Raw genomic sequence first — 72,089 nt, 5'->3', positions numbered from 1 at the left:
CCCAACAGCTCACATAAAACCAACTCTGAAGGTGAAGATGTTAAGTTCATGGATCTCGAACTTTATGCACTTTTATGAAATTCTAGTTCTGGTCTTGCTAAGTTGTTCACTAGACAGTAAAAGAGTGAGCAGGGGGTTGGTGAAATGTGACTTATCGTTTCATTCTGCAAAAGCTGAGTTAATTCACGGTGGGGAGGTGGACCAGTGATTTTACAAAGAGTGCATACCACAGTCTCTAGGTGCTTTCTGTCCTTGACAGACTTCCATACTGCTAACGGAAAAGATTAAAACATTTTCGATGAGGAACTGTAAGCAATAGTCAGTGCATTCTGAAAAGCTTTAACTATCTCATAAAGAGCAGCATCTAGTACACTTCCTTGACTATAACAAATGTGTTGACCTCCCATGTTGAAGTGCAGGAAACAGAAATGCTCAGGAGCTTGAAATTCTCCACCACATCTAAAACTGACCTTTGGTGTATAAACTGAACGTTTGTTTTATGGACACTTAATTCCACATTTTTATATCTATACCATTTGATTAATTCAATTCTCTTTGTTACGGTATTGTTATGAGACATTAGAACAATCTAGATGAGAACAAGCCATTTAGCCCAACAAAGCTCGCCAGTCCAATCCAGTTAATTCTTCTAAAAAAATATCAGGTCTAGTTTTGAAAGTCTCTAAAGTCTTACTGTCTACCACGTTACTTGGTAGCTTATTCCAAGCATCTATCGTTCTTTGTGTAAAGAAAAACTTCCTAATGGTTGTGCGAAATATACCCTTAACAAGTTTCCAACTGTGTCCCTGTGTTTCTTGATAAACTCATTTTAAAATAATAGTCTTGATCCAATGTATTAATTCCTTCATAATTTTAAACCCTTTAATCATGTCAACTTTTAATCTTCTTTGCTTAAACTGAAAAGGCTCAGCTCTTTTAATCTTTCTTCATAACTCATCCCCTGTAGCCCTGGAATCAGCCTAGTCGCTCTTCTCTGGACCTTTTCTAGTGCTGCTATGTCCTTTTTGTAGCCTGGAGACCAAAACTGCACACAGTACCCCAGATGAGGCCTCAACAGTGCATTATAAAGCTTGAGCATAACCTCTTTGGACTTGTACTGTATACATTAAGGTGCTATATAACTTAACATTCTGTTTGTCTTCTTAATGGCTTCTGAACACTGTCTGGAAGTTAATAGTGTTGTCCACTACAGCTCTCTTAAGGTGTACTTTTGATTTTCAGACCTCCCTTTGTGTATTCAAATCTAACATATTTACTTCCTACATGTAATACTTTACATTTATTAACATTAAATTTCATCTGCCACAAATCTGCCCAAACCTGTATGCTGTTCAAGTCCCCTTGTAATGATTCACAGATTCTCTGCCAAACCATCTAGCTTGGTAAGGTGAATGAATTATGTCAATTGTTTGTTTTTACAGAATCTGCATGTCAAATGCTATAATTTGTATACAACTGATATAACACAACCCCATAGAACGCCCATACTCAGTGCAATGGGCTTAGAGATGTTACCCTTCATATTTACCTATCAGAAAAAAAACTCAGTAGTCAATAACAAAAGGATTAAATGACACCCATGACAGTTTACGGAAAAGCAGAGGGATAATTATGTTAAAGGCAGACTGAAATCCTAGGACACTGTGTCCTGCAAGCAGTCTGGCACAGATCCACATACATGTGAGGTAGGAGCCTGAATAGGAGGAGTATAAATATATTCATCATGATAGATGAGAAGTCAACTTTTGTAAAACATAATTTTTTCTCTTCAGTAGATAAAATGCCAATTCCAATATTTCTCTTGACTTGACAAAATGCAATCTGCTGGCTGTATTTTCTTTATTCCTAATTAATCAGATAAAATATGATTATGATGCTGGTTGAAAATTTTAAAATATCAGTTTTTGGTCAGTCTTAAGTAAAAACATTTATTGATTATTGACAGATTGCAGCACTTTTAGTAGGTCTCAAGTAAGACTTTACAGAGTGGTGGCTTCTACTCTTAAATATATTTTCTTTTTTATTTTAGCACTACAACGTCTAATATAAAAAAGAAATCTACTGCATGTACTGCAAAATCAATCACACTAATCTTGTTAAATTCAGATTGCAATTTATAAATTAACTCTAAAATAGGAGCTGTCTTATGCATTTTTATGAATTTTGCAGTGGTGGCCGAAGTCCAAATTATGGTTGTTTCAGCCATTAAAGCGAATTACAAGGAAACTGCATGAGATTTTTAAAAAAGTTGCAAAAGATAAAAAAAAAATCTTCTGTAGGGAATACTTTCTTAGTGAGTCAAGTATAAAAAACATGGGGTATTTTTTGTTAATTTGAGACTTGAGAGGGAAGAGCATTGTTACAATGTACCTTAAGTTCTTAGATTCCACTATCTTTGTTTATGGAATGTTATTTTGAGAGCTACGTCTAAAGAGTTTCTATGCCAGTTTTCCTCAGCTCTATAATGGGCAATAATAAACAATCAGGATATAATCCTGAAATAATCCCCTTCTGCTATTTCAAACCTTTGGTGGTTTATACTAAATAAATACACCTACCCACATGAAAAACGCTTAAAAGCAGAATAGTTCTGGTATGTTATTATTTAATTAATTAAATGTATTAAATTTCTTAATATGGTTTTCTAAAATAGATTTTTTAATATTCCAAAGCCTGCATGTATTACATCTGGTGAACACTTGGTCATTCTTGCACAACCTTCTCCATAACTGTCTACACTTGTTGGTAGGTGAAGATCCTTTTGAGTCAATATTTAACTATTGTTTCTGTTGAATTCTTTTAACTGCGCAACTTCATTGTTCCTTTTGTCTCATTTTCTTTTTTGATATGCAGTCCTATAGGACTAATCGTTTAGTCTGTTATAATCTTAGCCATTTTATAAATTCTTTTTTTTTTAAGTTTATTGATTTTATTAAAATCAAATAACATTCCATATACATAAGTCAGTTTTACAAAAAAAAAAAAAAGGTTTGAAACAAATCAACCCCTACCCCTGGAAAAGAGAACTAGGCCAGCAGTATAAAACTTTATGATAGTAAAGATAATTGAATAGATAAATTAATAAATGAATAAAGATAAATGGAGTAAAAGAGGGGAGATAAACTGCTGTTTTATAAATTCTTAAGCAATTGTTGCAACTATAAAAAGCATAGAATATGTTATATGTTTTTGCCTTGCATTTGATGCTGCCAGGAATGGCTAAGGACCATTCATTGGAATAAGAGAGGGTAACCACAAGAATGTACCACTGAGCCTCACACTACAGACACAATGTCACCCAACAATGTTCTTCATAAAATAAAGGATGTTTATTCCTGACCAACACTATTTTAGTGAACACAGCCAAAACACACAATTATAAACAATAGATTCTTTCCTCCTTCTGCCGTCTTGAGTGTTGCCTGCTGCCTCATGACTCCCTGTAGTGAGGCGGAGTGACCCATTTTATTTCAGACCCGGGAGTACTTCAGGTGCTAGGATGTAGTCTGTTGGAAGCACTTCCAGGTCAGGCGGAAGTTCTATGAAACTGGGATTTTAAACCCCAGCATCATCCCCTGGCGGCACCCACAGAACCCAATAGGGCTGGACTCTGAACTCAACTAGATAATGTCTTTATATTTATTATTATACAGTGGTGTGAAAAATTATTTGCCCCCTTCCTGATTTCTTATTCTTTTGCATGTTTGTCACACAAAATGTTTCTGATCATCAAACACATTTAACCATTAGTCAAATATAACACAAGTAAACACAAAATGCAGTTTTTAAATGATGGTTTTTTATTATTTAGGGAGAAAAAAAATCCAAACCTACATGGCCCTGTGTGAAAAAGTAATTGCCCCCTTGTTAGAAAATAACCTAACTGTGGTGTATCACACCTGAGTTCAATTTCCGTAGCCACCCCCAGGCCTGATTACTGCCACACCTGTTTCAATCAAGAAATCACTTAAATAGGAGCTGCCTGACACAGAGAAGTAGACCAAAAGCACCTCAAAAGCTAGACATCATGCCAAGATCCAAAGAAATTCAGGAACAAATGAGAACAGAAGTAATTGAGATCTATCAGTCTGGTAAGGTTATAAAGCCATTTCTAAAGCTTGGGACTCCAGCGAACCACAGTGAGAGCCATTATCCACAAATGGCAAAAACATGGAACAGTGGTGAACCTTCCCAGGAGTGGCCGGCCGACCAAAATTACCCCAAGTGCGCAGAGACGACTCATCCGAGAGGTCACAAAAGACCCCAGGACAACGTCTAAAGAACTGCAGGCCTCACTTGCCTCAATTAAGGTCAGTGTTCACGACTCCACCATAAGAAAGAGACTGGGCAAAAACGGCCTGCATGGCATATTTCCAAGACGCAAACCACTGTTAAGCAAAAAGAACATTAGGGCTCGTCTCAATTTTGCTAAGAAACATCTCAATGATTGCCAAGACTTTTGGGAAAATACCTTGTGGACTGATGAGTCAAAAGTTGAACTTTTTGGAAGGCAAATGTCCCGTTACATCTGGCGTAAAAAGGAACACAGCATTTCAGAAAAAGAACATCATACCAACAGTAAAATATGGTGGTGGTAGTGTGATGGTCTGGGGTTGTTTTGCTGCTTCAGGACTGGAAGGCTTGCTGTGATAGATGGAACCATGAATTCTACTGTCTACCAAAAAAATCCTGAAGGAGAATGTCCGGCCATCTGTTCGTCAACTCAAGCTGAAGCGATCTTGGGTGCTGCAACAGGACAATGACCCAAAACACAGCAGCAAATCCACCTCTGAATGGCTGAAGAAAAACAAAATGAAGACTTTGGAGTGGCCTAGTCAAAGTCCTGATCTGAATCCAATTGAGATGCTATGGCATGACCTTAAAAAGGCGGTTCATGCTAGAAAACCCTCAAATAAAGCTGAATTACAACAATTTTGCAAAGATGAGTGGGTCAAAATTCCTCCAGAGCGCTGTCAAAGACTCATTGCAAGTTATCAGAAACGCTTGATTGCAGTTATTGCTTCTAAGGGTGGCCCAACCAGTTATTAGGTTCAGGGGGCAATTACTTTTTCACACAGGGCCATGTAGGTTTGGATTTTTTTTTCTCCCTAAAAAATAAAAACCACCATTTACAAACTGCATTTTGTGTTTACTTGTGTTATATTTGACTAATGGTTAAATGTGTTTGATGATCAGAAACATTTTGTGTGACAAACATGCAAAAGAATAAGAAATCAGGAAGGGGGCAAATAGTTTTTCACACCACTGTATTTATTATTATACTGTTGAAGTTACTCCATCCCAGCCACAGAGGATGCACAAACCAGTGTGTTTCTTCGTGCCGGTCCCAAGCCCGGATAAATGGGGATGGTTATTTCAGGAAGAGAATCCGGTGTAACATTTTGCCAGATCAACATGCGGACAACAATACTGATTTCCATACCGGATCGGTCAAGTCCCGGGTTAACAACAACTGCCACCAGTACTGTTAGCCAGCAGGGTGCTGGCAGAAATTGGGATACTGTTGGCCGAAGAAGGAAAAGAAGAGGGGGGAGACGTGTCCGGAGGAAAGAGGAGAGGAGGAAGGTAAAGAGAGTGGAACTGAGGGTAGGAACTTTGAATGTTGGCAGTATGACTGGTAAGGGGAGAGAGTTTGCCGATATGATGGAGAGAAGGAAGATTGATATATTGTGCGAGCAAATTGTTTTGTCATGGTGTGGATGGGAAGAGAAATGGGGTAGGGGTTATTCTGAAGGAACAGTATGTCAAAAGTGTTTTGAAAGTGAAAAGAGTGTCAGACAGAGTAATAATTATGAAGCTGGAAATTGGAAGTGTGATGATGAATGTTGCTAGTGCATATGCCTAAGTGCATATTGGGTGTATGATGGATGAGAAAGAAGATTTCTGGAGTGAGTTGGATGAAGTGATGGACAGTATACCCAAGGGACAGAAAGTGTTGATTGGAGCGGATTTCAATGGACATATTGGTGAAGGGAACAGAAGAGATGAGGAGGTGATGGGTTGGTATGGTGTCAAGGAGGGGAATGAAGAAGGTCAGAGGATAGTGGATTTTGCCAAAAGTATGGACATGGCTGTGGTGAATACGTATTTTAAGAAGAGGGTGGGACATAGGGTGATGTACAAGAGTGGAGGAAGATGCACACAGGTAGATTACATCCTATGCAGAAGAGTCAATCTGAAGAAGTTTAAAGACTGCAAAGTGGTGGCAAGGGAAAGTGTAGTTAGACAGCATAGGATGGTGGTCTGTAGGATGATGCTGGGGATCAAGAAGAGAAGGAAAGTGAGGGCAGACCCAAGGATCAAATGGTGGAAGTTGAAAAAGGAAGACTGCAAGGTTGAGTTTAGGGAGGAGATAAGACAGGCACTGGGTGGCAATGAAAAGTTACCAGACAGCTGGGCAACTACAGCAGAAGTAGTAAGGGTGACAGCAAGAAGAGTGCTTGTTGTGACATCTGGACAGAGGAAGGAGGAAAAGAAAACCTGGAGGTGGAATTGGGAAGTACAGGAGAGTATACAGAAGAAGAGGATGATAAAGAACAAGTGGGATAGTCAGAGAGATGCAGAAAGTAGACAAGAGTACAAGGAGATAAGGTGCAAGATGAAGAGAGAGGTGGTGAAGGCCAAAGAAAAGGTGTATAATGAGTTGTATGAAAAGTTGGACACTAAGGAGGGAGAAAAGGACCTGTACCAATTGGCTAGACAAAGGGACCAAGCTGGGAAAGATGTGCAGCAAGTCAGGGTGATAAAGGATGAAGATGAAAACATTCTCCCAAGCGAGGAGGGTGTGTTGAGAAGATGGAAAGAGTACTTCGAGAGGCTAATAAATGAAAAGAATGAGAGAGAGAGAAGCTTGGATGATGTGGAGATAGTGAATCAGGAAGTCCAACGGATTAGCAAGGAGGAAGTAAGGACAGCGATGAAGAGGATGAAAAATGGAAAGGCTGTTGGTCCAGATGACATACCTGTGGAAGCATTGAAGTGTTTAGGAGAGATGGCAGTGGAGTTTTTAACCAGATTGTTTAATGGAATCTTGGAAAGTTAGAGGATGCCTGAGGAGTGGAGAAGTGTACTGGTACCAATTTTTAAGAATAAGCAGGATGTGCAGAGCTGTAGTAACTACAGGAGGAAAAAATTGATGAGCCACAGCATGAAGTTATGGGAAAGAGTAGTGGAAGCTAAGTTAAGAAGTGAGGTGATGATTAGTGAGCAGCAGTATGGTTTTATGCCAAGAAAGAGCACAACAGATGTGATGTTTGCTCTAAGGGTGTTGATAGAGAAGTATAGAGAAGGCAAGAAGGAGTTGCATTGTGTCTTGGCGGACCTGGAGAAAGCATATGACAGGGTGCCTCAAGAGGAGTTGTGGTATTGTATGAGGAAGTCGGGGGTGTCAGAGAAGTTTGCAAGAGTTGTATAGGATATGTATGAGGGAAGTGTGACAGTGGTGAGATCTGCGTTAGGAGTGATGGATGCATTCAATGTGGAAGTGGGATTACATCAGGGATTGGCTTTGAGCTCTTTCTTATTTGCAATGGTGATGGACAGGTTGATAGTTGAGATTAGACAGGAGTCCCCTTGGACTATGATGTTTGATGATGACATTATGATCTGTAGTGAGAGTAGGGAGCAGGTTGAGGAAACCCTAGAGAGGTGGAGATATGCTCTAGAGAGGAGAGGAATAAAGGTCAGTAGGAACAAGACAGAATACATGTGTGTGAATGAGAGGGAGGTCAGTGGAATGGTGAGGATGCAAGGAGTAGAGTTGGGAAAGGTGGATGAGTTGAAATACTTGGGGTCAACAGTACAGAGTAACGGGGATTGTGGAAGAGAGGTGAAAAAGAGAGTGCAGACAGGGTGGAATGGGTGGAGAAGAGTGCCAGAAGTAATTTGTAAGAGACGGTTATCAGCAAGAGTGAAAGGAGAGATCTACAGGATGGTTGTGAGACCAGCTTTGTTACATGGGTTGGAGACGGTGGCACTGACCAGAAAGTAGGAGACAGAGCTGGAGGTGGCAGAGTTAAAGATGCAAAGATTTGCATTGGGTGTGATGAGCATGGACAAGATTAGAAATTAGTACATTAGAGGATGAGCTTAGGTTGGACGGTGGAGAGACAAAGTCAGAGACGCGAGATTGCGTTGGTTTGGACATGTGCAGAGGAGAGATGCTGGGTAAGTTGGGAAAAGGATATTTAAGATAGAGCTGCCAGTCAGGAGGAAAAGAGGAAGGCCTAAGAGAAGGTTTATGGATATGGTGAGAGAGGACATGCAGGTGATGGGTGTGACAGAGCAAGATGCAAAAAACAGGAAGATATGGAAAAAGATGATCCGCTGTGGCAAACCCTAACGGGAGCAGCTGAAAGAAGAAGAAGTAGATACTGTTACTTCCAGTGTTATGTTTACATCTGTTCTTTCTATTAAGATATTATCACTTTTTAGGACATGCTACCTTTTGCACCTTTAAATACCTGCAATGTCTTCATTTGTACCACTGCTTTTCTCTGCACTGTTTTATAGTGTTTGCCCACGCTTGCACACATGCATTTTACGTTGTTATATGTAGTCCTATGTTATATGTAGCACCATGGTCCTGGAGGAACACTGTTTGTTTTGCAATGTACTGAACTTGCTTTATATGATTGAAATGACAATAAAAAACTATTGGACTTGACTGAGATTTAGATATTTTGTTGAACTGGAGAGGAAGCATACAGACATATTACTCCTAGAGATAGGCTGCATCACAGATTAAATTCTGAAACATGCTTAATAGCTGTTTATAGTTTTTCAATTAAAATGTAGTTATTTGAGGTAAATGCACTTACCCAGTGTTTGATGGAGAATAGTTCCAATGAGGGTTAACACAGTGGTGGTACGAGGATCTGCACCAGTGTTTGGTTCCCTTCATGCTCGGGTGCCATCCTGGAAGCCTGTGGATCAGCTGTGCACGTCAGGGTTCAAATGGACTGATGCCATAGTGGTCATTGCATGAGACAGGAGAAAAATGCGGAGCATTGGTTTAGTTGTTGGCATATGCACATAGACCAGAATAAAGTTCAGAAAGTTTGTAGAATTACTTACCAGTAAGAGTGAATGACCGATGTTTGGATGCACACCTACATGCAGGTGCATATCGATATGAATGAGGAGATATAGAGTGTATTCACCTAATTAGTGAGTGACTCATACAAAAGCATTGGATCGATGGAAATATTTCACCATACTAAACAGATAAGATTCCACTAGAAGTTGTCATTTGACCATCTTTGGATCTCTTGCTGATTTCTGAGCATAGGAGCAGTACAGAGTTTACTGTGTGCTTTTGTATGTAGATTTATAAATAGATTCACCTCCGACTGATTAGGTTCTTGTGGAGGTAATCTGGGTTTTGGGTGATGTACTTTATTATTTTGGTGTCTGATTTTTAAAATTTTTGGTTCTTTTCTTTTATGTCATTCTTGAACTATGTTAACTGAAGGAGGAAGAAGTTACTTTTTTTTTTGTTTTTCTTTGCCTTCACTATTTGATTGGGAGCCTCTGTATACATTATATGTAGTCACTTCCACCTGACTTTTTACTTATTTCTGTTTTTAATTATGTCTTTGCAGTGAACTATGCCTTCATATTTGCCTAATATAAACTTTTTTCTATATACCTGGCACTTTTTGGAGTAATCCAGAAGTTCGGTTTTTACGAACAACATTTTGGTCTCTGTCTCAATCTCTCACTATCTGGTCCATTCAGTTAATAACCCCATATGCCCAGAGTAATAGTCTGTGCAAGGATGCCATTACACAGGATATCACAGTCTTTCAATGATAAAACTGCACTCAGCCTCTTCATGTAATGCGTACTGGAACTGACTTTCAAGTTACTTCATCACCCAAAAATCACTAAAGAAATATTTGCAACAGTGTCAGTAAGAAAAGATAGGCATGTGTGGAAGATGGTGACATCTTAACTTAAAATCTTTAAGCCATATTATATATTACTCTGTCGAACTGTGCAATTTGGTACCCTTTATATATGATCTGCTCGTCTACATTTGCTGAATGGAAAGTGCTGAGTATTCAGCTTCAAGTGTTACATTTGCACTGATGTACAGAGAATCGAGAGTGAGAAGCATTTGGAGCAAACTGGACTATAGGCTCACAGGGTAGTTGTCAGTGTTGACAGAAAATCAATATACACAATAACAAATTTTATAAAAAGCAGAGATGCACTTCTAATGGTTCACCTCTTGAGAATCAAACATTCTGAATATATGTTGAACATCAGTGCACAGACAGTGGAACTGCTCTTAATGAGCTTATTATTGTCCATCTTTAGACCAAACATCGTGAGGTAAGTAAGGTATATTGTCTAAGCAAATATGCAATGATGCAGTTGAGATATACATGAACTCTTCTTCTACATACAATGCATGCTATAATTTCTTTTAATGTATTTTTGAAGCTCAATAGAAAACAGTAATACCAAGCAGTAAGTGCTAGGAAGGAACCATCACCCAGACAAGGTGCCAGTCCATTGCAGGGCGAACACACTCACACACACACACCAAACACACACTAGGCCCAATCCGGCATCGCCAATCCACCCAAGCAGCATGTCTTTGGACTGTGGGAGGAAACTGGAGCACCAGAAAGATAGCCACACAGACAGGAGGAGAACATGCAAACTCAGCACCTGAACCCCGGACTCCTTATATGCTGTACATTAATAGATTATAATAAAATCATTTTCATGATACCATTGTTCTTTTCTTTTAAATATTCATCTTACCCAATAATAATTCTCCCTCAATCGCCAATAAGTACCAGAAAGCAGAGACCTGACAAGAAAGGTTACTCAGAGTACTGAAAATAAAAAGCTGTATGCAAGAAAGATTGACATTATTTAAATATATCTGGGGAGATCCCTCCGGAGTAAACTTTTTATTTTTATTTTTAAATATTATACTGCAACATGTTCATGACACAGTGAGAAGCAGAAAATAGTGCAGGATTATTCTAGTTACTGAAATTAGGTAAACATTCAATATAAAAAAGGTAATTCTATTTAGTGTAAGGTGGATATTGGATACACAGACACTGGGGTGCACATCAGATGAGTAAAAATAAATGTACAGTAGGGCACTAATAGATTTAGTCAAGTCAAAGGCTTTTCTGCAGCCAGAAATGATAGAAGCCTCTGGCTACTTTGATGATAGTAAAGCATTAATGTATGTTAAAAAAGGTAACTGAGATTAAAGGAAGAGGGTCTTGTCTTGAAAAATCTTAATGTCAGGAACAAATCGTTTTTTTCTGACACATTACATTTTATTTCCTTTTTTTATTACTTTTATTATTATTATGTTGACATCATCAACTGGCATTTTGTTTCTTAATTTCTTTTTTTTTTTTGGGGGGGGGGGGCAACTTCATTTTGTATCTATGGTTTTTACCAACTTGGAGCTTTTGATTGCTATGATGCTATGCACTTGGTATGGATGTGATACTGTGTATGAGTAGAGAAATAAAAAAATGCATTCTGGGAAATATTTTTTTGTTTTGAATTCAACTTGATTTAAATTGTTTACAAAAATCTTTGAAGGGCAACACCAATATGTGTGTTATTACCTTAGCTTGCAATAATTAGTGTTTTTTGTTTTTTCCCCTTAAGAATGACTTATCTAAGCTTACTTTCACTTTTTTAAGTGAACTTTTAAAGTCTGTTCGATATCTCACTCAAACATCATGCTTGTCCAGTACAACAAAATATTAGAAAGCAGCACTTTGTTTAGGTTGTTTGAGGGAACCTATCCTAACATGGAGGTGCCAGTGTTTAAAAGAGTAGAATATCTATCTTATTAATTTCTGATTTGTTGGGTTGCAATAAAAAATAAGCATGGTACAATGTTTTTGGAGTATTAATGTTACTACAGGAAGCAATATTTTAATTTTGCTAGGCGGGGTATCCATCTACACTGGAGAATGTCCCTATTTTAACGGACTTTATAGCTCCATCAAGTTAAAACTCAGAATGATCAATTTCTGACATTACAGAAAACAATCAGAAATGAGTACTGCCTTCGAACATCTATGTTAGTATATCATTATATATTAGCCTAAATCATTGCTTCCCTTAGTTCCATAAGACAAAAGGGGTTTCTGGTAATACTAGAAAAAAATCAAGAAGTAGTAAAGAACGTTTGGTCATCTGTGTTACTAATATTTTAAGAAAGAAAGATCACCCAAACAAATGCTACTCTTTTACAGTTTACTCTACTCAAAGGTTAGGCTTGGTATTATAAAATTGAAAAGAAAAAAGTAATCAAATCTTCTGTTTGTAATATAGTGAAGCTGAGAGTAGGAAATCCTGTCCTTCAAGGGTAAGGCCTTTACTGCAGAGAGTGGGACTTTACTGTTGTCTCTGGCGGAACACACTGTTATGTGAGGTTGCCAATTGTGTTGCTGATAGTGATGAATTTCCAGCCATTATAAATCATGGACTTCTGGAGGCATTTTTCAAATTTCCAAAAATAAGTGGTAGAATAAACTATAAGGACTCCTTATTTTATTAATTGATCTTGTTAGAAGCAGCACATTGCTTAGCGTTGATGTTTCACAGGTCCAACAGACTGTGCGAAATCTGCATGTTCTCCCTTTCACACGTGGCAATGCATCATTCCTTACATAAACTGTTGCTTACATTAAAACTCCAACCCCTGTACTTGCTGTAAATAGAAAAGATGCTGCCAAGAGTCTGTGATAAAAATGAATTACAGTATTTTCAACATTCCGTTTTGTTGTCGTGAACATACTTTAGAAACAGAAGCATGGAAGGCATGGTTTTCAAAAGCAGAAACTTTGCCACTCGGAAGTGCACATTTTGTTTACAGGATTTGTTTCACATTTGTTCTGGTGCCCCACAGACTGCAATTGCAAGCCACTGGGTGAGATGCTGTTCCTTACAAAAAATATAAATACAGCTTCACTTAGCAATGCAAGTTTCCAGAGGAAAAAAATGTGTACCTCAATTGAGGAAAAAAAATAACATTGACTTGAAAATACAGAACGTATCCTTTAACTCCTGACCTAACTCATTGCCTGGAGAATGCTGACAGTCCAGAAGTCTGCTTTGACTACAGTGTCCACACTAGCATAAATCTATTTTTGATATATAAAGTGCACCATTGTTTATATTTCTTCTTTATACATATTTGCACTAGTTGGAAGACTTGCCATGTAGATGGTATTATAAACTGTGAAAAGATACGTAGCATTATTTGTTTAGTCTTCAGTGGGACATTCTACTTATGTAGTCTAAGTTAACTCTGAAAGCAGTTACCATGCAGTATGCTTCTTTTTGTACATATTTTTTATTTTACAATTTTATCTATATAGTTACTCAAATTAAGGAAGACAAAGGTGTTGCTCTCAGCTTTTTTCCAAATCATTAAATAGAGAATTACCCTTTAATAGAAATATTCTAATATTCATAAAGCCTGGACTGAAATTGGTGGGGTTTTTACTTTACTGTTTCCAATGACACAAAAAATTACAGATTGCATGTAAGTTTTCTGTTTTTGTTACATTCAGTTTATTCAAGAAAACCAAAAACTGTAATGACCAATTTAGTTGCTAAACAATGATTTTATATTATTTAATCTAATTGCATTTATTCTTGTTTTTAATCTATGACATGTGCACCGATCAGCCACAACATCAAAACCACAGACAGGTGAAGTGAATAACATTGATTTTCTCCTTACAATGGCACCTATCAGGTGGCAGGGGGATTGGGGGGGGGGGGGGGGGGGGCGGGCTATTTTAGGCAGCAAGTGAACAGTCAGTTCAAGAAGGTGATGTGTTGAAATAAAGAAAAATGGGCAAGCATAAGGATCAGAGTGACTTTGGCAAGGCAAATACTGTAATGGCTAGACAACTGGGTCAGAGCATCACTAAAACAGCATGTCTTGAGGAGATGTTCCCAGTATGATTTGGTTAGTACTTATTAAAAATGGTCCAATGAAGGGGATCCAGTAAGCCAGTGATAGGATCACAGGTGCTAAAGGCTCATTGATGCCTGTGAGTAACGAAAGATAGCCTGTTGGGTCCAACTATGCAGATGTACTACTGTAGTACAAATTACTGAAAAACTTCATGATGGCTATGAAAGAAAGGTGTCAGAAGACATGGTGCATTGCTGCAGGCTGATCATGTATTTATTTACAATTGTTGGAGCATTGCACTTTAATTTGGACACTTTGATTTTGTTTGCAATAAAGCACTAATCATTTATGAAACTACCCCTTGCTGTATGTGTGTGTCCTCATTTGCCTGGATCATCTCAGTTACAGTATTGACGATTTGGGTACAAGAAGCTCCAGGAAGGCAAATGGGAGCATGGAGTCAACCCGGACAATCACACCTCTATCAGCAGAGTAATGTATCCTGCCACACTGCAAAAATTGTTCAGGAATGGTTTGTGTAACATGACAAAGAGTTCAAGTTGTTGACTCCAAATTCCCCTGATCTCAATCCACTCAAACATCTGACGTGCTGGAAAAACAAGTCAGATCCAGGTAGGCCCATCTTGTAAGACACAGGACTTAAAGAATCTGCTGCTAATGTCTTGGTGCCAGTTACCACAGGACACCTTCAGAGGTCGTGTAGAGTTAATGCCTCGTTAGGTTAGAACTATTTTGGTTGCACTTGTGGGACCTATACAATGTTAGGCAGGTGGTTTTAATGTTGTGGCTGATGGGTGTATGTTTATAACTTTGCTTTTATTGTACTTGGTCTCTCTGTCAAGCCACCTTTGTAAATGAGAATACATCTTAAATGATTTATCTTAAAAATTAAATAAATAAGTAGATAATTTGAGAGTTGAATGCTAATAATGCTTACAATGTACTGGTCACATAGGGCAATGACCCTGCTCACACCTGCCTATCCATGTGTCATATTCTGGAGAGCGCAAATGGAAAGGTGAGTACTTTTGACATCAACAGTCTATACAGTAAAAAAGGTATCATGGATTATTGGACTTGTTATGTTGAGTATGTCTGTAAATAAGTGCAACAGAAAAATAATGGGTACAACTTGGAGAGACATGGTCAGCAATAAAATAATTAGAAAGGTGTTGAACAGGAGAGTAGCAGTAGAGGCTAAGATCAAAGTGAAGGATAGAAGATTGATAAAGACAGAAATACTTGGAAGAGCTGATGAAACAAGGAAAAGAGGAAGACAGAAAAGAAGATGGTTGGATGATATCCAAGAATGGACTGCAATTAATATCTAAAATGCTGTACACTAAGCTCAAGTGAGGAAAGGACCTTGGCTAAGATAAAAGGTTCCCACCATTGGACACAAAGGTCCATAGGATGATAGGTGCAAAGAAGAAGAATAAACGTTATGAAAAAAGTTATCTGCTTAGTAATTGGAAAAGTGCTACAATATCACAATATCCAACCAGCAATTTTCTTACCCTGCTATTTACTTTAAGGTCACAGCAGCACTAGACTATCTTTTATTTCAGTGCCGACCTACTTCAGAGCATACCTTCTTATACTGGGCCTGTTTAGAATTGCCAGTTGTCAATGAGATGTGGGTCAAGGTCAAAATATACAAACTTTATATTACTACTGGGGTTGGGATTCAATCTCTAACCACTGGGCCATCTTTCTGCCTCCACATCACAACTTCAGAGAGGAAAATTCCTTTCAATCTAAGGTGACAAGATGCTGCTTGTAGCTTAAACTCCATCATGTACTTTGAAGGAAACGAGAGAAACCTAGTTTGTTTTTCTAATTTCTATAGTACTAAACCTTCAACTTGTAGTAAACAGTGTCCCCTCCTTGGCCTTTAATGACTACGGGTTTGATGTAGAAGCTGTACTCACTATTTTCTTACAGTATATAAAGAAAAGCCAAGCAAAATGACACCTTTTATTGGCTAACTAAAAAGATTACAATATGCAAGCTTTCGAGGCAACTCAGGCCCCTTCTTCAGGCAAGATGTAATCATTGATTACATTGATTACATTGATTGATTACATCTTGCCTGAAGAAGGGGCCTGACTTGCCTCGAAAGCTTGCATATTGTAATCTTTTAAGTTAGCCAATAAAAGGTGTCATTTTGCTTGGCTTTTCTCTACATTCATAATGGCTAAGACGGTACAACACCCTAGTATTACATTATATAAGAAATGATATCACTTGCTGGTGTAAACAACATGAAAATAGTGTTCTCCACCAACAGTGATAACCTCAGTGGTGTTATCAGTGCACAAAACCACAAGTATCAAAATACAAACAGACCAAAAGAAAAAACCTTATAATAGTCAAAAAATAAATCGGCAGAACGACACTCTTAAGTGCTCTAATATCTACGCTCTTTAGTTTAATCTGCAGTACCCGAATGCAAAGACGCACAGAGACAAGAACAAACCTTTGTTCATCCAAAACATATTACTCTGAATTTGACAAAAGGACTAATATTTGGACAGGAAAGATTTTCCCCTTGTATGAAAAAGTTCACATGCCCTATAATTAGCCCCTACTGAGAAACTCTCTAGCAAAAAAGATGATAGCATTCACATGAAATTCACTTAACCTGCATTGTGTGAGTACTTCCTAAATATATTTGATGCAATCCTTTTCTTCTTTCCCAGTAAAATAGAATATCTGCAATATAAACTAGCATGAAAACCCTAATGCATCTTGTAAAATGTCATTAACAAATGCAAAAGAATAGAGCAAATTTATAGAAGATAACAAGGCATTCATAATACCCAGTAGTCAAATAAAATGTTTTTTATACTCAGTCTTCTTTAATACAGATTGAGTGCATAAGTGTTTTAAACTGTGATTTTTATCTTTTTAATAAAATATTACCTTATGCCTCTTTCAAAATCAGTTCTTTGCTTTTTCCTTGACTTCCTTCATCATAGGTGTAAGTTTTGGTGTCTGGTAAGAATATAATCTTTAGGCTAAGGGGCTGATGGTAGTAAAGGAGCTGGGCAATCCTAAATTAGGTGTAGGGAATATCTGAGCTCTTTGATTTCTAAAAACATAGCATGGAAAGGTGTCCAGGAGGAATACAACATTGCAACTAATTAATTTACTCTAATTCAAGAATTAATGCTTTTTTTTTTACGCATGTGGATATTTATTCTTGGTAGAAATTACGGAGACTGTTGTATTCTGCAAAAAGTCTGCAAAAAATAACCTAAAGTTAAACTAGTCCCGTGCGTATTGAAATGTCAGAAAAATTTTACAGAGGTCCTCCAGTAATAATGACTTTACCAAGTGCCTGAAATGGAAAAATGAACTGTTGGTGTACATCTTGTTGTACGCTAAATAACTGTGGGTGTTATAGCCCCTTGTCCATCAGCACACTGATATTTATATAGAAAAGCAAGGGGGTGAAGGACAGTCTTCCGTGGAGGTGCGAACAGACACATCATTCTTATAAGTAAGGTTTGCAACTGTGTTACGTACTGACGGGACACATACAAAGAGAATGAGGAAATGCTGGTACAGAGTAAAACCTGGTGCACTGTGTAAAACTAAAACCCCTGTGATTACACTGTCACATGTGTATGCTGCAAATTACTCAAACAAATATTGTTTTCAGTGGCTCACAGATTTTACTTTTTAAATAAAAGTGTAACCTGTAAGACTTCCTGTATTTAAAGTGCTTGACGGACTTCCACAACACATGCAAAACACATTAAATCGGCCTTCTACATTTACTTATTTGGCTGACGCCTTTATCCAAAGCAACTTACAACATTTATGATACAATTGGTTACATTTCTTTTGGTTTTCCAGTTGGAGTATTGGCAGATCAAGTGACTTGGTTAGGGTTACACAGTGTCAGTAGGAGGATTTGAACCCAAAATCTTAAGGTTTAAAGACCAAAGCCCTAACCAAAAAAAAATAAAAATATGTAAGACCAATTTGCAATGGCTTTTCTTTGTTACCAACAACTAAATGCATACTTACTGATTAGAATCAGAAAGTTATAGGTTACTTATTGGTGCATTCCTTACACTATATTTGTAACCAGTCATCTAACTAAAGAGCTGAATCAATAGGGTACTGATAAATGTCAGGCAGAGTGTGTGAAGAGACTACATGTCCGTCGAGGAGATAAAGTGACTATTGCTCATCCTCCGAATGAACCATATTTTTCCTGGTTTAGACTTCCAATCTGCCATCCTGATGACTTTATACAAGCATCTCCTGAATTTTTTTGCCTACATGTAATCTAAACAAAGATCTCATATACAGATGCACATATAGTAGTATGCCGATGAATAAGACTATAAATTGTTAAGCTTTCAATTGTACAGCCTAAGTTATGAAAATGTGTTAGTCCCTGAATATAACAGTAGCCACATCACAAGTCAGTCAAAATAAATGAATCCATTCATCTATCTTTCCGTTTACAAACTCCTTAAAAAAAACACGGATACCAAAGAAATAAATGATGAATAAAAATACATTGAAAAAGGAAAACTAAAAGAAATGTTAAATTGCAAAATAAAATGACTTTATTATCCCCAGTATTTACAGCAAACTACATAGTGTTTTAAATAGAAAAAGCAAACAGATACAGTAGAAGGTATAATATGGTCCACCCATGACACTTTAATTACTCCATACTGTGTCTTGCCTTATTGCCATACAGCACTCCCAAGTCATTGCTGCGTTACTTTTTTAGCATTTTTTTCTTTAGCCTTGTATTTCCAAAATAGCCACTGATAGCAAATCCTGTCATGTCAGATACCAGTATAATAACTGGTGCAGCATAATAATATTGTTCTTTTTAAGAAGTTGCCTTATCCTTCAGAAGTGTATTCGCAATATGTTATCATTTAAAAGTGTTTTCACAAAAGGTATTTTAACCTCTAGGTTTCTTTTTATATTGGTAATTAGTTAATATTGGAAATACCTAAATTATTAGGTACAATACTTAACTATTTGACTCATCACTTATTTTTACCTCTGGGCTGATGCTGGCTACCTCAGCTTCAGTACCTTAGCAAGGATAAGAAGTTGCTCCCATCATGAGTTGCACTCCTGTCAGGATACCTGAATCGTTACATCTGAAAGGGCTATACAGTAATCCCTCGCTATATCGTGCTTCGCCTTTCACGGCTTCACTCCATCGCGGATTTTACATGTAAGCATATTTAAATATATATCGCGGATTTTTTCGCTGCTTCGTGGGTTTCTGAGGACAATGGGTCTTTTAATTTCTGGTACATGCTTCCTCAGTTGGTTTGCCCAGTTGATTTCATACAAGGGACGCTATTGGCAGATGGCTGAGAAGCTACCCGGCTTACTTTTCTCTGTCTCTTGCACTGACTATCTGTGATCCTGACGTAGGGGGTGTGAGCAGGGGGGCTGTTCGCACACCTAGACGATACAGACGCTCATCTAAAAATGCTGAAAGATTATCTTCACGTTGCTGCCTTCTGTGTACAGCTTTTAAGTATGCTGCACGGTGCTTCGCATACTTAAAAGCTCAAAGGGCACGTATTGATTTTTGACTTTGTCTGTCTCTCTCTCTCTCTCTCTCTCTGCTCCTGACGGAGGGGGTGTGAGTTGCCGCCTTCATCAGCTTTGTGCCGCGGTGCTTCGCATACTTACAAGCCAAACAGCCCTATTGATTTGTTTGCTCCTTTGAAGAGGAAGATATGTTTGCATTCTTTTAATTGTGAGACTGAACTGTCATCTCCGTCTTGTCATGGAGCACAGTTTAAACTTTTGAAAAAGAGACAAATGTTTGTTTGCAGTGTTTGAATAACGTTCCTGTCTTTCTACAACCTCCTGTGTTTCTGCGCAAATCTGTGACCCAAGCATGACAATATGAAAATAACCATATAAACATATGGTTTCTACTTCGCAGATTTTCTTATTTCGCGGGTGGCTCTGGAACGCAACCCCCGCGATGGAGGAGGGATTACTGTATTTTTAAACTACCTTAGTGAAATATCTTAGTAATACCAAGAGACACTTCAGGAGCTGCACTTCAGCTGGGACTTTGCAGACATCTACTTTGGAAAGTTTTGCACAAATCTAACAGAATAAGCACATTAGGTTGAGGTTAGCTACCTCAGCTGTAATACCTTAGCATGGGTGCATCTTCAGAACTGCTTATGATCCCTTGGTCTCTCATACCAGTGCTACTTTCTCCTATTTAAAGCTGTCTGCCATCTGTATATCTCAAAAGCTGTAAAGAATCTGCATTGAGCCAATACAGGAGTTTTCTTTCATACAGTGTTTTGATGGCTATTTTTAGTAAGTGACATTAGTCAAAAAACAGATGACTGAAAATTTACTTTGGTCTTTCTACCTGTCAACCTGAAGTTATTTTGAGATAATATGAAATATAAGTTAAAAAACAAAGTTCTCAAAAGCCCCCACTTCATGTCTTCTTATAAGCATATACACACTGGTTAGTTAAACTGAGCTTTAATACAGGCATTCTAATAAATAATAATATTTGTTTTTAACATTTGCTTTACATGTACATATTTTTTCAGATTTCCTATTCATTTGCATAACTGTATCCCAGAGTGCAACACTCTTTCAAATGACATTAGTTCCTTCAATTTGTTTACCCGCTGGTTCAAAAATAGGAACAGGTCTAATGGCTCCCTTTTCAAAAGTGGTCTCAAACCTGGCCCACAATGTCTTCTAAAACTTCTACCTCTAAACCCTTATAAGCCCATCCTTTCTGCCTCATGTAGGAAATCAGTCTTGGCATCTCCAAAGTCCCCTGAAAGAATGAAGCCTGTGAAGCCATTGCCTACCTGTCAGTTCTACTTTCCTGCATCTGCTTTTCTGTAAACATGTTTGCTAAACTCTTGTTTAATTACAGAGAATCACAAGAAAAAGGAGCTGTATAACATAATCTTTGTCAGTTTATTCACTTAAGAGCTCCATCAAAAAACAATATTACGAGTCTTATTAAACTGCTTAAACCGATAAAAGCTTGAATTTTTATCCTCCATTACAGCCACCATTAAAGTTTATTTCGTGATTGTTATTGAATTGTTTTGAAAATTGACTTAATATTTCAGAGATGTATTGTAATGCACAATGAGATGAAAAAGACAGAGACACCACGCAGTATCACTGTTTCAGCCCTTAAGTGCATGAATGTGTATATTGCTTGATGAAATACACACACACTCTTAAGCCTGGTTTATCTAAACCAGGGGTGCCCAATGCATTGATCGCGATCGACCGGTAGATTGGAAAGGTAGTGCAGGTAGATCGCGTTGCATTCAAAAAATTTTTTTAAACTTTAGTCTATCATATATCCTCCCTATGGCATTTGACACTTGAATGACATACAGGGCAGCCAGTCTGAGATCTCTTTTCTTCTAACACACTTGTCATCCCGCACGCACGATCAAACGCGCGAGCTACTGCAAAACTCCGCAAAACTAGTGATCTAGTTAGCCTTCCAATTTATATCGACTAAAGAAGGGATTAAAAAAAAAAATTGTTGTTTTAGGTGGGGAGGGTATGGGCTGTGGAATTGGAAGAGGATTTTTTTTTTCTTACAATGTCACAATCGAAGTGCGTTTGTCTGATCTGTCAATCTATCATTGCTATTCCAAAGAAGGAAAATGTGGAAAGGCACTTCGAACTGTTCATAAAAACTACAAAACTGACTTCCTTCCAAAAAGCGATCTGAGCTTAAGGGCTATTTATATTGATTTGCATATTCAAAGAGATGTAATTCTGGGAGGAGTTGGGGCGGGACAGCAGGCGCGTGCACGTGCGTTACTTTCACGCTGGCCGGGATTTATGGAGCGGAAGAACGAGAAAGATGGCGTTTGCACAGATTTATGAATCTGGATTTTTTGTGCGTACAGACAAAAGCAGAAATGTGAGTTCTACGCACGGCGTTATACATGAGGCCCCAGGTGAAGTTCATGGGAGACCTAAGCCTAACTGCATATGTGGTTTCTCAAACAGGAATAAATTCACTTAAGACAACATCAAATTTCATAAAGAAACATATCCTCTTTTTTTGTTGATTTGAATGAATAGAATATATCTACTATATATGAATGATCCCCAGAATTCAGTCAACACTGAGTGTCAGGTTATCAGGTTGTCAGGAATTATGGTTTATAGGATAATTTATCAATTTTGATGTACTTAAACATTTTATTAATTCAATTTACAGTACATATTGCCATTTTATTTTCTCATTTCTAACATTTTGTCATGGGCATAGTCATATTGTTTTTGCAAGGGTATCTGTTACTGATTAGGTGTTAGGCTATATTAAGAATGATGAAGAGATGCAATTTAGAATTTTGCTAATGTAATAATTTGTATTTTGGAGTAATTATTTTTATTTTAATATTTTATTTGTGACATTAGCACAGTGCTAAGAGATTTTCCTGCTTGAAAAGACATCTCCGAAGTGCTTTTAAAGTTCATTGCCCAAATTTAACAGTTTGTATTTGAGGAGCCAAATTAGCACATCAATCAATGAATGATGGCATTGGAAGATGAAGCTAGGAAACTGCATCCTGATTAATTATAACATAATTTCCTTAGACCAGCTTAATCCAATTTAGTGTGACTGGGAGTAATGCCTATCCCAGCAGTATCAAGTACAAGGGAAGAATTAGCCCTGCACAGGTGCCAGTCCATTTTATGTCAATTGTAGAAATTGAACTTCTAAAAGTTCAATTAAACATATTGCTGTGCCAATGTTATTAATCTGTTCAGACCTATATTATCAATTCAGCACACTATATACACACAAAAATGAAACTACAGAGGTGTGGTATGCAGTCAGGCTCATAAGTATTTGGATAGTGATGCAATTTTAATCATTTTGGCTCTGTATGCCCCTGTAATGTATTTGAAATAATACAATTGTTATGTGATTTGACTACTCCTTGTGTTTCTCCTATCTCTCTAAATAGTTTGTTTTGTTCTCTCGGCCTAATGATGGATTGTTTATACTCGCATGGACAGCTCTTTGGACCTCATATTGAGAGTTCACAGTGACAGCTTCCACATGCAAATTCCACACTTGGAATCAACTAAAGACCTTATACCTGCTTAATAGTTAATGAAATAGTGAGGGAACTGCTTCCACCTGGCTAAGGAACAACTTATAAGTCAAATGTTTGTATACTTTTGAGCCCCTGAAAATAGGGGGACCATGTATGATAATGTCTGTCATACAATATTTTTGTTACACCCTTTCAATTAAAGCTGAAAGTCACATCTTGGATTGCTTTGTTTCAAATCCATTGTTTTGGAATAATGAAAACTGTGTCACTGTCTAAATACTTATGGATCTGCCAGCATGTTTATTGAAAGTGTATTTCAGGTGTATGTTCTGTATTTTAATCACGGCTACTTTAAATGGTAGAAAGAAGTGAAACAAAACCGCACATTAGTTACTAAAAGCAGTGGATCCCACCTCCCTTGCACTTACTGTATGTAGAGTATATCCTAACCTTACACCAAGTGTCTGATCTATTTTGCTTAAATTACTTTTCATACAGACTGACCAGCAAAACAACAGCAACCTTGCTTTTCTCTCAAAACACGAAAGAGAAATTCACAAGTACTGAACAATATGGAAGGGCACAGTGACATAAGTTCTAGCTCAGAAAAGTTCTAGGGCATGTAGTAAATCCAGGAAATCATCAAAATCTTTTTTGAAGCACAAAGCCTGATGACAGAATGTAATCAAGACAGTGTTGTCTCACTTTCACCGTTTACTGGCAGTTAGTAAGCCTGAGAGGCACCTAGTTCTGCCATGGGTGCCATGGGCCATTTTTATGGGTTTGATTGTAGATTGTTATACATTACATTTATGATAAAACATCAATAGAACCTGATAGTAACTTGTTCTTTCTGTTATCTATCATAGTGATGTAAACCAAAGGATAAAAGTAACTGTCCCTTTTAAAAATCAATGCAGTGTTTATTATATCAGATTACTGTATGTCATACACTATATTTGTCTTAAAAGTTCTGGACTTTTTTAAAACAGTTCATTTTTAGACTAGTTTGTCAAAACATTAATTCTGATATAATGCCTTGACTACTTTTTGTTTCAAATTTAAAATTTCTTCTTTTAAATAAGTTCCTGTTTTAATTAAAAATATGGTTTAAATTGGTGCTAAAACAGAGATTTAAAGTTCATCATTAAAAAATCATTTTATTATTGGAGAGAAAACTAACTAAAAAACTTTTTTCTCATCTTACAAATAAAGTATAAAGAAACTATTTAGAAGTACTTAAAAAAGTAAAAACTTAATTATAAATAAACTGAACTGTGTGATATAAATTACTTCACCAATTCTTGCTATTTTTTTTTACAAAAATGTAACCCACCTAATTATAGTACAGCACAAATACAAATGTGTGACAGACTGTACTATAAATATAACAGTGTAGTTCATTAAATCAGTGGTGTTTTGCATTTTTCTCAATGACAAACAGCAAAAACAAAGTATTATATTTAATTAATCTCCATGTTAGTGGTCATAAGTTTAGAATGTATTTTCACCACTAATAAATTGAAAAAGTCTAATATACCTGGATCTATTCCACTCTTGCCTCTCACCTTACTGGTACTGCACCTAAACATCCCCCTTTGTCTTGCAGGTGCTAGGTCCACTTGATGGCTTGACTTAAAGGTTTTGCACCAAACTATGTTTTGACAGTCTTTTTACCATGATAATATCACAAGCTCCATCCCATTTATGTTATATTGCATTATTGGAATGAATGGGCACCACGGCGGCATTGTGGTAATGCTGCTGCCTTACAACCAGGAGACTAGAGTTCCTGAGTACTCCCTGAGTAGAGTTTGCATGTTCTTCCATTGTACCAATGGGTTTCCTCCAGGTGCTCTGATTTCCTTCCAAAGTCCAAAGCTAAATTGTGTGTGTGTGTGTCTTCTCACCCTGCAATGAGCGATCCTGCCTTGAACCCTGTGCTTGCTGGGATAGGCTCCTGCTTCTCTGCAGCCCTGCTCCAGATAAACAAGTATACAAAATGGATAAATAGTTTCCTGAATACCTGCACAGTTGGTCACTATGATTATAACTTTGACTGTTATTATATTGTTACTATTGCAATCATAACCAGTGAGCCCCAAATCACAGACACAATATCACCCAACACAAGGATTTTTATTTGTTGACAACAACTTCCAGCAATAAACGCAGCCAACAGATACACAATTAGAAGACTCTTTTCTCACCTTCTGCCCTCCTGGTGGGTGTCACCTGTTGCCTCCCAACTCTGACTATTTGAGGTGATGCGGCAGGCTTTTTTTAAGCGGATCATGGGAATACTTATGGTGTCACGGCAGTGATCATCTGGAGCACTTTTAGGTTGTACTGAAACCAGGACAGTCCACCCAGCAGTGCCCTCGTGTGACACCCAAGGACCTCAACAAGGCTTCTCTTCTGCACTCCAACCCCCATGCAACCCTATTAACTAGGACCAACCTGGAGGAACACTGCCAGCTATTCTGCAGGAGGAAGAACTGCCTCTGATATCCATGTTTGCCCAGTCCAGCAATTATCCTTCTACCCCAACTGCTGGTTTGCAGCTCCTTCCATGTTGTCCTTCCATTATGGCCTCCTGATAAGGTAATGAATCACTCTCCATCCCAGTTGGGATGTCAGCCCCCTCTTCCAGGCATTTACACTATATATTTCTCATTTTATTTGTTTTGGTAACCCAAAAAAAGTCTGTTGTCCATCATGCACCATTATTAAGCATTGACCATGGGCCTGCATCAGGAAAGAAACAAATACACATCATCACAGTCACAGAGTAGCCTTCTTATGTTACACTTTGCATTCTGTCATACTGAAATTTATCCACCATAAAAATTTGCATCATGCTAGGTTTTTGTAATTCTGTGTTCTCTGTTAGGAGTTCAGTATTTATAGTTTAAATCCAGTTGGGTTTTAGGATTCATTCTAAGCATATTAATAGCCTGTAAAAATGCCTAATGCTTGATATAATGTAGATCATCCTGTGTACTTGTATTTATCAGGAAAAAATCTGAAAAATGTGAAGTCTCCCTCTGACCAGAAAATACAGTCATTAATCTCATTATATTGACAGCACTGTTTGTTTTGCTTGAATAAATCAGAAAACTATTGTTACAAACGGCAAATCTATATCACCATGGCTGCTCACTCCACTTGCAGTTTAGCAAATGTGCAATTTTTAATAAAGAAAGGAAATATTCTTTTTTTTATTTCTGTCAGCTTATACTGTTGACTTTTGCTATATATTCAGATTATTCGCGATTGAGTACAGATGAACACTGTCCATTTACTTAGTTACGTACTCAGAAAGTGTTTGTGGTGCAGGTTGTAATTTGTGAGGGATATTTTAAGCACACATCTGTGTCAGTCAGTGATTTTCTTTTTTCTGAAGTGCTTGGTATTTGTTAAACTGCGAAAATTAGTTCAAAATATGTTTTACAGTATGATACTTTAAATGGCAATTTCCAATTGCCCCAAAAATTATTTGATGATAATGATGCAAATAAACCCAGTGTGGTACCCGGCGGGGGTTCATGCCCAGCCGGGATGCCCAGGAGGACTGGAGGAGGGCTTGTGCCTCCTTCAGAACACGAGGGGGCATCCTCCCTGGTTGCTGTGGGGGCCACAGGTACAGAGCTTGGAAGCTCAACCCTGTAGGGGCCCGTGGTCACCGCCAGGGGGCGCCCGATGCCTTGGGAGCCCTGGACCTCAGTACTTCCGCCACACCCAGAAGTGCTGGGGGGAAGAGTATTGGGGACACCCGGAGGACTTCCAGATACACCAACAGAGCTTCCGCCACACAGGGGTGTGGCTACAGAAGCCCTTAGGATGCACCTGGAGTCCATCCGGGGTGTATAAAAGAGGCCACCTCCTTCCAGTCAGGGGCAAGAGTCGGGTGGAAGTGGACGAAGCTTGGTGAAGAGGAGTGGAGGCGGACCAGAGACTGAGAAGGCATTGTGTTGTGGCTAAGGACTTGAGGGGTGATTGGTGCTGTGGCACTGGGTATTGTGCACTTCGATGGATGTAAATAATGTAAATTAACATGTGTTGGGTGATAACATCTTGTCTACCTGTCTGTGTCCGGGCTGTTCCCCACAGAAACATCATTCAGGGACAAAAGTAGTCATTATTCTCCTGAATCTTACAAACATCCAGATTTTCAAAAATATACCTGTAGATATTCTAATTAAACTAGTATAAAAAGACTGTAATATCAAGATGCTAATTTAATTACATTTCACAGCTTGAAGTCTCACTCCCAGTCTTTTCAGACCTATGCAATTCGCCAGACAGGGTCAGGGTGAGCAAAGGATGGAGAAGAGCAACAGATTGTGTTAGACATTTAAGGGCTTAGATTTTAATCTAAAATAAGAGTAAATGAAAATGTAACAGGCTGCATACTCGTTTTACAAGCAGTGGGCACCTTTATTATTACCTTGCCGAGATACTACCACACCACACAGCAGAGGTCAGAATACTTATGTTGATTGTGTTCTATGTTACTTCAAATGTCTTTACTATTCTGGTGATCTGTATATTTTAAAGGAAGTTTTAACTTCCAATGTTACAGTGCTGGAAATAGAAGTGACCAGTAACTTGATTTGGTATAAAGGAAAGTGTGTTCATTGTGACGGTTTGAACTCCACCACCATCTTTTTTTATTTAGGCTCCACCATCTGAGAGAGATGGTTATCTGAAATTACACACAGACTTACCATAATTTGTGATGAAAACGTTTGTCAGTGACAAAAACTGCAAGTTAAATGAAATCTCACAAATAAAGTGAACTGTGTTTCTGATATGGATGTGAGCAACACCAGAGCACAAGAAGGAACAAACCTGTGTCCTTTTCTCTTCACTCTATACACCTCCAACTATAAATATAACACCAAGTCAAGTGAGGTGGTTCATCGTGTGGTGGGTCCAGCAATGTGCTGTATCAGTGCATGCTCCCAACCTCCTCCTCCTCTAAGTCACTTGCAGAAATTCTCAGATGAGTCTGCATTTATGGGATGTATTGATAAGGGGGATGAGCCAGAGTACAGGAGTCAGATGGAGAAGTTTGTTTCTTGGAGCAGAAGGAATTGTCTGCAACTTACCATCAGCAAAACCAAGGAACTTCTTATGGACCTTTGCTGCACCAAAGAGCCACTATGTCTGGCTACTATCCAGGGAGTAGATGTAGAGCTGGAGCACTCCTACAAGTATTTGGGGTCCACATCAGTGACAGGTTGGACTGATCTCATAATACAGAGGAACAATACAAGACAAGGCAGAACAGGCTCTAATTTCCTTAATAAACTGTGTTCCTTTAATATGGGGAGTGACATCTTTCACATCTTCTACAACTCCGTGATGGCCCTTTGTGATTTTCTATGTTGTGGTGTGCTGGGCTGGTAACATCACTTCAAGAGAGGCCCACGTAATCGTCAAGCTAATTGAAAATACATGCTCAGTTATGGTGTGGACTCTGTACATAGTTGAATGTACTGTATATTTATGAGTTTGACATTAATCTCCTTTACATTGTTTTTCCTTACCCAGAATTGTTGCTTTTTTCTGTGTTGAATGAATTTATAAACTAATGTTGGTCTTCACTCTGTTAGTTTCTGCCATCTTTAAACATGTTTCAGTCTGTTGGGCTGAGACGCCCCTTAGTGTTTTTCCATCTTTCCTTTGTACAGTTTTTATGATTGGTTTGTAGGATCCAGTTTCTATTTATATATATTATTGTTCAACTGGACTAGAATAAGGCTGAATATATGCTTGCATCCTCAACATTCTAGTTTTTCCTTGTTTTGAGTCCCTATCTGCTGATATGGTAGTAAAGACTTTCACAGGTTAGGACGGACACAAACGTTTTTATATCTCAGTACTTTCTCTGGCTAATTCTTGGGTAATGGTGACTGCATTTCCATGAGAAGTAATGTACAGTTCGGTCCATAGGTATTTGGAATACCTATGAATGAATTTGAAATAAAGTAATCACTATATGATTGAAGTGTTTCTCCTCTTTAATTTAAGAGGTTTACCAAAGATATCAGCCATTTAGGAATAACAGCCATTTTTCTGCATAGCCCTTATCCCCATTTCTAGGGATTCAAAAGTGTTTGGAAAAACTAGCATAATCATAAATATAATGATCATTTTCAATATTTGGTTCAAAACCCTTTACAGCCAATGACTGCCTGAAGTTTGGATCCCATGGCCATCTCCAAGTGCTGTGTTTCCACCCCACTGGCCTTTACTGCAGCTGTCTTCAGGTGCTGCTTGTTCATTTGACTTTCTGCCATCAAGGTTGAGGTCAGTTGATTGACTTGGCCTTTGAAGAATACTCCAATACTTTGCAATGAGTATGTTTTGGCTCATTGTCCATCTGTGCTGTGAAGCATCGTCCTGTCAGTTTCGCAGCATTTGACTGAATCTGAGCAGATAGTATAGCCATGTACACTTCAGAATTCAACCTGCTACTTCTGTCAGCAGTCCAATCATCAATAAACACTAATGACAGACTTCTGTTTGCAGACATACCGAAAAACTGCCACCACATTTGGCATGGTATGCCATTTCTTCACTTCTCCTTAGTTTTCTCTTTCCATCATTCTGGTATATACTGATCTTAGTTATCTTTGTCCAAATATAATTGTTCCAGAACTGGACAGGCTTTTAAAAAATGTTTTCTAGCAGAGTCTAATCTGTTCTTCCTATGCTTGAGGCTTAACAGTGGTTTGCACCTTGTGGTAAAGCCTCTGTCTTTCGTTTTAAGAAGTCTTCTCTTGATTGTAGCCCAATGGTGGACTGCTTTTACCTGCATGGACAGCTCTTTGGACCTCACATTGAGAGTTCACAGTGACAGCTTCCAAATGCAACTTCCACACTTGCAATCAATTCCAGACATTCTACCTGCTTAATTCTTCATGAAATAATGAAGGAACCGCTCCCACCTGGCTATGGAACAGCTTATCAGTCAAATGTGCTAATATTTTCAGTCCCTGGAAATGGGTGGACTATTCAGAAAAATTTCTGTTCTTCCTAAACGGCTCATACAATATATTGTATAAACCCCTTAAATTAAAGCTGAAAGTCTACACTTCAATCACATAATGATTACTTTATTTCCAATCCATTGTGGTGACGTACAGAGCCAAAATTATGAAAATTGTGGCACTGTCCAAATACTTCTGAACATAGCTGTAAACAGCCAGAATGAAAACAAAAACTATCATTAGATTGAAGAGTCTGACATTAATTATGAGTTTCTAACTCCAGAAAACTGAATTACTATATGAGCACCATCTCTGGTCAATTGCTATGAATCTGTTGAACAGATAGGTAAATATGAAGCCTACAGGAAAGGTTTGAAGATTAGTGATTAAATGACTAATAAGAATGAACATATTTAGTGTGATTAAGCATTAAGAGAAATATAAAAGACAGCACTGTAAATTGAATTATAGTTGATAGAGCAAGATATATATTAAAAATATGTATTTATGAACTAACCAGTCCATAAATCCTAACCATTTTAAATATTAACATTACTGTTAACACATACAACATTATGGGAAAGAAAAAAGCCGTGGATTGTATTTGTTTGACAGGCAGTTTAGCCAAATATCTAAAGGCTTTGGACTTTAAACTGTAAAGTCACTTTTTAGTCCACTGTATGAAGCTGATAAAGATGCTCAACTTACCAGTGTTCTAAATGCAAAATGAATATAAACAATTGTACTACAAAAAGATGCTATATAAAGTACAATTTATTTGATTACTCAAAAGTATAAAATACAGTATTGCATTATGAAATTGTATCAAGTGTAATATGTAATGCAGAATTATACATTTATGGACTAACCCTAAAAGCCCAGTCTTAACCACTTTGGAAACCACAGCAGATTTAAGAAAGTATGTTTCTGGTAAAATATGAAAGCTGTATATTTTATTGGCTTGATTTTTGTAAACGCAGTATGTCGCTCATTTATGCACTGAACAAGTAGCGCTCCAGCATGTGTACACTGCTAACACCAAAGCTTTTGATATTAATATTTGGCAACACTAGGATTTCTCATTAAATCACTGGTGACAAACCTTATTTTATTATTCAAAAACTCAACAGGAGTCTACTGACACATTTCTGTATGGCTCATCGTGGCCAATGAGAAGATTACTTTAGTGGACTACTAACAAACTAATCAGGCGTCCATGTAAAAACTTAGATGAATGATTATCTGGCTGGTTCTGCCACAAAACATGGCAGCCTCAAAGCCAAGTCTGACAATAATAAGCTCAGTTTGGTGCAGTGCAAAAAATAAAATAAAATAAAAAGGGCAGACAGAGTAGTCCCACCTTCACTAGAAGAAGAAAGCCATGTCATCTTACTGTATATAGTAAAGAATAGACATTTAAAATGGACAAGGCTTGGATGTGATATGCAGAGACATTTTCTACAGTTTGCTAATTCTGATTAGTTGTTTTTCAAATAAATGTGTTCAAAACAGAACAATTTACACTAAAAAATAATGTACATGCTTTAATTTTTCCTACACTTGATTTTGAAAAAATTGCATTCATTTTATTTTACGAAAGTAATATAGTATACAATCAAGCAGATAAACTTTGCAGACCTTATACAACAAACTACTTCAAAATCAATCAAGAAAAAACAGCAGAGAATTAAAAAAAAAGAAAAATCAGAGAAAGAACAAAACTTAACACAAGAATTCAACTCCTACCCGAGAGAAATAGCCAAGAGCGGTGATAAAAATACTAAACAAAACATCTTTTCCCCCTACATGAATGCTTAATCTAACTTTCTTTTTAATTAAGTCTTGCCATCTTGCCATGTTTTAAAAAAAGTTTTGGAAAGATTTGCCAAGTGAGAATTAGATTTTTTTCAATTTCAAATAAAGAGCATCAGTTTCCCGCCGAGTACACTTGCTTATATACAGTACTAGCAAAATACCCGCGCTTCGCAGCGGAGAAATAGTGTGTTAAAGAGGTTATGAAAAAGAAAAGGAAACATTTTAAAAATAACGTAATATGATTGTCAATGTAATTGTGTTGTCATTGTTATGAGTGTTGCTGTCTTTTATATATAATATAATATACACACACACATATAAACATATATATACATATACATATATACATATATACATATCTACATATATATATACATATACACATCCACATATATACATATATATATATATATACACATATCAACATATATATATACACATACATACACACACACATACACACACACACACATATATATATATATATATATATATATATATATATATATATATATATATATATATATATATATGAATGGAAGAGAAGGTCTGTGATACGGTTTGCATATTTGCAGTTGGAGATCCACAAAGGGAGAAAAAACGAATCACGTATCATAAATAGTTTTATTCCTGAGCTTTCAACCCCTGTCAGGGGTCTTCATCAGAGGATAATGCTTAGACTTACAAGAATCAAAGGCAATATATAGCAACACATTCAGTGGGGGGTGGGTGGAGGTGACTAAGTCAGTATGATCAAAGGGGGGGGGGGGTGTATCGTTTAATTAAAGTGCATATGTCCTTCTTAAGTTGGCATATGCTGGGTTTATGTCCAAGTGTCTGTTGATGGCATTTTCATCTGATAGCCAAGACTTGGCCAACTCTCTGGCGCTTTTTGTACTGGGCTTAAATTTTACTTTTACGTTGTCCCAGTTGAATGTGTGTGTCGATTTAGTATGTGCATATATCAAAGATAGTGCGTCCTTTCATATATATTATATATAATATATATATATATATATATATATATATATATACACACACACACACATATATATATAATATACATACAGATATATATATATATATATAATATCTGTATCTGTATATATATATATGTGTGTGTGTGTATATATATATAATATATATATATATATATATAGCAAAATACCCGCGCTTCGCAGCGGAGAAGTAGTGTGTTATAATATATGTGTATGTGTATCTATACTAATAAAGGCAAAGCCCTCACTGACTCACTCACTGACTGACTGACTGACTCACTCATCACTAATTCTCCAACTTCCCGTGTAGGTGGAAGGCTGAAATTTGGCAGGCTCATTCCTTACAGCTTACTTACAAAAGTTAGGCAGGTTTCATTTCGAAATTCAAAGCGTAATGGTCATAACTGGAACATATTTTTTGTCCATACACTGTAATGGAGGAGGCGGAGTCACGTATCGCGTCATCACGCCTCCTACGTAATCACGTGAACTGAAAACAAGGAAGAGATTTACAGCACGAGTCACACGCGGGAACGAAGGTAAATGACGTTAATTTTTGACTGTCTTTTAATACTGTGTAAGCATACATATTAACACATGTGCAATTAAACGTGTGCATTTACGGGGTGATTTCTCAGGCTTAAAAGCTCACCTTTTATCAAACGCGGGAACAAAGGTAACTGACGTTGTTCACTGTCTTTTAATACTGTGTAACCATACATATTAACACATGTCCAATTAAACGTGTGCATTTACGCGGTGATTTCTCAGGCTTAAAAGCTCGCCTTTTACTAAAAAGGTAAATGCAAAACTATTTTCAATCATTCTATGATCTGCTTCTCACAACTGAAGGCACCGTGGCTGATGGTAAATGATGTTAATTTTTGAGTGTCTTTTAATACTGTGTAAGCATACATATTAACACGTGCAAGTAAACGTCTGCATTTACGGGGGGATTTCTCAGGCTTAAAAGCTCGCCTTTTACTAAAAAGGTAAATGCAAAACTATTTTCAATCATTCTATGATCTGCTTCTCACAACTGAAGGCACCGTGGCTGATGTTACGTCACTTGCTGTCCGACCATAAGCTTTACCTGGTAGGTAGCCGGACACTCACTTCACTCCCTTTCGGGAATCGAACCTCTCAGGTTTTCTTTTGTTCTTAATTAAAATTTAAAACCAATACTTCACCGCTGCTAAGCCCCTCTAGCGCTGACGTCTGAGGTTCGATTACCGTAAGCAACTGCACTGAGTGTGTAATTACATTCACAGCATTCGTAGTCTGATTCACAATCTGATTGTATGGGTGCTTACTTCCAGGTAACGCTTACACTTGGCCACCAAGTCAGCTCGAAGTGATCACTCGAGTAAAGGCAGCTTCACAAAAAAACTGATCCTTAACAAACTCTTATTAGTATATTTTCCCTCAATTTAAAAACGTTTTATTTTCTTCTTAATAAAAATTTAAAAGCGGTACTTCGCCGGTGCGAAGCGCGTGGATTTCACCGACTGACACATACAGACATATTCATGAGTGCAGGTACTTCGGAAAGAAAGCACCGCGTAAACCTAAACTTTAAATTAACTTCATAGACCTACAAAAGGTTGCCATTCATTTCAGGCAAGATTGCTTTTCTTCTGTACAACTATACGTTGCATTCTCAAAAGAGTGTGCTTGCACGGCTTCGGATATAGATATATATATATATGTATGTCTATATATAAATATGTAAGCTTATAAGTACTGCCTTACTTCTCTTTAAGAAAGGAAGATGTAATGATACTTGATTTAAACGATTCCATGTCTTCCTGGGTTTGCGTAGCTTATTGTCTAAAAAGGAGAAACCCTCATTTATAAAACTTTGCTGCAGATGACTTAGCTTATTGTCAATATCTTTACACGTTTTTTTAACACTTATTGACTGAAACGTGCTTTCACGAAAAAAGTTACGGCTTTGCTACAGGATACACCCTCCACAAGTTAAGCAAGTAAAAATAAAATATATATTTCTGTTTTATTTAAACCTTTTAAGTTCGTATGCATAGCCCCATTTGGCTGTTTAATTTTTTTTTTCTTTCTTCAGTAATATTTAATCTCCTTAAAGAAAAAGAACATATCCATTTTACTTTTTTTCTATCTCTGTAGTAATATTTTAGTGTAAAACAATAACCAGTATTTAAAGTTTTTATGTTACTTTATACATTTATTTTACACAATGTTGAAAAATTAATAAAAAAGCTACATATTTTGGCAGCTGCTGCTTTCATTTTCAATAAAATGAAAAAAGCTCTCCAAGAGAAAACGTCAATAAAGAAGAAACAGTTTGCACTATCTAAAAATCAGAAACCCTCATTTATAAAAGTTTGCTGCAGATGACTTAACTGAAAATAAATGAATAGTTCCTATGTGTATAACACATATTTATCTATTTTACTTATGCCTTTATTCCACCAACTTACAACATCTGAAGTACAATTTGTTACATTACTTTTGTTTTTTGCACAACATGCAGGTGAAGTGACTTCCTCAGGGTCACACAGTGGTGTCAGTACCAGGATTTGAACTGACAAGCTCCGGGTTTGCTGAAATATTACTGAAGAAAGAAAAAAAACGAAAACGGGCAAATGGGGCTATGCATACAAATGTCCATCCGTCCATTATCCAACCTGCTATATCCTAAATACAGGAGCCACTAAGTAGAATCCAAACACAGGGTCACGGGGGTCTGCTGGAGCCAATCCCAGCCAACACAGGGCACAAGGCAGGAAACAATCCTGGGTTTTTATCTTTATTTTATTTTATTGTAGAATCAACTCCTATCTGCGCACACCAGGGCAGCCGTGGGCGGATGCGTATGGTGTATTCACTCCACGTTATCGTGCATTGCGCTGTCACTGGTATTTTGATAAAAGAATTTGAACAACATATAAGAAGCGTATAAATTATTAAACAGTAAAACATTAACATTTAAGAAGTAAAGTTACATTAAGTACTACTGCAGTGCCTTCGGGTATACCTCATTTTTTGTTTGCTCATTACATGATTAAATGTATACATTTTTTGGTGCACCTACCCGAGAACACGCGACATATAACCGAGCGTGGGAGAAGCATGGATTTTAAACACGCGTTGAGTTCATCTGCTGGTCTCCCTCGTGAAATAACTGGTAATGTTTGACTAAAATCTACAGCGAGTAAAACGACATTACCTCCTATTTTTTTTTTACGATCTCTGAGATCTTGCTTTTTTCGGTTCAAGGCTTCATAAGCTCTTTTATGTTCTATGGTGTACTTATCCCAAGCCATCATCTTTGAATGTTGCAAGACTTTTGCCTTGTATGTAGATCGGGGTAATTACATTCATTGCATTCCTAGTCTGAATCACAATCCGATTGTATGGGTGGTTACCTGGCACTGTAGGGTAGCTACCTGTCCTTTAAAATACGGAATCGTCCCGTATTTGAGAATGAAATTGCGCGTCCCGTTTTGAATCAATACGGGACGGAATTTGTCCCGTATTTTTTTTATCATTTTTTTTTAAAGCAGCGTCTCATGCAAATCATCCCACACGCATTTTATGAAGATGCCTCCTTTCCTACTTTTGATTGGGTAATACTTGATGCCATCGTTAGTTTGATTGGTCTTTTTAACTGTCCAGTGAGGAGGCGGGTCTTTTAAGTAGAGTCTGCGAACTGTTGGCACTGGGATGTGGCACCCGCTGCAGTATGCGTCCCTTATTTTTTTGTATTAAAAGTGGTAACCCTACCTGGCAGGTAACACTCATGTTTGGTCATGAAGTCGTCTAAAATCAGCCACGTGCCCTCTTTTAATTGTGAGAAGCAGATATATATAGCCAAATTCTCGTGCTTCGTTGTGGCGAAGTACTGCTTTTAATTTTTTAAGAAGAAAGTAAAACCTTTTTAAACGGATCGAAAATATACCAATAACAATTTGTTAAGGATCTGTTTTTTTGTGAACCTCGCTTTTCACAGCTGTCCCGCTACAGCGTGTGTTTCGTTTATTTGACAGTATGTAGATCGTGGTAATTAAATTCATGGCATTCGTTTTCTGAATCACAATCTGACTGTATGGATGGTTACCTGCCAGGTTACGTTTGTGGTTGGTCAGGAAGTCGCCTTACATCCGCCACGTGCCCTCTTTCTGTTCCCAGAAGCTGATCATAGAATGGTTTTAATAGTTTACTTTCAAATAATGCAAAGAGTATGCGACACATGTTTCTCCTTAATTCTGGGCTCATCAGGCATACACACTCACCGCATTCCCTCTCGAGAATCGAATATCGTCAGCGCCAGAGTTGAAGCCCCTAACGTTGCGGTCAGCAAGTGGGCTAACATCCGCCATGTGCCGTCTTTCAGTTGTGAGAGGCAGATCATAGAATGGTTGAAACTGTTGCCCCTAACGTTGCGCTACGGCGTGTGGTTCGTTTATACCTCGTGTCTTCTCATTAAACTTTTATCTCGCGAATATGTTATTGCAATCCGCAGCGGGAGCGTTTCTATAAACTTAATTTAAACTTACGTTTTACACCGTGCTTTGTTTCCCTTATGAACATGCTTGTATGCTTCACTCGCTCCCTTCTCAATTGTTTAATGAATTTTTTGTTCTTCGCTGTTTGCGGCTCCTCCTTCATTTGTCCCTACTGCATTCACAGTCTTTTCACGTTATTGCAATCCGCAGCGGCAGCGTTTCTATAAACTTAATTTAAACTTATGTTTTACACCGTGCTTTGTTTCCCTTATGAACATGCTTGTATGCTTCACTCGCTCCCTTCTCAATTGTTTAATGAATTTTTTGTTCTTCGCTGTTTGCGGCTCCTCCTTCATTTGTCCCTACTGCGTTCACAGTCTTTTCACGTGATTACGTGGGAGGCGTGATGACGTGACACTCAACTCCTCCTCCCACGGCCATCGAGCTGCCGTCCATTACAGTATATTGTGAAAAAAGAGGTTCCAGTTATGACCATTACGCATTGAATTTCAAAATGAAACCTGCCTAACTTTTGTAAGTAAGCTGTAAGGAATCAGCCTGCCAAATTTCAGCCTTCCACCTACACGGGAAGTTGCAGAATTAGTGATGAGTCAGTCAGTCAGTCAGTCAGTCAGTCAGTGAGTCAGTGAGGGCTTTGCCTTTTATTAGTATAGATAACATTATGCAAATGCATATACAAGTGAATGAAACTAATTTAATTCTTCCTGCTTTTGGTAACACTACAGAAAGGTGGGGGGGGGCAATTAGCACATAATGTATATAGTGTGGCAGACAGCTGGGGACCTTACCCAGTCGGGATGCCAATCTGATGAGAGAACATGTCAACGGCAATACCTTCCTCAGGACACAAGGGGGGAGTCCCCCTGGTTTGCATTGGGGCCATGTGACTGGAACTTGGAAGCTCAATCCTGTTGGGGATCGTGGCCACCGCCAGGGGGCACTTGGACAATCTTGGAGCCTTGGACTGAAGCACTTCCGCCACACCAGGAAGTGCTGCCGGAAGAGAACCTGGGTGCACCGGAAGTACTTCCGGGTGCCTATGCAGCACTTACACCACAACAGGAGTTCTGTAGGAACAGTGTCAGGGAGCACCTGGTGAACCATAAAAGGGGCCGCCTCACTCCATTTGGAGTCGGGAGGCAGAGAATGGAGCTTGCAGGAGAGGCAGAGAAGAATAGAGAAAAAGAAAAGAAAGGACTGTGCGCAATAGTGCTAGTGATTTAGGCACTGGATGTGTGCTGTATTGAAGAAAGAAAATAAAAGTGTGTGTTCTGGACATTGTGGGTCTGCATCTCTGTGTGTAGCTGGGCTGATCTTTCTACAATAGATACTCTATATAAATAATATAATACACATTGTTAAACAAATGTCTTTTGGAATATATCTATTCCATTTGAATAAAAGAGCTAGTTTTATTCTTTTGCTCATAAGTCTGTTTAACATCCTACCCTGGGTTTATTGTATTTTGACTGTACTATTATAAGATATCTCAACTTAATCCTTACTACACCACTGCTGGGCATATTTTTTTATTTTGGGTGTGCCCTGTCTCTTGGCATGTCAGAAGACTGGGACTTTGTGAAGTGTGGGCTAGCGCCTGCCTTGCGGAGGCAAGATGGGGAAGGGTTGTGGGGGAGAAGGAAAAGAGAGCAAGTTACTATTTATCTATTCTTTTTACCCCCACAATTGTAAGTGCCAACTTAATGACAAGCTCTTTAGCTGTAATACTCTGCAAAAATTATATGAAATCAGCATTAAAGCTAAATTCTGAAATAAACTACACTTGAGTATATATTGTTGTTACTTTTGTATAAACTGCCAGTCTTTTGATCGAGTCCATCCATCCATCCATCCATTTTCCAAACCCACTTATCCAGAGCAGGGCCACGGGAAAGTTGGACCCTATCCCTAGCTGATGGGCCTTTGCCCGTTTATATTGACACCGAGTTTGTCCAGTTCAGATTTCAAAACTATTTTTTCTATGTGTAATAGATAAATGAAATGGCCTGTTACACATTGAGCCATGATTTGACTCTCATTTTGACTCTAAAATTATTTTAAACGTTTTTGAAATCAAGGAATCCAATTGTCCCATTTATTTTTTGTTGCAATACATTTTTATATGTATTAGTATTAGGTCTGTCAAATTAGCCAATAAATAATATTTGAATATTCAAATTGAAAATAAATAAATATTTAAATATATTCAAACTTGCATATATGCTTGTACCTATTATTATGGTAATGGCTGTAATGACGGCCACAGCCAGAACAAACACAAATAGAAAAAAAAAAAAAAAACAAACTAGCGGTACTTAAGCAACTGTTATTTAAATATAAGAGCCATCAAAATCACAAGCATCTGCGCTGCCATCTTTTTTTAGTCAGGTGCTGACGGCTGGTTGTGAAAGACCTTCTCGGAACAGCGAGCTATAAAAGCAGCCGCTAAAAGGAGGTGAAATCCATTAGACCCACAAGCACTGGCACCATGCTTTGCTATATTATTATTAATATTTTTCACTTTTTTTTTTACTCTTGCAACACTCAGCTGGAGTCCTGCAGTGCAAACATATTGTGTCTTGCTGCTAAACTGGCACAGGAAAAGCAGTTTTAGTTTAGGAGCAATACCAGTCAGTTAGTAAGACAGAAACAGAATGAGAATAGATAGCAAAGTAAAAAAAAGCAGTCAAGACGCAGGCAAGTCAAAGTCGGACTTGTTTTTTTATTTTGGAAGTGTCCAACGAACAGTGGCATGGTATAGTTAAAATCAACATTCAGAATAAAAAGCCTGTGGCCTCACCCAGGAAAACGCGATTGCCACAGTAATAAGTCACAGTCCACACAAACTGCAAGTGAAAAGTACTTGTATCATGACATTAAATCTTTCTTTCCTTATTGTAAGAATCATTGACTTATCAAAAAAATTATATTTATGATGGTTTAGCTTACTTTAAATAAATTTTGCTTATCCCATTGGTATATTTTTTTTTGCTCAATAAAAGCAAAACAACTCCATTTAACCCCTTAACCGCTCTCTGCCGGATATATCCGGCATTGTAGCTTTATTGCTGACGCCTTACTGACGGAATTATCCGGCACATTTGCCTGTGGTTATGTGAATGCCTGGCGCGTAGTACAACTGACAGTTTGGCGTGGGTATTATTACTACGTTGTATTTCGACAACTCTGCGCTTGTATTGGCCGATCACGTGATGTGATTCGAAAGTGAAAGCTGTGAATATGGCAAAACGTAAACTGACTTCAAGTGAGGTTTTGCAGGCGATTTTGGACAATAATTCTGATCATGATTGTAGCAGTTCTGAAGAAGATTTTAGCGACAATGATGATCATCACCGTGCGCTGCATGATACTGTGAATGAAGACGCATCGGATGATTGCGATGAGTGGGTGTATCCCCAGCATCTCAACTGGACTGCTGCCCGAGGTGAACTACCTTTTCTGCATCCGTTTGAGGCAACGTGTGGCTTTACTGTTGATGTAAACAATTACACTGCTGAGCAGTTTTATGAGCTGTTTGTGTCACCTGATTTGATCAGACATTTTGCTCATCAGACAAATCTGTATGCAGCACAGTTTATTGAGAAAAATCCCAATTTACCTCCACATTCCCGTGTTCGTGCTTGGGTAGACACTGATGAAAACGAAATGAAAAAATTCATTGGGATTTTGATGTTGATGGGAATAATCAGAAAACCAGATATTGAGATGTACTGGTCTACAGATCCTATGTATGCAACACCTATTTTTGCAGCTATCATGACACGTAACCGATTCTCTTTGCTGCTGAAATTCTTTCATTTGAATGACAACAGAAATGAGCCAGATAAGAAAGATCCAAACCGCGACCGCTTGTTCAAGCTACGTCCTTTGACTGACCATTTATTTGAAGCATTTCAGTTGCCCTACATGCCAGGACCGTCAGTTACAGTGAAAGTTTATTGTTGTGGAAGCCTGAGAAAGGTACATTTTGTGTTTTATTATGTGTTTGCCCATTTCTAGAACTTCCACAACATTTAGTGGTCAATACTGCTTGAATAAATGTAAAAAATGTAAAAAAAATGTAAAAAAGTAAAAAAAACGAAAATTGTTCAGATTTCGCCTGGCGTGGGGAATATTTAGGGAGTTGGCGGTTAAAGGGTTAAAGTTTTTTTGTCTAGTTTTGGCATATGCGTTTTTTGCATTGCAAATGCAGCAATACTGTAATAAAGGTGGCCTGATTATTTTTAATTACACCTCATTGTTTTATGCATTATGTGTCATCACAGAAGCCACATAAGATGTAAACTTAATATTGGACAGGGCGTGTTGGGTGACAAGGCTCTTTAAAGTTAGGATTTGAAAGCACTGTAATAAAAGGAGAGTCACATTTATAAGTGTTATTTTCCATTTGATTTAATGAGAGGGTCTTAGTATTAAACAACAGTCAGGGATATTAGGTTTAAGAGTGAACTGGACAGAATCAAATGCAGAATGATACTTTTAAACACAGGAGAAGCATTCAGAAAATGAAGAGCAGTGGGGGGGGCTGGCTGTAAGTTTTATTAATGAAGATAACAAGTTAACCATTCAAAATAACAAAAGGTTGAATGAATGTGGAAGTGAAGTGCATAAAGAGATCAATAAAATACTGTAGCTTTGTATAGCGCATCCAGAGTGACATGTTGCCAAAATTAGTGCAGGTAAAACAAACAACTGTTCTTTGACAACTGAATGTCAGCTTTTGTCTTAGAACTAGACTCTTTTTCAATAAATTAAAATTATGTTTGAATAATGAAGTTTGATCTGACAGATCTATTTAGTATTTTTTTAGCTCTCCAACAATGCCATCTTGTTTTGATTTATTTATTTATTTTTATGAGTGCTGCCATTTTTGGACATTTCCATTGATAATTCTATGCCTAGATCAAACAGAAGCATTCTGTGCATGACATTACTGTGTCAAAGGTATAAAGGTCATTGTCATTTATTTATTGATTGTCCAACTTTTTGTATACAGCCTAAAAAAATGTAGTGTTCTATTTGTTTAGTTATTCTGGAGGACTGTTTGGTTTCACATTCTCTGATCTCACTATGATTTACGCCTATCATTTCTTACCCATTTACTTGTACTATTCCCATTACTAATCTTATTGCTCCCTTCATTCACTATGTATCATCTCTCAGTCTTTTGTTTAATAAATTCCTATCTTCCCAGTTACAACCTGAGTTTGTTTTTTCCAAATTTGCTAATTTAGCTTCTCAAATTAACTACTGTTGTGCTGCTCAGTCAGTATAAACTGAGTAAGTAAGTGTGTGTATGGGTGTATGCATGAGTGTGTCCTGTGATGAAGTGGTGTAATGCCCAGGGTGTATATGTTCAATATTGTCATATGTACAAAACCAGTGAAATTCACAATTTATCTGTTAGGGTTTGTTTCTGCCTCGCAATCAGTGCTTCCCTGGCTGACTATGTACTTGTATTAAATTAAGCAGGTTAACCAGTGAGAGGGAACAAAATTGTCTTTACATAAAGGAAAGATGGCTGTTAAATAATAGCAAAGAACTTGCTCCTTCACTATTTTTAGAACTGTTCTTCATTTTCATGCTCATTCACTCTAGAAGAAACTATACAGTGCTTAACATTCAAAAAGTTCAATTTATTCCTGATATTTCATAAAGCTTGATTCCTTTTTTGATGCCTGATCCTTTGCAAACTCCATGCAGACGTTGTCCTTTCTGTTGTTCTGCTTATTTTCTTTACATAATTCCTGAATGTATCTTTCTTTCTTTCTTTTTCTTTCTTTCTTTTCTTTTCTTCTTTCTTTCTTTCTTTCTTTCTTTCTTTCTTTTCTTTCTTTCTTCTTTCTTTCTTTCTTCTTTCTTTCTTTCTTTCTGCTTCTTCACCATGTGAGTTCCTGCCAACTCCATTCCTCAAAACCTATAATTACTTTTGTGGGTTCTGGAAAGTGATTGACCCATTTCCAGAGTGAGGACAATCTCAAGGAACTCTTTGCCATATCTACCTAGAGTTCCATCTAGTGGGCTAAGGAGTCCCTACAGACCTGACTCTCAAGGGCCAGAATAAGCCCAGTTCACTTGTCCAACATATGGGTCACCCAGAGGTTGTAGGTAGGCTATTAGACCACTCTGTTGCCCATTATCTAACTGATGAGTTACTATCAACTCTTTCAAATAACAATTTGTGTTAATGGAGTGTTTAACTATTTGGTGTAGCTAAATTACTGCTCAGTTCCTAAACCGCATCTTCTCACAGTTGCTGCCGTACAGGTCTCCATGAATTCCACAGCCATTAAAATGTACACTTAAATAAACATTGATTTCTGAGATGATTGTTCACAGTATGAGTGCTACTGGAATAGATTTCACTTCGATGGAACATTGGTTATGCTGGCACCTGAATATTTTCAGTTACCCTACTTGTTTTTCACTGTCTATATAACATATGAATGAATCCTTTACACAATGCTTTGCAGAGCTTGTGGAATCATCAAAAAGTAACTTTGGCTCAAACTAGGAAACGCTTTGATGCAAAAGAATAATTTATCCATTTAAGGGAAGGAAACAGATGAAGTTAAGTAATTAGACAGTAAAAAATTCTTTGGACAAATCTACAATTGCTACATCTAGTGCTGTCTCTAGGCCTCACTTTTTGGACAACTTCACAGTTAATTTCAGAAGAAGTATCCTGGAATCATGGAAATGGCAACTCCCTGTTAGCTAGGCCAAAAAATTATTCTGCTTGTGAATATTTTGACATAACTATCAAGAAATGTTTCTCAAAACTCTTCTAACAATATATAACCAGATTATTTGTCTCCAGCTGAAGTAAAATATATTTTAGGTTCTATAAAAATTGCTGCTGTCAGATTAAGGAAGTTTACCACATTAACAGGATTTGTATTTTTCACAAAACGTGAATGGAGATAATCAGTAATATGGATTGTTTTCAGTTTATGATCATTTCTTCACTGGAAATTCTATGATTCTTGAGCCACTACTATACCTCAGATACACATTTTTTTCATAATAATGTGACTGATGTTTTTTAACAACATAAGTGAATAATACTATCTAAACATAAAGGCAAAACTGTTGGTTCACAGTTAACAAAATGCATAATAGTTTTATTTGTATTCATGACTCATTAATAAAATTTGAAGTTAGACAGCGCAGTGCCATCCAAATCAGTACAATAAGGCTTTATAAAACTGTCTTAATTAAATGTGGTCTTTTTTTGTTCAAATGAACAAAATTATAAATTGAGCTATTTTTAAACAATCTGCCAATACACTATATATACACTATATACTTTGGAAAGGAATGAGCTAAAAGACATGACCCTTTATTATGATATTGTTTGATATGTTCCATTGTTTTGCAAAACTGAATTTAAATAGTTCTTTAAGTTTTTTTTCTTTTGTTTCAATACTTTTTCTAAGATAAAACTGATCCAATTCATGATGACATGTAAAGCTGTGGATTGTGGATTGGAAATAATATGTTATTATTCAAATTAATATTTGATCCAGAAATCCTATATAATGCCTCCAATATATGTGTCAGTTCATAATATGAATCAGTAATTCAAAGTACCATAATATCAGTATAAAGAGACACTTTTTGTTCAGGTTCCTTGCTTACATTCCTATAAATCTCCAGTTATTTGTGTAAGCAAATAGCTATGGGTTTAACAGCAAAAGCAATTAACATTATGATAAAGGGCAATCCTGCCTAGTCATGCATTACAAAGTGAACAATTTACATTATTTATACAAACAGAGGCTTCTGGGAAATCATAGTTTACGTCGTGCACACATGATTCGCCTGAACATAAATCTGCATATTACCATGAAGAAGATACGCTTTCTATTCTTTTTGCATAACATCCTGCCAGAATCTTCAAATTACTATTCAAGACAAAGATTATTCTTAGGATGCGCACTCTCTTTTGATTCTCTTCTAGAAAAACAGTAATTGATGCTTGGAATAGTGTTTTTTAGTAGTGCATTTTCCTTCTATATCTCCTTAAAGAAATATTCCATCCAAAAATATGTTTCTTATATGTTACTTGATTTGTAGTGATGTCCAAGAAAAAACACCAAAAGATGGGTAGGGACAGACCATGAGGTAAAGCCATCAGATAGTAACAAGTGCTATGGATAAAGCCTCAATTGTTAAATGCAGAGCAGTGCATCCCCTCTCATTTCATTGGTCAAGAGTCCTGTCTTCAACTCAAAAAGTCAACCCTTTGAGGCTTTAGGTTTCCCTGTTCATGATGTGCTCTGATAATCATTGGCCTGCATTATATCATAAAATGTTTTCTTTCCATTTCATGAAAACAGATTATAACATTTTTTCAGCCATCACTGCAAACTATATGTGGTAAGTAACATATAAATAAAATTTTAGGCAGAGTATTCCTTTAAGCATACCTAACATTAATTCTGCTAGTTAAACAGAGAGCATTTTGTTAAATTCTAATGGATAATTATAATGGGCCTGTGGTTTTCCTGCTTTGGGAAAAATAAATCCAAGATGCTATTATGAAGAGCCTCAGAGGTTCTATCTATTCTGTGCACAATGCATCAAGTTGTGGCATTTCTGTCTTATAAAAAAAATCATCAGCATGAGACTTACAGTCATTACACTCAGATGTGTATGAAATCTTATAGTTTTCTTTAAATATGTTACTTATTACTTTATATTCAGTAACTTTGCTTCCCAGAAAATTATTAATTCTTGCAGTTGCATTCTGAGCTTTCTTCTTGTGAATTTGCTGTGGCAAAACCTTATTAGCCAATTTTCTTGTTCATGATGAGAATGGCGTGACTTAAGAGTCAGTTGCTCTGTTTAGCTTGTAGTCAATAAATTATTCGCCGTTTCTTATTTTTTGTAGAGCTCAGCACTGGGCGATCTTGCATATTCCTGATCAATTTTAGAAATACCACAAAATTACTTCTGATACTCTCCTAGTTTGCAATTCATTATTGGTGAAACAGAAAATTATTTGTGACCTCAGATGTGGCTTTACATGTTTCTTAGAATATTCCTACAGATCTAAAATAAATAAGTCTTAACAAAAATATAATTTTGATAGAAATTAATTTAATAAAATCCTCATCAGCTGGTACTAATGTGATGAGCTGAAACTATGCTGATTTGAATTCTAAAATGATAGAGGCAGAAATAATAATGGTATATTCCCAGATTTGACAGAGAGTATCAAGTTATTACTGATTAAAAACTAAGAAGAAGGAATATTTTTTTCAGATGTGGGCAAAGAAACCTCAGGTTAACAGAATGGTTTTGATTCTTGAAAAAATGTGAAATTATCAAGTCAGTGATAAATATTGTAGTTGGAGTTTAAGATGACCTTTATAAAAATATTTGATACAAAACTGAAATCTTTTGCCATAATAAAAATATCTGAGTTTATTCAGGGAATTATAGAGGGCACAGCAAGGACAAATTGAGTGTTTTTCAGTTTTCCTCCTACTCTAATATTATACCTTTCAAAGTCAAAGATTGTCTCAGTAGCTACAAAATAGATTTTTTTTACTAATCAAAATTGCCAGTTCTTACCATACTTGAAGTGAAAACTGTTCTACCCAATCTGTTTCAAAACTAGACTGATACAATATTTTTAAATATTGTATTAATCATATGACTTGCACAGCAATGATTTGGACACAAAAAAAAAATAAGCGTTAGTACCACACATTTTTGCTTTCATAACAAATAAACACAAGCACAATTCATACAGCAGTGTGCCATTTCAGACCGGGTGGATGGGCATGTAGAAAGTTAAACATTTATTAATTAGATGGCAGAGATCTATAGGGATATTACAGAAGAGAAAGCAGACGTAGCCAAACAAAAGGTCAATAGACCGTCAAATGTTCACGTCATTAACCAAACTAATTTTGAAACCAGTAAATTCTCACAGAGATAGTATTCAAAAGCCAAATTTTCTTTCAGAGTCCTTACTTGTTGTCTTTGGTCTTTTGACAAATGCAACCATCTAGAGACCAGTCACATGAAATGGAGACATCTGTGTATACCAGAAACAAGGCTCAAAAATAAATACATTGAAGATTTGTTCTCAGGACTGTAAAACCTTACTAATTAACCAAATACTGGACTCAAGAACCCAGGCATCAGCAACTGATCATTTTTTTAATTCATATTCCAGTTCTCCATTAAGAATACAAAATGGTGTAGCTAATGGCATTACTGTGATATCTGCAAAATTTTATACAATAAACAAAATGAGAATAAAAAATGAACATGTTCCTAGTATTTGAGCAAAAAGCCCAATGTACACTGTACATTAAGCAGTGTTCCATGGTAAGATTTTTAACAAAGAGAAAAAAAGAGGCACAAAAATAAACATTTTTGTACAATTTCACTTATTTCTTATATATACAGCAAGCACACCAAGATCAAATTTGCTTTTTTAAATTTGGATTGATGCTATTGCACATCCTCTTTTGTGGAGGTCTGCAATCTACTGCAGCTTGAATTCTTGATACGAGTTTGTGCTGTGAGATGTCATGCTTGTTGTGTGGCAGATATGTAGATGATCATTTAATGGTGAAGAATCTTTAAAATACACAAAAGCAAATATATTAATCATAAATAATGAACTAAAATTAAGATTTCTGTGTTTACCAAAGTCAAGCTTATAACAATAAGGTTCATTTGTGAATAATGTCTGCCACTGGGCACTGCACCTGTTATCTCTTAATGTATTGTTGGAAACAAACAGCTTAAGCCCTATCTCACATATTTTCTGGGTTATATCATGACCTGTGGCCCAAAAGTAATGTAAATAAATATGTGTGATACCGTACTGTACATAAGCATGTAAAAGACAGAAACAGATTGATAGTCACCATATTCAATAGAATTTTAGAGAATCACTGTAAATCATACCTATGAAGTTTCTCTTTGAAATGTCCCAGAAGGTCTACCATTCCATTGTCACCAAAGTGATGCAACAGGTTCTTGTGTTCTGATCAGAAGTTATAAAGTCAAGGCTGACAGAGAATAGCTCCTTCAGAGTAACCTTCATATTATAATAGATTTGTTATCTGAAGGTCGTATTTGTTAAATCCTTTCAAGGTAATTTTGTGTGAAAGTAACTGCATGGCAGAAATACAGGAACAAATACAGTTAACCTTTATAATGTTTATAAATCTCAATGGTCTTCTACAGTTCCTGGTTATTCATTTCTAGTGTGCCTGGGAGCTGTTGGCTAGTTAATTGTGTTTTTTAATGCTCTTATTATGAATTATTGGGTTTTGACTGTTTGTTTCTGTCCTTTTACCCCCTATTTGAATTCTGTATGGAGATTTTTGTTTAATTTGGATTGCCTCATGGTCTTAGGCAACTCCCATTTTGTTGTTATTGTGCTCAATGGAGCTTCATTCTTGTTGAAGAACATTTTTGTGAGAATAAACCTTTTATTTTATAATCTACATGGCCTTTCTTGTATAGGGGTTGGGTTTTTGATGGGATTCTCTCTCTCTCTGCTTTTGGGACTTACCATGTTTTGGGACTCCAGTCATAACAGTTTCATCTTCAACACGAATTAAATTTATAGTGCTTCTACTGATTTCACAAATAAAAACTGGGTTTTAACCTGATGGCATTGCAAGAGTTAGCAAACATGTAAGCAACTTTGTTTACCAAATTAGTAAGCCTGCATCACAACCTTTACAATGCTGACATCTTTGACTGGTCCTAAACTGAAACCTAACCTCACCAGCTGGACCTGGAGCACTCCCCAGGTTTTTGTCTTGTTTCATAATTAAACATCATAGGATGCACCATGGATACCTCCTTTCCTATGGTTAGTGAAGGAACAGGGGATAGTTTATGTATGAAGAATGAAGAGAGAGGAACTATGGTGTTAAAACTTTTCTTAAGCGAAGGAAAGGTGAGAGTTTGCACTTTTTGCAAACTAAAATTAAAATAGAAAAGAAAGTTGTCATTTAATAATGAAAATTTAAATTCTAGCTTTTACAGAGAAGAAATAAGGATAACTTATGCATTTTAAGAAATGAGAAGTCTGGTGTGAGGGCTATCAATAAAATAAAAACTTTTGAAATCAAGATAGCAAATACCATAGTGCATGGTTTAGCTACATTAGTTTTGATCCAGGTATTCCACTGTTTGAGTCTGACACTTCTTGTATTTCAATTTTCTTTGGGTTAGGGGGATAGTTTGTTTCAGACTTGATTTGTACTTGTCTAGTAAACTGAATACTTATAGTAACCCTCTGTAATACAACAGCAAAGCCATCATCTAAAGAGCATGGTATATTTTTAATTATTTTCTGGATTGTAAGATTGTGACAGTTTAGAGTTCTAAAAGGCACTATTAAAATAAAATCTATTTAAATGTTTTTAAGTAGGTTTTTAATATTCAAAACACTGTTCAGCAAAATAACTGGTATATGCTACAATCATCAACCTGATTTCTTTTGGAAATTCAACAACCTACAAAAGTATTGAGAAGAAAAAAATAACTAATTCATTTCAGAAACAAAAAAGTAGTTAATAATTGCAGCATCAACATGGTTATGTAAGCTGTTGGAGTGTTCACTATCTATTCATCTATCTATATCTATTTATATATATAGCGAAGGTCTGTGATATGGTTTCCATATTTGTAGTTAGAGATCCACAAAGGGAGAAAATGAATCACATATCTTAAAATAGTTTTTTATTCCTAAGCTTTTGACAACCTGCTAGGTGACATCAGAGGAAAATCAATTAGGACATACAAGAATCAAAGGCAATATATAGCTAGTGAAGGGTGAGGATGGAGGGGGAGGTTGTAAGGGGGAAGTTTGGAAGGTGTTGGTCTTAAAGGCTTTTCTGTTATTTAGATGTTCTTCTTTTAAAGCCTGTATATGCTGGGTTCAAGTCCAAGTGTCCGTTAATGGCGTTTTCATTAGAGAACCACAATTCAGCCAGCTCTGTCGCACTCTTAGTATTGGCCCTGAATTTTAATTTCACATTGTCCCAGTTAAACGTGCGTCTGGTGGAACTTGTATGTGTGTAAATCTGATGGCACTGTGATGTTACAGTATACGTGTTGTGAGTCTTTTAGATGGTTTTCCCACGTAAACCACTTGGCATGCACTGCATGGACTTCTGTAATCTGTGTTTCTTTTCTCTGTTTGGTCGACTTTTTGCTTTTGGGATTGAAAAGGACAGTCCATAAAGTGTCCGTCAGTTTGTGTGCTATGTTGATCCCAGATCTGGACAGGACGAGTGTTGTACTTTCTGACAAGCCACAATGATAAGGGAGGGTGTCAACTGTTTGCTGAGGCATGCAGTGTCCCCTATGTTGTCTTGGGGTAGCCGTTTGATGTGAATAAACGATAAAGGTAATGTCTTTCATTCTTTTTTGTGTCCATTGTGTTACAATGAGTGTTAATCCTTTTTGAACAAAGTCCTACCAACAAACTCTGTTTATGTGATAAAGAGTGGTAGCTGGAAAAGTGTAGTATTTTTTCAGCATAACAATCATTGCGATAAACAGTCATAATTAAACCAGCGTGGTTACCTATTTCAATAGAAATGTCAAGCAAATGATGCGTCCATTTATTTCTTTTTCCATTTATAAATAAAACTAGCTGAGTTAACCAAAATATTCCAAGACAATGGGTGTCAGTTCATAGTGTGTTACACACGTGCGATTAGGAGGCACCTAAAGGGCTTAAATAACGGTAATACTATGCCGGACCAGGGGGTGGCGGAGTGTGCTGACAGTCTCTCTTAGTCTCTTGAAGACCATTCTTGGGAAATCCCATCGGGTTCTGGCACCACAGATGATGTCACTTCCGGCTCCGGCTTGGATGACCTCATTTCCTCTACCAATCCATCTTACCTCCGATCGATCAGTTCTGTTTTGGACTCTGTTTTGTAAACATTGTGACTGTCTGGAGTAGATTTTGTTACAGTGGCATAGTCGGCAGGATGAAGTATACCCTAAAAAAACGGGACAGGACCTGAAAAATACCCAGGTGGGAAAGTACCATATTTCTGGGTGGGGAGCTAGTCTGGCAGTCGGGTGTAACTCAGAGCAGGCTTTACTCCCTATATATAAACCCAGGCTGAAATATAACCACAGGGGGGATATGGAGGAGACTAACAGATGTGGGTTAGTCCCTGGTGATGAAATGAAGGGGGCTCATTATGTTCTCTAGGAGGAGAAAGCTGAGCCGCCCGTTGGGTTTAAGATCTCAGAGAAAAATGGACTGTCCCCAGACCAGCAGGCTAGAAAATTAATGACTCCAAGAACAGGCAGAAGGCTGTGTGGGAGCAGGTGGCACAATGACTAAGGCCATTTGAGCTGAACACATTTCAAATAGTGCAGCAGGTGGCCTGCTTTTTACTATTAAAGAGCCACCCCGCTAACTTAGCCCAGCCGGTCAGGGGAAAATTCCACAGCATGAGCGAGCTCCTCGAACAAGTAAAACCAGCTTCACAATCTGGGAGAGTAGAACGATCCCCTAGTGGATTCTGTGGGGATTATGTCCCACTTAACCGGTCCCTTTCATGTGCTCCGAAGCCTGTTTTAAAATTCCTGGGCCGTCGGACACGCAATCTGCCTGGAGATGAGATGGAATGCAGGTGGAAGGGGAGGGACAGCTTACCAATTATTACTTATTGTAGTCGTTAATGGATTTAAAGTCGAGGCCCTCTTTGACTCAGGCAGCAACATCTCCATTGTTGATTGCTGATATGTATTACCGCGACAGTGGATAAAGGTAAAGACCAGTATTAAATGTATACACGGAGAAATCCGAAAATACAAAACCACCCGGTGTTTCATCTGTTAGGGACGATCGCAGAGAAAAATCCCCATTGCGATCTTCCCTTCGTCACCTTTTCCAGTGACTCTGGGGCGGGACTGGTCTGAAAATAAATTCAGTATGCTTTTGACTACTCCCAAATTAAGCTTAGGCAAAGTTATAGACGTGGATGACCCAACTCAAGCTGTCTCCACACCGTGTAATCAGCCGGCGGAGAGAGAAAGGGGCGGGGAGAGTCCCGGGCCATCGCAGGCAGATACATCATCAACTCATGCCTCGACAAGCCGGAATGATGCTCTGCCCCTTGAGGTCAGACCGGACCCTCTCTCCAAAATACAGTTTCAGTTTAGAGAAACACTGGCTTCTTTTAAGCGGGAGCAGTGGAATGATGACTCACTAAAATTTTTGAGAAAAATGCAGTCGTGCTTGTCAATGGCCAACGCACTCATCAACCCATGCCACAAAGGTTCCTCATTTTTGTAATTGAAACAATCTATTATATTTAGTAGCAGAACAATGAGAAACTGTTGCTAATCCCACAAACCTACCAGCGGCAGGTCTGTGAGTTGGCGCCATGCTCATCTCCAGGAGGCCATTTGGGCACCGAAAAAAACACTAGAGCGAATTAAGCTCTGATTTTACTGGCCAGGAATTAATGAGGAGGTTTGCCGTTATTTTGTGTCTCTTATCCCGAGTGTCCAATTACGGCAAAATTCCTAGGAGGGACCGCGCTCACTTGTTCCCCTTCCATTGGTTGATGTCCCTTTTGAATGTATTGGGGTTGATATCATTGGACCCCTGGAGCCCTCAGCCCAAGGACATAAGTACATATTAGTCCTTGTGGATTATGCCACTCGAGATCCTGAGGCTGTTCTGTTGCGCTCAGCCACATCTAAGGCAATCGCACGGGAATTAGTGGGGGTCTTCGCACTTTTCAGCATCTCTAAAGAAGTCCCTTATGGATCAAGGGACACCTTTCATCTCGGAAACGTTCAGGGAAACTACCAAATTACTTAAAATAAAGCACTTAAAGACCCGGTGTATCATCCTCAAACCGACAGGTCTCGTAGAGAGGTTTAATCAGACTCTCAGACAGATGCTTCGCAAAGGTGGTCAGCGGGGATGGGAGAAACAGGGATCAGCTCCTCCCCCTCATCCTCTTTGCATATCGGGAAGTCCCACAAGCCTCTACGGGATTCTCACCATTTGAATTATTATATGGACGACAACTCGGGGGGAAAACTGGATATTTTAAAAGAAGGACGGGAAGGAGAGGCTCTTCCCTCTACCAATATATTAAAATATATTGCACAACTACACGATAGAGTTGGAAAAATTTGACCAATCTTAAAAAGTCATATGGAGGAAGCGCAAGCAGCACAGGCCCGCTATTATGACCGTGGCACCACCCTCCGAGAATTCCCACCGGGGGATCGGGTCATGGTCTTGGTTCCCAACCTCTCATTCTAAATTACTTGCCCACTGGCAAGGACCTTATGAAATTAAGGAGAGAGAAGGACTCGTTGATTATTTGGTGAAACAGCCCAATCGTCGACCGAGAGAGCGAATTTATCATGTGAACTTGCTGAAGCCGTGGAAGGAAAGGGATCCAGATCCCTTCTCCACTCAGCCCCGCTCATTCTTTATTCAATCTAACATCCCTAATTTTGGACCAGATCTAAATTCTAGACAGAGACGGGAGCTGGAAACAGCTATCCTCTCTGTCCCCGTGGTTGTGAGTGAGAAACCTGGACGGACCTCTCTGATTACGCATGATATTGTGACTGACCCTATCGACTACCCAAAGTAAGGAAAGTTAAAATGCAACTTGAAATCAAACGCATGCTGGACCTAGGTGTGATAAAGGAAAGTTATAGTCCCTGGTCAGTCCCATTGTATTGGTTACTAAGCCTGAGAGAAGTTGGAGGTTTTACAGTGACTTCCGTCGGCTTAATCAAGTTTCCCAATTCGATGCTTATCCAATTCCTCAAGTGGACGACCTCCTCAAGAGACTCGGACATGCACAATTCTTCACCACACTTGACATGACGAAGGGGTATTGGCAGATTCCTTTAATGGACTCTGCAAAGGCCAAGACTGCATTTAGTACCCCTAGTGGACACTGGCAGTATCGCGTCCTTCCATTCGGGTTACACGGGGCACCTGCAACTTTTCAGCGTCTGGTGGATAGAGGATAGAGTGCTCCGTCCCCATAATGTATATAATGCTGCCTACCTGGATGACGTTGTCATCTATTCCAGCACATGGAAGGAACAATTACAGCAGGTCACTGCAGTGCTTCGGACACTAGGAAAAGCTGGGCTTTGAATTAATCTAAAGAAATGTTTCTTTGGGTTGAAGGAAGCTAAATATTTGGGCCTTCTGGTGGGTCGGGGTTCTGTTAAACCACCGTGTTCAAAGATAGAAGCCATAGTACACTGGCCCCGTCCGCGAACCAAGAGGCAGGTCCAAACCTTTCTCGGACTGGCCAGGTATTACTGCCGGTTTGTACCCCGGTTTTCAGAGAGAGTGGCGCTCTTCACTATTTTAACAAAGAAGAGGGCTCCTAATAATGTGGTATGGGATGATACGACAGAGGATGCATTTGGTGACTTAAAACAGGCCCTTACGTCAGCACAGTTTTGAAAGCTCCTAATTTTTCTCTTCCTTTCATTCTCCAGACCGACGCTTTGGACACAGGCCTGGGTGCAGTGCTGAGCCAAAACGTTAATGGTGTTGAACACCCCGTTATGTACCTGAGCCGGAAACTGTTGGAACGGGAAACCAGGTATGCGGCGGTGGAACGAGAAGCACTTGCAATTAAATGGGCAATTACGCAGTTCAGGTACTACCTCTTGGGTCGGGAATTCACTCTTGTGACGGATCATGCACCCTTACAGAGGATGGCCCTACACAGGGAGTCGAATCCTCGAGTCACCAGGTGGTCTCTTGATCTTTAGCTGTATAAGTATTTCCTTGTTCATCGTAAGGGCTCCCTCCATTCCAACGCTGATGCTCTTTCTCGTTCTCATGACCTCTCGGTGCAAGATGCCCACCCCGGCGGGTCTGGGCTGAGGGGGGGGCCTTGTCACACACGTGCAATTAGGAGGCAGCTAAAGGGCTTAAATAACGGTAATACTATGCCGCACCTGGGGGTGGCGGAGTGTGCTGACTGTCTCTCTCAGTCTCTTGCAGACCATTCTTGGGAAATCCCATCGGGTTCTGGCGCCACAGATGACGTCACTTCGGTTCCAGCTTGGATGACCTCATTTCCTGTACCAACCCTTAAACCCGCCATCTTACCTCCACTTGATCAGTTCTGTTTTGGACTCTGTTTTGTAAACATTGCAACCTTTTTCAAACCTTTTGCAGCCAGGAACATATTATATGGGTGGCTGCCCCAAACCTCTGTGACTGTCTAGCGTCAATTTTGTTATCAGTATATCAGCAGTTCTGTGCATTCTCATGGGCTAATATTATTGGCAGGCAATGTGTTTTAGTGGTTAAGGCTTTGGAACTAGGACTTCAGACGATGAGGTTGTGGGTTGATATCCCGCTACTGACACTGTGGCCATGAGCAAGTCACTTCACTTGCCTGTGCTAAAACTGGGAAAACAAAAGAATTGTAATCAATTGTATATCAAATGTTTTACGTTTCCTTGGGTAAAGGCACCAGTCAAATAATAAGTAATAATAATACTGTTATTAGGTCACTGAGGCTGCTTACTCTTTAACATACTATAAAGTTGTCCATAAGGAAACACTCCTGTATTAGATCAATTCCTGCTTTTTTTCTGCTTTTCCTAGTGATTTGGCTTTTGTTCATGTTCATTACAAAACACTTTTGAAATGAAATAGGTAATCAGTAGGAATAATGTCAAATTTTAGTATATATTATAATTAAATAGAAGGATAAAGGAAATGAGCATAACTTAATAATTGTTTGGAATTTGAGCCAATGGCCTTTATATTACTAATCAAAACACTGGAAAACACTAATGGGCTGGGAACTATTTACATCAAGTTGTTACCTTCCATTAAGGGGATGAAGGTTGCCACTTAGAAGCTCTGATGTTTGAGCACACTGCAGCTGTCTCAGTAACCTGCTCTGATGCCAAGAATGTCTCTGTATCCTGCTCATGGTTCTAACTCCAGAGCACAGTAGCATTAAACCCGCAAGTCTGCTCCAATGTTCCAACCTCGGACCACACATGCTTCTCAGATAAAGTTCCACCTGAGAATGCCGTTGCACAACAATCCTCCTCTTACAGTCTGTTCTCCACAGCTTTACTTCTTTCTTCTAGGCTAACCACTTTTTTGTGTAGTCTACCTTTAAAGTTTTCAAACACTGATGTTTCTGGATGCTAGTATTTGCATATGTCACATCCCTCTCTGCACTGCACTGTTGACCGATTTCTATTAATTGTGTCTTATAATGCAGCAGTGCAGGTTTACCTATTATTATTATTATTAGATGTTTACAGTTTTCATTTGTTTATGCCATTGACTCAAGTACAGTATTTCTTCCTTGAGCTTTGCTGAACTTTCTCTTTCAATTTCATAATGGCATCACATCTCTTTTTCCTGTCCAGGACACCGCCCGTTCCATGTCCTGTCAATCCCTTCTGCTGCGTGCTTCATTGGCATAAAGCCTGTTCTAAGTGCAGAGCATATATGTAACATAATATTAATAAATATTGAATAGTAAAATAATTATTGACAATTGCAAAAAGTGTCTAATTGTTTTTATCCATTTATCTATCTTTATCTTTTATCTATAACATCACCAAATTTCAATCAAATCTATCAAAGCATTATTTTTTCTATTGTCTAATGAATGGTTTTACCTCTGCATCTTGATATATCAAAATGTCCGTTCTTAGTGGATACCTACCAGCCAAATTTCAGCTTTTTACCTAAATCAGTAATTGAGTTTTTGTTGATGTGTGAGTGATTCAGTGAGCAAGTGAATATATGAGGCCCACCGAATCAACAAGCTAATTAAAAGGGTGAGCTCAGTTATAGGACACACTCTGGACACCCTGGAAGTAGTAGTGAATGTGTGTGTATGTATCCCCTTTAATAAAATCCCTCTGTGCGTCCAGGTGTCCGTGTGTGTGTGTCTTCTGGTGCAGTGCGCATGCGCGGGGCATGGTGCGATGCACAATATTACTGTCAGAGAAAGTTGCAGGCGTTTTACAGAAATACAACCCAGTATTACTGCGAGAGGAAATTAAAGTTACACAATACAGTGACTCATATTACAGCCACATACAAGCCAGTATTACTGTCAGAGGAGATTAAAGGCATATTACTGACGCGCATGCCTGTATTACCACCAGAGAAAATTAAAGGTATATTACGGACGTACAAGCCAGCGGACGTACAAGACAGTATTACTGTCACAGAAAATTAAAGACACACAATACACGACGGCAGCCCACGAAGAACGGTTAGATCAGCAAGTAAAAATCAAGAAAAGAAAGGCTGAAAGAAAGAAAAATACGACCAACAAAAAGAATGAGGTCAAAGTCCCTTGCCATTTAATATAGACTGTTCCTACTAATGTTTATGCACTACTGTTCTAGCGCCCGTTATTGTAATGGGCTAAATGACTAGTGTATTTATAAAATGTAAAGCAGACTAATTTAGTCACTCATTTTTTAATTTAATTTTACAAAAATAGCATTGCATACAATCAAGTCAAAATTATATAACAAATGACTTCTTAGTCAAACTAGGAAAAAAAAGAAGAAAAAAACATCAAAAACTTAAAAAAATAGAAAGCAGGAACAAAAAAAAACCAAAACCAAACAAAACAGAATTTATCCTCCACCCAAGAGAAAGAAAGGAGAGCCAAGAGCATGGGCAAAAATATTTAGAAAAAAAAGAAAACACAAAGAAAAAGAAGTCTTGCCAAATTTTAAAAAAAGCTTTGAACAGATCTTCTAAGCTAGAATTTTTTTTCCAATTTCAAATAGTATAGAACATCAGTTATCCACTGACCTGTAAATGGTGGGCTGGAATTCTTCCAGGTAAGCCAGATATGTCTTCATGCTTAGTAGTGTGTTATAAGCAATTACAATCAATGTGTCCATCTCAACTTTAAGCCCATCTGGAAGTACACCAAGCACAGCTGTTAATGGGTCAGGAGTGACTGTGATGCCAAGGCTATCTGACTGGCATTCAAAGAGTTTGGTCCTTCCCCAAACATGTGGCCTGTGGCATAGCAATGGATTGTGCAGATTGTACAAAACACAAGGGCCTACAAGCTTGGGGGGCCCACTCGGGACTGTAGAGATTTAAAAAAGAAATTGAATAACTTAAATCACTTGTGCAGTTCATTGTATTAATAATTCACAGTTTCAGTGACATCTTTGCACCATCACCAGGCAAGTCCAATCCAATCCATGATGATATTACATATTTGGTAGGCCTACAGTTTACATGAATTTAGACTTAGGGAGTTCAGAGGCTCGGAGCCTAATCGGAGGCAACACGTTCTAGTCCGCCTTATAGAGAAGTGCACATTCCCAAATTTGGCAACCTTTGGCGTGCCATAGTGGACATGAACAGAAGAAGTTTTGAAGAACATCATATAAATAGTGTAAATATACATTAATATTGTAAATAATTGTTAATTTTGTACTTTGATTTGATGCCAACAGTTTTCAAAATTCAAACTCGTAAACGGTAAATCAAAGCAATTCTGTTGTTATGGTCCCCGTTAGTTGGCAAACGCTGAATATTTGAACAATTTGAGGCTTTTTATACTCTTTGCCAGATGACACCATGTTGGCCAGTAGCAGCGGATCCGGCAAACTTTAGAAGAGTGGTGCTACTAAACATAAGGCACGCCTGCAACAGGAATTGAAAAATGCTAAGCTTACCAAGAGCAAGGGCCAGCAGTGGTAACTGAGAATGCTGATGCTGGTGAATTGTCGCAACAGCCACAAGCAGGTTATGCAGACAGTGCAGCGAGTGAAATGGTTGCAACTATACCGAGTCTGGAAGCAACGATACAACGGCTTCAGATCTGGTGCTATCTGCTAAAACCTTTAAATATTGGAGAAACTACTAAAGACAAACAAGCACTATATATGACAAAGCAATTTCCTACCAACAAGGCAAATTTCTTGGAACCATTGACACCTCACTCTATAATGTCCATTTTCTCAGAACTTGTGTAAAACAGATCGATTGTGTAGTAGTATCCTATCAGCCGGTGTTGTCATTTTAATTTGTTACATATTGAAAAAGCTTCATTTTATAGCACAGAACAGTTTCTACTTTCTAGCTTATGTTGTATTTTAATCATTTTCCTTCATAAAGTTGTCTTGGAAAAGCAAGCAGGTCCACATCTTACATATATTTATGTACTACTACTACTACTACTACTACTACTACCCACACATCCCACATTCCATTCCCATGATTTACTTTATTTTTGCTAACTTACAGCAACTTTAATAAAGCGATTAAAAAAGTTATTACAAATTCCATTTGGAGAGCCAGTTTGTTTGTCACCAGCGTGTGATCTGATAGTGTCACAGCCAGTTCCTAGGATCTACTTGCGAATAAATTACTAACAGTTATGCTAGACAGGAGGAGCACACCTCAGGATGCTGCACGTGGGCTTTCAGCATGCTAGCTATGATGCTGGAGGTTGACTGCAGTGCATGTAGGTTGAATCTTGGCCTGGAACTTTTTGGGCAATTTTAAACAAAATAAATGTCATTGATGAAAAATTGTAAGTTGAATTATTAAATGTACAAATGTACACAAAGAGCTAGACTATATTCTATGCATGGCTGACTTCCACTCCTTTTCTGGGATGTTAATTAAAATATCCTTTTCCCATCATACCCTAGGATCTTTGAAAGGAGGAGACTTTGAGATGTTTTTATATATTGTTAAGATGCTGTCTGAGTCTTCAAGACAAATCAGTTCTTGAAAATTGGGTCACTTACTCAGTAAAATAATTTAGGAAACATGACTAATATGTAGCATTGATCAGTACAAATATTGTTCTTTTGAGACTATTACTTTTTGTATTTTTTAACTAGCATTTAGTAAACTAATGAACAACTCTAGGATCAGGTCAATTTTATGAATATGACTAAGCAAAATTACATAAAAAACTGAATTAATTAATCTGTCCAAAAAGTTGCTTTTGCTTTGGTCCAAAATCTGCACCCTGGATCGAATTGTACTGGGCCTTTGTTACCATAGATGATTAGAATGAGTTGGAAATATAGAACATCTACTAGAACATTTAAGATGTTAGTGGTTAGCTGCATTGTATAAAAGCAGCTTCAAAAACACAAGTTGGTTGTGACAATAAACCAACAGAAAAGAAGCCAAGGAGCAAACAAAGACTTGGCTGTTAAAATCTTATAATTATCTAAAATCTTGAAGTGCACCATGAGTCAAAACCAAAAACAAAAAATCAAATCCTGGAACAAAATTCAGTGAAAAACATCCCCAATAAAAGCAAAGCAGAAAAAGCTATAATAAGGATCAGATGACAGTGACCAACTGCTGGCACCTGTTAATGGCATAATTGTTTTCCAGGCTTCAAACTATCGGTGGTTTAAAAGCATTCTATTATAGCAGAGGTTCTCAGTGTCGGTCCTGGGGGCCCACTGTGGCTGCAGGTTTTGGTTCCAAACAGCTTCTATTTTTAATTGGACTCCTGGGCTAATTAAGTGAACTATTTGTCAGATTCTGTGTTTTGGGGAAAAATGTAGAAATTAGAAAACTAAGTTTGGTATATTAAAATGTACCAAGCAGTTATATTGGAATAATGTATTTTGTTTTCTTTTTAACAATATTTTCATCTTGATTTTCATTCTGTTTTTTACCAAGTGTTCTAATTGTTTAATTAATTCATTATTTTATAATTAGTGGGTCTAAAGCTGAAGTAGTTGCAGCCTTTGATTATTCATTGTTGTTTACCTGGCTGTCTGCTGCTCTGCTGGTTGTCATTATTAAGATACAATGAAGGAAGTAAACTGCACAGAGAAGGGGCAAAATATAATGAAATCAACAAAAGGGAGTGAAGCATTTAAATCTATAGCAAAAATGGAAATATTCCTAAATGTCTTATTAATGTAAGAATCATGCTGTGGTGCTTTTTTAATGTAGAATAAGAGAAGAGAAAAAAAACAGCTAATTAAATGAGATCAGTGTTGTCTGGTGTTGTCACTGATTATGAATCTGGTTGGAACAAAAACCTGAAGCCACAGTGGGCCCCCCAGGACCAACTTTGAGAACCCCTGTATTATAGAACACGTTTTAATGTTTTTGCTCTCTGAAACACTAAAACATTGAGCTGCCAAAGTGGGTTGTGTCACGCAAGTAAGTAGCAGGTGTTTCAGCTGTGAACAGTGACAGGGTCAGGATGTAGTTTTCTGTATTTCCAGTGGAAAGTTGAAAAAAGATCTTAACATTACCCAAAAGGAATTACAGTACTCCGAGACAGACAATTATTTTTAATACATTCATTTGTATTACTAACACTGTCTTGACTGTAAAACATAAAAGATTTTTTAGTGTAAATATAACCTTTTACAGTAGGTTAATGCTTTTTTTTCATAAGATACTTGTCCAACAGTATATTTACACTACCAAGGGTGCTAATTAAATGCTGCCGAGTCAGAAAGGAGGCATTCAAATATTAACCTGAAGTGTACCCACCCACGCACTTGCATGTTTACTGCAATACTTTGCTCCTTAAAAGACCAAATAGAGTACTGATTAGGTCAAAACAATAAATCCTGACTAGATGGGTAGTCCGCAAAATATTCCACAAAACACACTTAGCAAGTAAGCCTTGCTTAAATCAAGAAGGTAGGCTTACTTCATCTAGTTTCGATTCCACCAAAAACATTGTTTTCTCAGCAATTGCTGAATTCTCACTTATACTTAATCTCATATGTTGTGACCAGATGCAATGGACCAGGGAAAGCAGAAGAAAGGCAGTGGTGCCAACCAAGCAACCCCATTTAATCGTAAGCAATAAATAAAAAAACAATAATGCCATCGGCACTCCGAATCTAGTGGCTTTCAAACGCCCAAGTGCAAAGTACAGTACTTCAGTTAGTGCTCTGTCACCATTGTCACCATTGAATGTCTTCTTCCTGGGAGCAGCCATTTTAATGGCATCCTGGGTGGTGCCTTCTCCAGGTAGTGTGGGCAGGGCAATGTGCCATCCTGGGATATTCTTTGGAACTGCAGTGGAGAAAGAACAAACAGCTCCAGCATCCCCTGTTGTCCTAAGGCTTTATCGCTTACTTTCTCAGAGCCTGGGAGGTGATCCCCAGGTGCGAATGCATGACAATGTTCATTACAAAGTGGTAAAGCAATATAAGCCAAAATATCCATTGAAAACACCAATAATTAATAATATACACCATCCAAATTATATAATTCATCACCACCTTTTCAGTCAGGATTTTTTTTAACATATTTAATGTTACTGCTTTCTTAGTTACACTAGCATTTAAATTAATCTGATATGTTTGCTACAAAATGATAAAACTTTTTATGAAATTATTATGCCATTTGTCCACATTGCACTTATATATAATAATAAAAAATATACTAAAAAGGTGTGTTCCATAGTGTTAAAATGGTCAATTATAAAAAATACAATTTTAGGTCAGTTAATCTCTAACACTAAGTAGTGCAAAGATGTTCATAACAAGAAACAACGGCACACTTCCAGACTCTCTAGGATCAGCCATGGTATGTCCCTTTCCCTAAAAATCTCACTGAAGTGGGTGCTCCCGTACTGCATTAGGATTTTAAATCACTAGCACAAATAGCCATTAGAAAGAAAGCCCATTGCCATTATTGACATATGTCATGAAACTCTTTGCATGTACTGTATATTGCATAATAATAAATGAATAGATTCCATTGTACTCCTCAATAATTAATTGCATGTGGCCTCTTTATTATTCTTATAAAGACAGTATTGTTCTTTTTTCACTAGTAAGATATTCAAAATAGAAAATGTTTTGTAATTAACAATTGTAGTTGTAAAAATTTGCAAGTATGATCTGTTTCTTGTAAGATGATTTTTCATGTAGATATCTGTGGTTTCATTCATTGCATTAAAAGTCAGGGTGCTTTTAAAAATCCTGCAGGGTCATTGATGGCTTGACCACTCTTTAAAAATCCTATGAATGAGTGAACTTGGATTGTTCATAACAAATATTGTTAAAGGACAGCACAGCAATATGCATTTCCATTTGTATACATTTAGTTGAAACTATATATTCTGAAGTCAACTCGTCACAGTCACTGCCTGACCATTACATGTACAGTTTGCATCAATTTACATCTCAGCTGATGACAGACACCCAATACAACGCAGAATTTAACTTCACTAAATCAGGGAGAATAGTTGTTTTGAAGACCTACACAAATTGCTCCATAAATTCCTTTCTTCTGAGAGCTGTATGCCTTTTTAATAAGAAATATAAGAAATAATCAAAAATTTCCAGAATTGTAGACTTTTTCATATGTATCATGTAACTATTTTACGTTAAAATGCAATATCAGACTGCTAGAAGCACTTAGCAAAGAATCTGTTTTCAAATTATGTACATAATTTAGAATTTCTGTGTAACCTTTAACCTTTATTTTCTGTATTTGTTTGTTTTATTTAATTTCTGCCTGTTATTGAATGCAACTGAGAAGGCAAACTCGTGTTTTCCTGTGTAAACATGACTAAATAAAAACTGTGAACCTACACCATGTACTTAACCTGTTTGATGCCTGTCTGGCTACAAAATCTACTGGGTGAAGCCTTCCTCCTTTCCTCTAAATCAGCAGTTCTCAAACTGGGGTCCAGTTTCGGTGGGACCGTGAGAAATGATTGCATATTTATACTATTTATATTTTTATAATTATTAACCTTTACCATCCGAGGGGAAGTAAGTGACTGAGCTCCATCGATACCCCCACCTCCCTGACCCGACCACTAATCCGTTGTTCCATTATTCGCTGCCACCACATTGTTTTCCCACCGTTATCGCTCGGCACAAACCAGCCCTTATTATTTTTATCATAATCACAAATTATCGATTCTTTCGTAGAATCAAAACACTCGCGAACAGTTTTCGTATATTTTAAAAGCAAATAAGAGTGCTAAAGGTGGATACAGATAATCAACAAACAACATATTTTACATTTTTTGTGTTTTTAAGTGGTGAAATTGCCCGCTCAACACAAATGAAGTAAAAGTGTTCATAATGAGACAATTCAAAATAAAGTGATTGCTAAGAGGCGGTTTAAAAAATTGACAATGAAGAAAAGAGTATTGATGCGTCTTTTCATACTACATGAAGAAATTCAGCACTTTTTGCAAGATGCCAATCCAGACATGCACGCAAAATTCTCCGATGTTTGTTTTCTTTTATCCCTGTCATTTTTGGTTGACATATTTGAATCTGTGAATTCTATCAACCTGGCGCTGCAAGGAAAAGATATCACAGTGCTCCATTGTCACGAAAAACTGACAGCTTTCAAAATGAATCTCAAACTATGGCATGGAAAGTTAGAGAATAAGAACTTTGCCCCATTTCCACAGCTGAACACATACAGTATATTGATGAAAATGAGCTTAACGTTGATGCAGATATCCTTAAGGTGACGAAACAGCATGTATCAATTCTTAGCGAAGAAATTTCTCACTATTTTCCTGACCTACGAGAATTTGAAAAATACCAACGATTTATCAATAACCCGTTTGTACTCTCCATTAGTATCCTGCCTTCGGAGGACAATTTAATGCAAGAACAGTTTATTGATTTGATAAATGATGGGGGTGCAAAACATGTTTTCTGTGAAATGTGTTCATAGTGATTTTTGGATTGAAATGGCACAGTCCTATCCCGATGTTGCAAAGATGGCTCTAGGAGTGCTGATTCCATTCGCAACCACCTATGAGTGTGAGATGGCTTTTTCCACACTACTTACTATCAAAACAAAATCTCGAAACAGATTAGACGTGACAAATGATATGAGAGTTGCACTGGCCAAAACAAAGCCAAACATAGAAGAACTGCTTAAGGCAAAGCAGATGCATCCATCCCATTAAAATTTTAACTTAAATTTAATAACTAAGATGTACGCAATATTTTCTGAATAAATAATTGTTTGTCAAAAAATGTTTTATTCACAGCAGCCTGTACCTATGCAGTGCCGTGCAGTGGGTATGTGGCATCCTTGTGCAAAGTTTTTGGCGCCCCCTAATTTTCTTGAAATAATATTGATTTTTTTAATTTCTAATAAAAGGGTCCGCGAGCCATCAAACAATTTTTAAAGGGACCACCACGCAAGAAATTCTAAAGAAGTTTGAGAACCGCTGCTCTAAATCAATAGTGTTGTCTGTCCGCTCTTCCTCGCTTCATACCTTGGGCAGTGGCTTTCAGGTTTCTTGGCATTGACATCTCTGCCTCTCTGTATGACTTTGCAGCCTCTAGCTGTCACTGTATTTTGAAAGGCTCCATCTCCTCATGGTCCTCCCTTTCCCTATCTTTTCAGTTTTAATTTTCATTAATTAAGACCAATTTATTGCCTCATGTTAATTTTATTAGTTCTATGCACTCTCTATCTCCATCTTCCAACTTCTAGTCTGAAATTAAATGTACAATTGTTTGTTTTTTTATCTCCAGAAGGCCCTCTTTACTCTCAGATTGGGGAGTTGGGGGAGGGGGAGGAGGGAGAGTTTGCCCTTTCTGACTTTGAATTGTATCACTGAGTATATACCCTCCTTCCACTTTGGCACTGGATCAGTTCCCCACGAGTCTCCTCATCTCCTCACACCCTCTTTCTTTACTCGTTTCTCTGACTTGTAGATTAAAATCTATTCCCACATAAAAGGACCCCTTGTTACTGTATGCTCAGAAGTTATTGGTATGACTTCCAAGATGGCATCCCCATAATCCTTTCTTTAATAACCCAGCATGGAATACAGGTGTCAAGCCAACTCTTTTTCCTAAATGGTCTAGAAGGGGTATCTACATATTAGGCTACATCTTCAATGATTCAGAACTCGAATTGTTTCAGTTCTTGGAGTTCAGGTTTGCCGTTCCTGCTTTCTCTTTATTCTTTTACCTCCAGCTGAGATCTGTTCTTAGAACATATTGAATTTCTCTCATGTCTTCGCTGCCCTGTCACTCACTAAAGACTTCCATATACTCTAAATCTAGATCTGTAGCATCTCTTGGCTCCTTGCTGTCCAAAGTTTCCTATAAACCCCTATGACTTTCCATTGTATGGTCATGTGATCTTAATTCCCATGCAACACTGCACTTGAATTCTGTATTCAGAAATGTTCAGATTTCACCCACAAACTGTAATTACTGGCATTCTCAGTTCAAAATTATATATAGATTACATCCAACCTATTTAGTATGCTTGGTTCCAGACCCACTTTTGGTATCACCGCTCCTTAAGTGCCCCTGGCACTTTTCTCCACATCGTTTCAGGCAATCTCCTTCAGTTGCTTATTGCTGATCCTATGTGGTTAAATCTCTATCTTCGTAGTTCTTTCCAGTGCACATTCCCTTGTCACATCTTATTCGCCTTCTTTTAAATTTCTCCCCTCTTTCCCTCTCAGTAATTCAGTAGAGGGCAATATCTGTAGTTGGTGTTGCTGCTAAACTATTGCAGGTCTTCTCTGGAGATCACCTGAATTTGTATCACTGGAAGGAATCCTGCTTTATTTTAGTCCTTTTGGAACTTTCTGTATCATAGATCAACAACTCATCCAGCTCTACAATTCAAGAGTTGGCTTAATATTTTTTTCTCTATATTTTTCTCTCTGCTTTTAATAAGATCAGAACAAAAATGTTTTCATACTGTACTGTAATGTATCTATTAAACATATTTAACAAAAGTATAATTGCAAAAATAAAAAACAAAATAACAAACTGGGCAATTCTAAGGAAACGTATGTACTATGTGTAATATCAGTAACATTTAATCATGTAATGCAGACATTCAGAACTGTAATGTGCTTTGGCACTTAGTCAACCTTTCATTGACTGCCATGCAGCGCTCTCACTTTCTTTAAAATGGACGCATTGCCTTTTTGTGTTAGAACAGATTATCATTATTTCTTAATTGGCTATTAGAAACACCATCACTGACTCTGTTATATGTTCTTCAATTTCATGACAATTAAATGAAACACTATACTTTTCCAGATGGTTCCATAATGCACCAATCACCCCAACAGCTCCACACTTAAAGCCACAGGTAAACAATCTCAATCTACCCAGCTTGTTGAACCATAATAAATGTTCTCAACAATCAGTTCTTGGGGATTCCTTAATGTCATCAATCCGCACATATTTGCGGATTGCCTAAATCAATCTTCAGTTTTTCATGGAATAACTCAAACATTCATGGAACTGAATGACTCTAGATTGTAAAACGAGGCTTATTCAAGCATGTGATTTTCATAAACTACTTAAGAATGTCTTCAGTCTGATAATCTTTCTACCAACTCACACTTAGGGGTACGGTGCTTCTCCTTCAGACAAAAAAGAACATTTGTGACTAGCTTCCTTGTGTCTGTAATATGTTATCTGTGTGGTCCTGGTTTTTTACTTCAGATGGAAAATGTCACTAAAGAGCTAATGTGAAAGGACGTTCATAAAGATTATATCAGGATAGCTTCAAAGCTGTAATAATGTCCTTAAGGGAATCCCTTATTGTATTTGCATATGAGTGCAAATGGAGCCCCTGGTCTGTTATCTCAGAAGTCCAAAGATAATATAATGAGAGCAATGGTCTAGCTTAAGAGGAAACAGTAGAAAAAAGTGAAAAAGCATTGTTTCCAAAGACTGCTCAAAGAAGGGGAGTGTTTTACCAGTCATGGTGTGCTACTTAGAAACTAGGAGAAGTTACCTGAAGCACCTGTGTTCGGTATTTTACTAGTTGAAACATAAAAATAAGATTATGCTTTTAAAATAATTACCAAGGACCTAAGGCTTCTTCTAATAGTAAAAAAGAGCAATTCTGAAGTATCCAAGAGCAGAAATTGGAAAGCGGAATTGTAGAGAAGCATGTGTACAGAATTTATTTATTATATGTGAACACAATTTACTACTGTGTTCTTTAAAATATGTGAAAACAGTACAAGATAAATGTCAACCACCTCAATTATTACTGTTAATGTTTCTTGTGCTCTGAACATCTTGAGTACTAACATTAATTGAATACTGACTGAACATATATAAATAAATTATTGTAAAACATAGCATGAAACAGGGTACATTGACCTCGTGTTGATGGAAGACTGACATGCTTACAAGAAAACCAGCCTAGAGAAAAGTTTAATTTCTAATTACACATCATAAATTTATGCATCGCCCCAAAGCAAACACTGGCCATTGGTGATAAAATGTTATCTCAGGCAATAGACTGTGGTGAGTAAAACACATTGTTTAATTAATCTAATTAATTACTTGACTTCATTAAACTGAATTATTTACTGCTTATCTTTTTATTATTAAAACAATAATGTATATTCTTTTTGCAGATAGTAACAGCTTTAAAAAAATATTGCATGTTAGAGGTTACCTTTTACGTCAAAGTGTCAATTATAGCACTGATGTTGTTTGGAAAATAAGTCAAATAATGTTTTGCTGTATTACTTTTGTAAAAATCAAACAGGTTCATATACAATTTTAGACTTACATTCTTCATGTTTCAAATGCTTTATGAGAAAATGGGCAATGAAATTGCCTCAAAAAATAATGACTATTTAATTCCTTCACTGGAATGTACATAGGACAATCTAACTCAGATTTGCATTGCATGGAACCTATTGGGTAAAAAGCCGGAATCAGCTCTTTAGAAACTGCCAGTCCATTGCAGGAAACTTTCATGCACTACCCTCCATACACTTTGGACCAAATTAAAATTGGCAGTGAACCCAAATTATCTTCCTTAGGATATCAAGGGTCAAAACTGGAGTACCCAGTAGTAAAATAGAAAGAAAGAACTAACTATACAGCAGCCATTTGGAAGAAGAAATCTTATCTTATTTCATATATTGAGAGTGCGGAATGATGCTGCACATTACTTTTCCACATTAGTAGTTATTCAGTGCACATTTGCAGCATTGAATTTTTCCACCTTCTGAGTAGGGCTCTGCCTCAAGCCCAGAACTTTTTCAGAAGGAAAGGTTATTCACAGCTCCTCATTTGGTATTGACCTAATGTTGCAAAAAATATCATAGTGATGACTATTTTGCAAATAGGATGGTCAAAACTGTCAAAACACCTTGTCCACTCAATATGTAAGCTAATTTATTTATTAAATTAAATAATTAATAATTTGAATTCAAAAGTAAAGAATTGAATAAAATCAGTATTCAAAATCATAATCCAAAATGACATCATATTAAACTGAAAATTCAAAATGAAATTCATAACACAAACAGAACATCTAAATGGCAAAATCCACAAATGTACATATGTGTGCCAAACATCTAATTATCTAAAATCAAAATGGCGTAAAGACCAATACACATACAAAAGGGCAAAGAACAGAACATTGCAACATAAAGTAAGCCAATGCCACAGGAAAGGAACTGTAAAACCAGGTTACTTAAACAGTCCTGAGGTAACTCCACTCCAAATGACATTAACATCTCCGGGCTGTAACCTAATTATAGATTTTGTTGAAGCAGAACACTTGACACAACAAAGTGTAAGGGACAGGGAGAAAACAGAAAACCAAGACAGAATAGGGGAAAATGATAAATATGTGGAAAATAAAATCTGGGGTGAGGAAGAGCCTAACAGTTCTCAAAATGTGAAGATGTTTTAACTCTTACTTTCCATTATGCGGTCAGAAAACTTCATCTGTGTATCTATAATCTTCTTTCCGTGGAAGCATTCTCTGATGTTTGTTCAATTTATACATAAAAATTTCATTTTTGCCTTTGTGATCTTGTAAAGGAACAGGCCACTGCTTAATGTTTATTTAAAATGAAAAGAATGTGTTCTTTTAGTTTTTGTTTTTTTTTGTATTAGAATTTACCGATTGAGGCTACACAGTAAACAACAGACAACACAGTAAGACAGAACAGTAAAAACCGAGCTGGTTAGACAGTACAATTACATGATTGCTAACAAACTAGGAGGACAAATTTTTCAATTGAATGTACATCATGTAACAGGATTTTTTTTATTATTTTGTTTATGATAGATAGATAGAACATTATTTGTTCCCTGGTGAAAATTTTAGCTTTTTTACAGAAACAAAGTAATAATCAGAATAGCTTCCTTTAATCAGCCAGCTTCATTTACATATAACAGCTTTGAAGCATTTCAGTTACACCAATCAGCATTCAGATGAATGGTATATTCTAGTAACATCCCTCTGCCATTAAATACGATTTAAAGATCCCAAAATATTTCATCATTAAGTAAATATCTGGTTCAAAGAAATAAGACTTCTTATATGTAAATTGTCCAAGATCGTGCTGATATAAATTTATAAGTTCACTTTATGAGGAGGAACTGGTAGTCTTAGTGGACTCTTCAGATTCAAACAGTGAAGAAATTACAATAAAGACTGTAAGGATACTGCATTACATAGCATGATGTGTAAAGTACAAATAAATGCATCCCATTCTTAAACTATACAAAGCAATAATACATTGTCCTCTGAAATTCTGTTTTAAGTTAAAGCCTTTGTATTATTAGCCAGCAATAATAGCACCAAATAGCACCAAAGTATAAAAGTTCCCTCCACAACAGATGAGCTGGTTAGATTCTCTTCTACTAGTAGATTTCCCTAGTCAGATGTACAGCCCTGACAGACAAATAAGGATGACTACCACTCAAAGTGGGTAGTCACCCATTTATCAGGTAATGCTAAGTTAGCAGAATGTTCTCTCATTACTGTACAAGGAAAGTTGTGCAGCCACAAACCTGTCATTTTGTGGAAGGTAAAGTCATTCATAGTAAGTTTGATTTATAATGGATGTATGAGTGTGGGTAATTATCAATATGGTGAGTAAAAATTTGCAGGCGTAATGTTAGCTTCTATAATCTTTGGAATGTGAAATGAAGCTTGTGATCATATGGGGATAGTCTCATTATCAGTCATTTAATCAACTTTCTGTCATATCTCAGGAATTAACAAGCGGAAATTATGAAAATAACAAATTAAAATTGGAAAATTGGCGGATGCTTGTGCTGTCTCTTTATGTCTGCAATAGAAGCAACAGCCTGTGGGGTCTCCTCTATTCATCTATTGCAGTAGCATTAAGTACATGCCAGGAACCATCATGCACCCACAATCACTCCATCCAATTGAAATTGCTGGTAAATATAACACACAAGGAAAATCCATGCTGACACACCGTGATGCCGGGGTTACCCACAGCTGGCATTACCTCCTTGAATCTGGGATCTCAGTAGTCATCACCGAGGATGGACTGAGCAGTGAGGATACATAATACAACAAGTGATGGTGCAGAATGGACTTTCAAAACAAATAGTGTTCAAAGCAAAGTGAAGTGCAGATTCAATTAATAAATAATCCAGAATTGAAAAAGTGCCTTTTTGGAGTTTAAAAGTCAAGAAATCACTACCAGACCCTGTCCATTAAACTCATCAAGAGGCACAGTGCATTCATTCCAAAATGACATCTCTTCTGCTCACCCTTCAAAAGGTCTCCTCAGGAAAATGAGATGTCCAACAGCAAGCACAGTCATCCGTAGTCATCCTGTCGAATCATGTTCCCACTGCCATCCCTCAGCCTTCAGCTGGGAAAGCCTTGAGCCCTGCTT

The sequence above is a fragment of the Erpetoichthys calabaricus genome, chromosome 2 (genome assembly GCF_900747795.2).
Source record: "Erpetoichthys calabaricus chromosome 2, fErpCal1.3, whole genome shotgun sequence".
In the NCBI taxonomy this organism is placed as follows: Eukaryota; Metazoa; Chordata; class Cladistia; order Polypteriformes; family Polypteridae; genus Erpetoichthys; species Erpetoichthys calabaricus.
Note: the sequence above shows the minus strand (reverse complement) of the source record.